Source organism: Melospiza melodia, chromosome 17 (genome assembly GCF_035770615.1).
Source record: "Melospiza melodia melodia isolate bMelMel2 chromosome 17, bMelMel2.pri, whole genome shotgun sequence".
In the NCBI taxonomy this organism is placed as follows: Eukaryota; Metazoa; Chordata; class Aves; order Passeriformes; family Passerellidae; genus Melospiza; species Melospiza melodia.
Window position 1 is genome coordinate 8,841,569 of NC_086210.1, and position 72,089 is coordinate 8,913,657.

Sequence of the window (72,089 nt, forward strand, 5' to 3'; positions counted from 1 at the left end):
AAAGCAACCTTAAGAAAGAGAGATATTGAAATCATGACCTCACAAAAAAATAGAAATTCAGCAAGAGACTCTTTCCCTTCCGCTAGTAGAATTGGCAGCTATAAGGAAATTAGGAGCAACATTTAAGGAGGAGAAGTGAGTTTTTTTTGATGATAGAATTATGATGCCAAAACCAGTGGCACATTAAATCTTAGATAACTTGTATAAACGGACATATTGGGAAGCAAGAGCCTTTGTGATCATTTTTTAAATTTTTTGGATGTATGAAGATATTTGAAATTTAAAAAAAAAAAAAAAAAAAAAAAAAAAAAAAAAAAGCAAATTACCCAGGGGTGTCTCACCTGTTAAAAGGTAAATAAGAAAGTGCTTAAGAGCCCTCCCTCTGGAAAATGCAAAACAGCCTAGCGGCTATTTCAAAAGATCCAGGTTGATTTTGTTGATTTGTTTAAAGTAGGTCGGTGGAAATATTTGTTATTTATAGTAGATCAATTAACTCAGTGGGATAAAGCACAGTTTAAACAGTACTTTTGATTAATACAGGAGCAACTGTTTCAGTTTTAAATCAGGAATTGGTACCTAAAAGTGATGGATTTATACAATTTGTGGGAGCAACAGGCCAACCAGAAAAGCCTTACTTTCTGAAACCCATTAAATACAGTATTAGGAAACAGATGAAATTCATCAGTTCTTATATTTACCAAATTTACCAAAGCCCTTATTGAGAAGAAACCTATTGGAGAACTTAAGAGCCATAATAAAATTCAATAAGGACAAATTGGAATTTCAAGTAAACGAGGAACAACTGATTACAGCTCTAAGCCTAACAATCAGTTGTGTGGAACCTTTACCTGAGAATCACAATTATTACAATTTCAAGCAAATCCCGAGCGAGACTTACCCATTAGTCTGAGCTAAAACAGCTGTTAATTTAGCAGTAACCTAGAACTCGCTCTTTGGAGTTTTAAAGGAATAGAGAATAGAGAGAGAAACGGAGCAAAATGCAGACAAAAAGTCAAGGCTGATACCTAATGGGGGCTGAAGTAGAAGGGGACTGAAGTAGAAGGGGGCTCTGATGGGGAACTCAGTGAAGAAAGTTCGGATGCCATGGGAGTCACCTGGCGTGCTGCCAAGGCTTCTGGGAAAGCTGCCAAGGCCTTGGGGAAAGCTCCTTATCAGTCTCCTTACTTCTCACTCCTTTAGCTAACAGGCCCACCGCTAGCCCCTTTCACAATCCCCCCCTGAAATCAAATAAGCAGCACCGATTGTTGTTGAACTTAAAATTGGAGCAGAATCAGTGGTAAGAAGACAATACCCTCTGAAGATAGGAGAAAGGAGGGGATTAAGCCCATAATCAAAAGGTTTTTAGAACTGGGGTTATTGATAGAATGCGAATTGGATTTTAATATACCAATCCTGCCAGTAAAGAAACCCAATGGAACGTATAGGCTCGTTCAGGATCTGAGGGCAGTAAACGAAATAACCAAGACATTACACCCGGTGGTTGTTAATCCATATACGCTTTTAACTAGGCTAAAAGATAGCCTGGCCTGGTTCACCATATTAGATTTGAAATACGCATTCTTCTGCCTTCCCTTAGCCCCCGAGAGTCAAAAGATTTTTGCCTTTGAGTGGGAATCAGTAGATAGGGGGAGAAAGACCCAACTTACCTGGACGCGGTTGCCCCAAGGCTGGTCTAACTCGCCCACGATCTTTGGGAATCAGTTAGCCAAAGAATTAGAACAATGGGAGGGGCCACCGGGAAATGGCGCCCTCCTGCAGTACGTAGACGACCTCCTAATAGCGACAGTGACGGAGGAAGAATGCATTGAATGAACTATTTCCTTGTTGAATTTCCTGGGTTTAAGTGGATATCGAGTCTCTCAACAGAAAGCACAACTGGTACAAAAGGAAGTGGTGTACCTGGGATACGAAATCTCCAGAGGACAGCGATCCCTGGGAGCAGCTAGAAAAGAGGCCATCTACCAGATGCCCAAACCAGAGACGGTGAGAGACCTGCGCGCCTTTCTGGGGATGACAGGTTGGTGTCGGCTATGGATCTACCAGTATGGGATACTCGCTAAACCACTGTATGATTTGCTAAAGGAAACCAAGAATGTCCTAGTTTAGACTCCCGAGGCGGAAGGGGCCTTTAAGAGGCTGAAGCGGGAGCTGATGAGAGCACCAGCCTTAGGTCTCCCAGATGTGTCAAAACCATTCTGGCTATTTTCCCATGAGCGGCAAGGGATGGCCCTAGGAGTACTAGCACAGCAGTTGGGACCACACAAGAGAGCTGTGGCCTACTTCTCCAAGCGATTGGATGAAGTAAGTAAAGGATGGCCAGGCTGTCTGAGGGCAGTGGCCGCAGTGATAATTAACATAGAAGAGGCCAGGAAGCTTACGCTGGGCCAAAAGGTGACTGTGTTAATATCCTACACTGTGTCAGCTGTGCTGGAACAGAAAGGCAACCATTGGTTGTCGCCTTCCAGATTCATAAAGTACCAGGCCATCCTGGCTGAATCAGATGATATAACCATTCAGGTAACTAATATTGTGAACCCAGCTTCATTCTTAGAAGGAAGAGCCCCAGCAGAACCCATCGAACATGACTGCCTGGAAACAATTGAAGCCGTCTACTCCAGTCGCCCAGATCTCAAAGAAGAGCCGTTCGAAGACGCGGACAACTGGTTTTCGGATGGCAGCAGCTTCGTGAAGCAAGGAGTAAGAATGGCTGGCTATGCAGTCACCACTACAGAGAGGGTAATTGAGTCAAACCCCCTGCCTGCAGGGACTTCAGCTCAAAAGGCAGAGCTGATAGCTCTGACCCGAGCCTTGGAATTAGCAGAGAACATGCAAATTAATATATGGACAGACTCTAAATATGCCTTTTCTGTTGTACATGCTCATGGAGCCATCTGGAAAGAAAGAGGACTGTTGACTACACAAGGAAAAGCAGTCAAACATACAGAGGAGGTTCTGCGACTGCTGGAAGCGGTCCAACTCCCAACACAGGTGGCCATAATGCATTGCAAGGGGCGTTTGAGAGGCAATACTATTCCAGAAATAGGGAACAGGAAGGCAGATACAGAAGCTAAATTGGCGGCCACAAGAAATAGGGAAGCGGAAATAGCGGCCCTAATACCAGGGGAGCTGGATATCAATATCCAGCCAAATTACCAAGAATCAGATCATAGGTGGATTCAAAGGAATAAGGGCAAAATACTAGAAAATGGTTGGGGTCAATTAGAAACAGGACAGTTAGTGATACCAAGAAACGTGATGTGGCAGTTTGTGAAGGCAGAACATGAGAAGGCCCATTGGGGCCTAGATTCGCTTTACCAATATTTGCAGACCAGAATAGCAGGACCAAAATTATTTACTACTATAAAACACGTTACGTCCCAGTGTGAACGGTGTCTGAAGAACAACCCGAATACAGGAACCAAAGTACACCAAGGAGCCATAAACCGAGGTAAATTCCCAGGTGAGGTATGGCAAATTGATTTTTCTGAACTCCCAAGAAAAGGGGGGTTTCGGTACTTGTTGGTATTAACTGACACATTTTCTGGGTGGCCTGAAGCATTCCCCTATAGGACAAATAAGGAAAGAGAGGTAACTAGAGTACTGTTGAATGAAATTATTCCACGGTTTGGTGTACCGAAGAGCATTTCTTCGGATAGGGGTACACATTTCTGTGCAAAAATAGTGAGAGCAATAAGTAAAGCATTACAAATCAAATGGCAATTACACACGCCTTACCGTCCACAGGCCAGTGGGCAAGTGAAAAAAATGAATCATCTTATCAAACAGCAAATTGCCAAAATATGCCAGGAGACTAATTTGCAGTGGTATCAAGCTTTGCCTATTGCTCTTCTGAGGCTGAGTCAAACCAAGATCAAAAGAAAGGTTAAGCCCATTTAAAATTTTGTATGGTAGACCTTATGCTATGCAAGTTGTAAATGGGTACACCATAGACCAAATCGGTAACCAATACATTTATGATTATGTAATTACGGTGGGGAAACAGTTTGATAAAAATGCTACTGGGATGATCGAGTACCAACCTAAGTAACCTGATTGTAAATTGCATCCGTTTAACCCCGGTGATTGGGTGTATGTTAAGAACCTTTTAGGAAAACCCCTACAAGAAAAGTAGGAAGGACCTTTCCAAGTGCTGCTGACTACCTTCACCGCGGTTCGGAGTCGACGTCCCTGGATCCCCGGCTGGCCCGTGATCCGCGGATGCACAAGGTCAGCGAAGGTGCCCATCCCGGCCCCTCCCTGGCTGGGGCCAAGCTGGATTTGCACCACGCCCACGCCGGAGTGAAAGTCAAGCAGAAAGGGCTGGATGATGATAAAGAGGACTCGGAGAGGGAGCTAAGGGAACGAGCTTTCCTCATTCCCTTGGAGCCTCTGCCGCGGGGATCCCGTAACGTGACGCCCGGCAGTTTAGCCACATTAAGATAGATGTGACCCTGATGAAACCCAACTTTGCCAAGCACATTGTGTGGGACTAATTGGATTTCTTTGTGGAGGTTGTGATAGAAAATTTTGGAACGTACAAAGTTGTTTACTAGACCTCCAATGTTATGAGTGTAGCTACAAAGAAGCAAGGGAAAACGACCACTATTTGGCCTTAGAGAAATTCGCCAACAGACCCATTTTAGAGGCTAGGGAATTGTTTGAAGCTCCCGAAAAAATTGTATTAGGGTGGTGCCATTGGAAAGTACACCGCTGGTTACAATATTGTTTGAAACTTGTTAGTGGATGTCTAAGGTTTTATCAACCCGTTGCTATTCTTCTGTCCCACGACATCCACTAACAAGTAACCAAATTGGACCCTTAGAGATTTAGACACTGAACTAGAAAAGGTTATTTTACGGGTAGAACAAATTCACATCAAGCAACGAGAGCGCCAAAAGAAACAAAATTGACAGCTAGACATCATGACCCCGACTCCACCTCAAACCTTTACAAATAGGGATGGACGTCAAGATTCTCAAAGCAATGCTTGCACACCCTGAAGTAAAGAAATTGGTGCAAAAGGTGAATCAAACAACTAAACGAATGGTATGGCAGATAGAACACAATTCAGAAAGAATAAAGAATGTCCTGACTGAAGTAGAACAAGTAGGCCAGCATCACTGGTGGGACATCTTTACAGGATATTCCCCAACAGCTACACAGGTCTTCCATTACCTGGTGCACCCAATGCTAATAGTAATTGTAGCTTTGTAAGGAGCATAATGAAAAAAACCCAAATGATTTGGGCAATGGTACGAGCCTATCAGCGTCCTGTAGGACCCGAACTTGACGAAAGAATTCGTAAGTTACAAGAAAAAGGGGGGAAATGAAGCCCTAAAGCAGATAGCCTTCCAGAAGTAATGGGTTAAAACATGGAATGAGAGGCATGAAAAGAAGGGCCTAGCACTAGAACACACGGAGAAAGCACAGCACTAAGAAAACAGAGCAACAAATTAGATAAGAGGTAGAGCATCATGACAGGGGAAGAGATAGGTATAGGAGAAACTAATGGGCTAAGCAGGTTTAGAGCCAGCAATGTCGAAACGACCCTAAGGGTTTTGCCAAGCCACGGGATCTAAGCCAAATACACCGGGAATTGACCAAATTAGGAAAGGAGTTCAAAAGTTTAAAGAGGAAGACTCATCGGAAAGACCCCGTCTATGATGAAGGCAACAGGAACGACCACCTGAAAATTCCCCAAAAGAGATGTCTCCTCCTACGCTCCGCCCACGCTCCGCCTACACCACGCCCCATATGAATATGCATGATTATGTATCTGATCTGATGTAATCCTATACCCAAAATTGTATATAAGGCTTGCTTTTGCTATGTGAACTCAGAAATCCATTTTGTGATTTCTCCGACGCGTCGTTAATAAAAATACCTCCTGCTTAATTGACTTAAGCTGAGTCTGATTAGGCAGTCACTCTGCCTGTTTGGGGCAAAATTCGGCATCACACACATGATAGAGTTGGTGAGGGAAATGTATCGGGATGTTAAGATGTGCATTTCCATGGGAAGAGAAAGGACAGACCCCATATACATTTGCTCAGGTGTCAAGCAAGGCGACCCCATGTCACCTTTGCTGCTCAATTTTAGTGATGGACCCCCTTCTATATAAACTCGAGAATGAAGGTGAGGTTTTCCATCATGGGGGCTGGAAATTTACAGCCATGGCATTTGCTGATGACTTGGTGCTGCTGAGTGACTCTTGGGAAGGCATGTGTCATAACATCAAAATTTTGGAGGCCTTTTGCAATCTAACTGGCCTCAGTACGCAGGGGGGAAAATGTCATGGCTTTTACATCAAGCCTACAAGGGACTCGTATACTATCAATGATTGTCCCACGTGGGTGATTAATGGATCCCCCCTTAACATGATCGACCCAGGGAGCTCAGAAAGGTACGTCAGCACATGGGTTGACCCCTGGACTGGCTTTCCAGATCCTAGACTATCAGAGAAGCTCATGGATTGGCTTCATCGGATTGGTCGTTCGCCCTTAAAACCTCTTCAGAAAGTCGATATACTCAGGACCTATACCATCCCGAGACTGATATATCTGGCTGACCATACCGAAGTTAAGGTGGGCCTGCTTGAATCCCTTGACCAATTAATTCATAACACGGTTAAGGAATGGCTTCATCTTCCCCCCAGTACATGTGATGCGATCTTGTATTCGAGTTTTAAAGATGGCGGTTTAGACCTCATCAAGTTGGCGTTGCTCATTCCAAGTATTCAGGTGCGAAGACTCCATAGATTAGCCCAGTCTTCGGATGAGACTCTTGTGAACTATCTAAAGGAAGTACATCTGGAACGGTTATTTGAAAAATTGTGGTTGAAAGCGGGGAGGACACAAGAGTCCATCCCATCGATTTGGGAGCCTTTACCATTGGTAGAGTTTGGGGGCGACGATGGAGCCTGGCTGGAATGGGAAGCACCCATCCCTAAGATTCGATACCCAAGACCTTGTAACTGGAGGAAACGAGAATTTCATAAATGGACCCATCTGGTTGCCCAGGGCCATGGGATTGAGCATTTCGAGATGATGAGATCAGTAATGCCTGGATAGGGCAGTTTAAGGGCATACCTCACTGTAAACTAATCACGGCCCTACAACTCAGAGCGAATGTCTACCCAACAAGAGAATTCCTGGCTAGGGGTAAACAAGAGTATGTTGCTCAATCATGTGGACATTGTGGAGCTAGATTTGAGACCACAGCCCACATTGTCAGAAACTGTGCCATCACTCAAGATGCCAGGATTAAGAGACACAATGCCATCTGTGAAACCCTTAGCGAGGAGGCTAAGAGGGAGTGTTGGACAGTTTTTGAGGAGCCACACCTAAGGGATTATGAAAATTAAGTATTTAAACTGGATTTAATCTTTGTCAAAGGTTCTAAGGCAGTTGTGGTCAATGTGACTGTGAGGTCTGAGCACTCTGATGTCTCATTGACTGAGGCCGCCTTGGAGAAGGCCAAAAAATATCAGCGCCTTCATACAGAAATTCAGCAACTGACCAATGCTGATGACATTGAATATGTTGGCTTCCCCATGGGAGCCCGTACCAAATGGTTTGGCAATAATAATGAGTTGCTGACCGCCCTTGGTCTCTCTAAAACAAGGCTAGAGAGAACCGCATGGGCCCTAGCATCCACCTCCGTTGACATTGTAAATATATTCATTAGCAAAGCTAGATCAATTGTATCTGTGTAAATCCTGGTAAATAAACTAGGCCTCTCCCCTCGACAGGTTCGCTGGACAGTGGAATCGGTATTTGTTTGGGAGGGGTTCATCCGTCATAACCGCGTCTAGCCCATTTTGGGCTATAAATTCCAATTTGGTCATTCAGGTGGACGGGCCACCTTACTTAACCCGGAAAAGGAACATATACAATTTGTATGTGTTTATTAAATAGCCAAATGCCTCGTCATCTAATTGGTGACGTGCATGAATGGATGAAGAAGATTCCCACTGTCCCTACCTACTATCCAGCGAAACCACAGCCAAGGGAACGGGTTTGGTGGAATCAGCAGGGAAAGAAGACCCTGTTGAGTTTGACTCTAGTCTAGCGCTGTGAAGAGACATGAGAGGTGTAGAATAAGTGGGAAGCCGGGCACGCGCTCGGCGGTGCGGGGCGACCCACCCGCCGGCGTCCCGGCCATCAGTGAAATACCACTACTCTGATCGTTTTTTCACTTACCCGGTGAGGCGGCGGGGGGCGAACCCCGAGGGGGGCTCTCGCTTCTGGCGCCAAGAGGCCGGCGCGCGCCGGCCACGACCTGCTCCGGGGACAGCGGCAGGTGGGGAGTTTGACTGGGGCGGTACACCTGTCAAAGCATAATGCAGGTGTCCTAAGGCAAGCTCAGGGAGGACGGAAACCTCCCGTGGAGCAGAAGGGCAAAAGCTGGCTTGATCTTGATTTTCAGTACGAATACAGACCATAAAAGCAGGGCCTCACGATCCTTCTGGCTTTTTTGGGTTTTAAGCAGGAGGTGTCAGAAAAGTTACCACAGGGATAACTGGCTTGTGGCGGCCAAGCGTTCATAGTGACATAGCTTTTTGATCCTTCGATGTCGGCTCTTCCTATCATTGTGAAGCAGAATTCACCAAGCGTTGGATTGTTCACCCACTAATAGGGAATCTGAGCTTGGTTTAGACTGTCATGAGACAGGTTAGTTTTACCCTACTGATGATGTACTGTTGCAATAATAATCCTGGGAACCCTTGGGATGGGATGGGATGTGTTATCCCTTAGAGAAGTGAGGCCAATGGAGATCTCTCCCCTGAAAACATTGCCTGCAGAACCCCTTCCAGAGTCCAGCTGAAGGCCTGGCCTTTGGGCTGGGATCAGTTTGGTCAGAGGGGTGACCTCCTTTGACCAGGGACACATCCTACTCTAGCGGGGGATGTTGCTGAGCAGGGCTTTGAGGGTCAGGCTGAAATGAATGTGCCAAGGGACAGTGAAGGGGCCTGGGAGGTTCCTCTCCACTCCTGGTGTGTGGCAGAAGGGTCTCACCCTCTCGTGGGTGTCTGTCCTCTGGTGGGACTGAGGCACCTGTGTGGTGCCCGAGTGCTGTGGCAGCTGAGGCAGCTCCCTGGCCCAGGAGAGCCTCAGTGGGCCCGAGGGTCAGGAACTCCCCAGCACTGCATGGGGCTCCTGGGCCATCTGTGGGATGTGTTCTGCCCCAGAACCTGCTCAGTGCAGTCCTGGATTTCCTTGGGGAAAGGTCCTTGTTAAATGTCCTGGTTTTCTTTTTTATTTTATTTTCATATCTACTTCATGTTCAGGATATGTGGTTCATGACTGCTGGTTGGGAAAGTCCTAAACCTGATATTCGACACAGTCGTTAAGTGTGCTGGATCCCATTCCTCATGTCTGTGGCCATCCTGGGAACCCTTGGGATGGGATGGGATGGGATGTGTTATCCCTGAGAGAAGTGAGGGCAGTGGAGGTCTCTCCCCTGAGCACATTGCCTGCAGAACCCCTTCCGGAGCCCAGCAGAAGGCCTGGCCTTTGGGCTGGGATCAGTTTGGTCAGAGGGGTGACCTCCTTTGACCAGGGACATGTTCTACTCTAGCAGAGGTGTTCCTCACAATTAGTAATAATTTCAAAGACAGAGCACATCCCTTCTGGGATTTCCTTTCCTTTCTTTGAGCACTAAAGGAGGAATCTCACCCTGGGTTTAGCTACAGGGACAAAAGGCAGAAGCCTTTCTGTGCAGGTGAGTGCCAGTCCTTGCCCACACTCCCTGGAAACGGAACCCTGCCAAGCAGGAAAGAGATCTAGAGGTGAGGGCCTGGTGCAGTCAGATTGAGCAGTCCCACCTGTCCATAAATTCCCATTTCCAAAGGCCTCCACAGTCCTTTTTTATGTTGCCCATCCCCATGCAGATGCCCAGGACCCTGGGATCCCAGGGTGCACAGATGTCCCTGCAGTGGGCTTTTCCCAGCACAGGCCAGGACAGCCTGGAGGAGAGGAAACAAAAAACCAACCTGTAGAAGACCCAAGAAGAGACCCTCAAAAAGAGACTTTACAACAGAGGAGTTCATCATTCTCAGGCAGGATGGGTGGGCTCCCCTTCAAACAAGCAATGTCAGTTTCCCACTGACACCAATCCTTTTCTACAGGATGGACAAATAAGGAGTAAATAAAAACCCACGGAATGTGACATAGATGAAGACTTCCAGGAGCCCAGTTGCGAGGTGCGGATGTTCAGGGACATCACACCATGACCAATATGATCAAGTGAAGCCAAATTTATTATCCCTAAAAAGACCAGATTTATAATAAGCTTCTACTGCCCACGCTTCTCTAGCTAATACATGATTGGTTAATCCTAGCTGTTAACACATCTAAATTAAAATGCTGATTGGATCATCTATTTTTTCATGCATCTTGCTGTGGATGTCTGGCCCACCCATTGCTTTCTCTTTTTTCTCACTCTCCCAAGCTTGCTGACAAACTTGCTGAGTCCTGATGACTCTTCTTCTTGTATCTTTCTCAAGGATATACTGACCCCATTTCTGAATATGTCCATTATCCATTGTTTGTGAATGTGTTCATTGTCCATTAGTACAAGCAGGCTGGATTGTGCATCGGCCGAATATGGCCATTGTCTAGCAAGAACTCCTCAACCTACAAAAAATCCTCAACACCCTAGAGCCTGACCACGCCCCACAGCCCACCTCAGAAATGAACCACCCAGATTGGGTGGGGGGTCTGATGAAGGAGATGTGTGAGATGGGCCAGATGCTGAAGGAATACACTTCCGCAGCTGGTGAGGAAACCTCCCCCTGCCTCAAAGAGGGAGAGTCTGATGGTGCAGCAGCGGAACCCACAGATGTTACAACTGTCCAAGTTCCAGCTGAACTGCAGAGGCAGTCACAGCCAGCAGCAGTTGCTCTGTGGAAACGAGGAGGTCTAAGATGAAATCAGAGCACCCAGACAAGGATAAGAATGGAGGGCCCTCACAACTAACAGGGGAGCCAATGGTTGAGATCATCACTGAGTCCCTGATGTACAAAAGTCTCTGTAATCTGCACACAGACATTGTACGGACAGGGACGTGAGGCTTATACAACCTGGTTACTCTGGGTCTGGGATCTTATGGGTACAGGTGTCCAGCTGGATGGTGGTGAGGCAAGGATTTGGGACGCTTGACCCAGGACTCAGGTATCAATCAGATTTTTGTAAGGGAGCCAGGGCTTTTAATGAGTGTCAGAGAGAGGTTTGTTCACAGGGAGAGAATGCAGGAGCAGCACCATAGAATGTGCTGGAAGACTAGAGGATGGGATCCAACAGCTGAGAGAAGTAACAGTATTGGAGGTACTCTTTGGGAGGGATGGACAGCATGATAATGACCCCAACAAGGTCGGGTGCACAGGGCAAATGTTGTGGAGCCTGGCAAATCTGGGGCCATCTCAATACGCCACCTTTATTGCAACAATTAATGCCGATACCGGCTGGGAGACAGTGGGTCATGGGGAGATGTTCAAAGGGGAGACAGTGACAAGTCAGGGCAGACTTTGCTGAACTCTGTGCAAGCCCTTTCTCCCAGCCCTGCCCCTGTTGATCTGTGCCCCCCAGTTTTCCTTTTCTCAGAGCTCTTCCTTCAGCCCCGTGCCTGGAATTTTGCTGGGATCTGGCCCCATTGCTGTGATGAGCAGGGGCTCTGCCCATGGACACCAAGGGGTCAGCTCTGCTCTGAAGCAGTGGGGTCATGGAATGGGGACAGGGGCAAGTCCTGGGGTTAGATTCCATCAGCTCAAACAGCTCCTGAGGCTGAGGAGCTCAGCAGCATCTCCTGTCCCAGGACTAAGGGAGGGTGATGGCCAAAGGCAGTTTGAGAGGGTTTCCTGCTTCACCCAGGGAGAGCAGAGACAGCTGTGCAAGGCAAGAGCAGTGGCTGGAACTCAGTGAAGGGCTAGGGGAGCTGCTCTGTCACTCCGTCGGTCCCCAGCTGCCCTTTTCTGCAATCCAGGGCAGTCCCTGTGTTCCCCTGGAAATCAGCCTGACACAACTGAGAGCAGAGGGACCCACAGCAAAGCAAACTGGTTTAGCCTTTCTCAGAGTCCCAGCCCCACTCTGGCCAAGGACACTCCTGTCCCCCAGTGTACCCTGGAGGCAGCTGACAGCTTGGATGGCATCCTGAGGACACACCAAGGGTCCTGTCCATGGCAGTGCTTGAGGAGAGTGGGCTCATTGCCAGGGTCCCAGGCTGCCCTGCCCAGAGCTCCCCGGGCACAGGGAGCTGGGACACCCCATTGCTGTGCTCAGCCTGCACAGGAGGAGCCCAAGGGCTGGGCCTGGCCCTGCAGCTGGAACTGCCATTGCAGAGAGCCCCTCAGCAATGCCAGCAGCACCTGGGCAAGGCAAGGAGAGAGAGAGAGCTGGGTCTGAGGAAAAGCCTTTCCCTGGCAAGCCCTGCCCAGCCCCTGCCAGGCAGCAGCAGGGCAGGACAGTGGCCCTCAGGCCCTGGTCAGCAGGGAATGGGCACATGGCCGCAGAGATGCCCTTCATCTCTGGGGCTGCTCTGCTGGCCCAGGAGGGACTGAGGGCCCTGAGCCCCCGGGCTGAGGGCTGTGCTGGCTGCGAGGGGACACAAGAGCTGTGCTGCTCAGGGTAGTGTCTGCCCTGCAGGGCAGGCCCAGCAGGTGCCACATCTGCCCTGCAGCAGGGCTGCCCTCAGCACTGCCTCCCTCCCTCTCTGCCCACGGCTCTGCTGCTGGAGCTGTCCCAGCCCCAGCTGCTCCTGTGGCCCCGGGCTCCTTCCCTGCCAGAGCTGCCAAAGCCCAGCCCAGCCCCTGGGCCAGCCCTGCCCTGCAGCTGCTCGGCCCTGCAGGGATTAAAGAACAGCTCCCCCAGCCTGGGCACCAGGGAAAGGTGATGCTGCATGGATCTGGAGGCTGGGCAGGTGTAGGCTTTTGCTGAGGTTCCCAGGAAAACTCAGTGTGATGGCTGAACAGCCTCAGCTCCTGCTCTGGCCTGCACAGCTGAGTTTCCATTGCCACCAAGCTGAGCAGGGAAAAGTGGGAGCACAGATTCAGGAAAGCAGAGACCCAAGCAGGAAACCCCTGCCCTGAATGACCCCATGAAAAGTCCCCTCAGGAATGAGCTGGGCATGAGCTGGAGCTCTGAGCAGCCCTGGCCCACACAGCACCCTCTTCACAGCAGCAGGACCTGCCCTGGCAGGAGTCACTCCATGCACCCACAGCTCACCTGCAGCGTCCATGGGGAGCTGCCAGGCAGGCTGAGAGCTGCCCCTGGCAGGTGGCACATGCCCTGGGCTGGCCAAGAGCCCTGAGGGCTGCAGGAGCTGCTCTGCAGGAAAGCCCTGGGCAGCCCTGACTGCAGCCCCAGCTTCACCCCATGCAGCCGTCCCTGGCAGCAGGAGCCGTCCTGCCCTGTCCCTCTGACGGTGCCCAGGGCAACCCCACTCTGCAGCACATCCTCCCCCAAAGCAGAAAGGGCAGCAGAGCCATCCTTACAGTCACATCAGTTCTGCCATCTCCAGCTTTAGGAGATCCCTGCAGCCAGAAACTGACTGTGTCAAAAACTGGGAAGATTTCTCCATGAATGAGCTTAAAATTGTCCTTCCAGTTCCTTTAAGTCTCTCTCTGCTTCACTGCTCTCAGGTACCTGCAAGCAGTGCCCTCAGCCCTGCTGGACTGAGAGAAAAGCTGCTCATCAGGAGAAATGACTTTTTGTGTTCTTCTTGGTTTCCAAGAGCTCCTGTGGCAGAAGCCCAGCCCAGCTCAGCAGCACAGACACAGCACAAGGACTTTAATGACCCTCTCAGGGCTTTGCTGCTGTTTACATAAGACTCGGTCCCAGAGAGTGTTCAAAGAACTTCTCAGGAACTAAAAATTAAATTTAAACTCCAAAGTTTCTACAAGTTTTAATGGGTCCCACTGAGGGACACAACTGAGGAAGTTCTCCAGGCAGAGCAGAACATTGGAGGCAGTGATGACACGTGGGGACAAGCAAGGGAAAGGTGTCTCTGGTGCTGAGCAAAGCTGGATGTGTTTGAGGAATGCAAAGGGCCAAGGCCTGAGCCCCAGCCCCTGGCCAGGCAGATCCTGTCCCTCCCTCCTTGCTCAGGGCTCTTCCCGGGATGGGCACTGGCATGCGGGGATGTGCAATGCCAGGGGCAGGAGCATGGGGCGGCATCTGCCAGGCTGCTGAGCAGGGACAAGGAGACAATGAGGCCCCAGGCCTGCAAGGGTCACTTGTCCCCTCCTGGCCCCAGGGCCAGCAGCCATGGCCAAAGTGCTGCCCAAGTTGGCTCTGGCAGGGCTGTCTTGCAGCTGCTGCCCATCCCTGTGCCCTGTGCAGCCCAAGCTGTCCCACGGAGTCCCTGCCCTGTGCCTCTGTCCCTGCAGGCTGTCGGCATCCCCCGGCTGCCCCACCTGGCTGGGCCCTTCCTTTGCTGACAGCTCTGCCTCCTGCCTCCCTCTGCCTGCCCACACAAAGCCTTTGGCTCATTATCAAAAGGGTTAATTCATTTTTACTGTGCCTGTGAGCTTTTAGCACAGGAACAAGGCATGCAGGGGCTGCCTTCCCAGCAGGAATGGTTGGAAGACAACAAGACATCTGGCTCAAGAATGCAGTGATAGAAAAAAGGACTAAATCTGGGAACTTGGGGTGGGTTTTACGGTAATGGATAAATTCTAATACACATTTAGTGACATTGGGAGAATTACATGTTCACATAATGTTAGGAGTTATCCCTTGCTAGACCTCAGGCCTGAATAAATGATGCCCACTTAAACTGCAAATGTGGGAGATTAGGGACTGATCGGAAGATCTCGTGATGTTACGGGTAGACAGAACCCCTCCCCTTTACTGTTAAAGTTACTTAGCCCCCCATTTTGTTGGCCGTTAACCCCCGTTATATATAACCCTGTGTAACTGTTAATAAATGCCATTTGCTGTCCACCACATTGGTGTCTGCGAGTACGTGGCCTGAGTGGCAGGGGCATTGTCACTGTGCCATTCCCGAATCAGGTCGTCACGCCTCAAGCGGAGGCAACAAAGTGGTGCCAAAACCTGGGACATTGCCCGGGGGATGGGGATCGCCTGGTCAGGTGAACAACGGCCGCGGCAGCTGGCCCAGCTCGGCGGGGAGGATACTCCCGGACCAGCGAGAGGAATGGAGGCCCTTGCGAAGGTCATTTTTCCTGTTCACAGGCAGTGGGGTATTGACTGCAAGCCAGGGGATTTTGCCCTCGTAGTATCAAGGCTATTGCGGATTGGGGTTATTGGGCAGCCGGTGGATATTCTCCACACAGAAATGTGGTATAGGTGTACCAAGGCCCTAGCCGAGGAGGCCACATCCTCAGGCTCGGGGCGGAATCTCAAATTATGGGGGAGAGTCGTGCGGGCTCTACGGAAAACACGGCAGGAGCAAGAAACGTGGAAAGCCGCGCAGGACTGTTTGCCTGTGGTGCCCTGGCTGGGTGCTGGGGCGGCTACGCAGACTGTGGGTGATTGTGATTTTGCTGAGTGCAGGGATTCACAGCCGCAGGGACGCTCTTTGCGGCTCCCAAGCCCAGGCGCGCCGGCTGACGGAAAAGACCAGGCGCAGTCATTTTGGGACGGGCTGTTGGAGAAAGCGCGAGGCACCACCGTTTAATTTGGAGGCGCAAGGCACCGTCATTAACTCAGAGTCTGAGAGCCTGGGCGGAGCCTCCGCCTTCCGTGCCGCAGGGTGGCGAACCCCGGGGTGGGGGGACGTGGATGTGGTCGGCGGGAACAGAGGGGGTTTGCAGGACACCGCACACGCAGGCAGGAAAGAGGGGAGGGTTTTTCCCCAGTTCTCAGACGCGGCACGGACACCGCCAAGCGGGAACGGAGCCAGATCGGGATTGGGACAGCGCAGGTGTTGGTTACAGGCAGAGAGGATGTTCCCAAGACCGCGCCTGCGCCGAGACGAGCACAGGGGAAGTGTGGTCAGAGTGGGAACGCCTGCACTCCCGTGATGGCACAGGCAGAGACGGGGCATGGTCAAGGTGCAGAGGGTGCCCGAGGTACCAGCCCTGCTCCGGTCCCGCGGCAGTGGGCACGCAGCCAACCCTGACAGCCAGCTTTCATGTATTTCACTATCTCTTTGTGTGATCATCTACAAGACATGTGTCTCTTCAGAATCTTGTCTTTTTGTTTCTTAACTACTCATGTTTTTTAGGTTTCTTTTAAATCCAGATTGCCAGTTTCGTGTTTTTCTTCATTTATTATTTCTTCAGTTATTATACAGTACCTCAGCTGAGAATTCAAGAGGTTTGCTGTGTTTGAAGAATTTCTCTCCTGACAGAAGTTTCGGAGGGATTCAATTCTTTAATAGTTTGATTGATCTTTAATTGTAAGGTTTCCTATTAATAATTGCTGTTTTTAAGAGTCTTGTTTTAAAATATATTAAGTAATGTCCATCAATTAGAGTTTGAACTCTTGCCAAGTTCTAGCTCTACTTGAATGGAATGATTGAGAATCAGCCCAGATGTTTTCTGCAAGAAAAAGTATTCAAGTCGTTTTGGCTTGGCAATTTGACCATGTATGATAGCTGAGCCTGATTTCAAAGGGAGTTTTGAGAAACATGAATCTGGACATGAGTTCTCCAGTTCTCTGTTGTTTCAAGGTTCATCAGCTGTCGCAGACTCTGGGATGACAGTTCAGTGTTGTAGTGACTGATAATTGTATGATTTCAGATGTGTTATTGGTTATGTGTATTATCTGATTGATTGCTAATTGTTGTTATTTTACATTTCCCTATGCAATATTGCATAGAGACTGAAACAGAACAGATCAATGTTTTATTTTCACATCAGGACCCATTCTTCACCTCCAAGATTTTGAGATAATCCTCCAGTCCCTGTGGGGACATGGATTTGTTTGTGTTTTAGCAGGTGCAAAATTCCAGGTAGACCTCAGTAAATAATGTGAAACTTGATCGAGTGCATGAGAATGCTGACAAGAAGCATGGGCAAGAAAAATGCAGACCATTCCACAAGCAAAAAAAAAAAAAAAAAAGAAGAAGCACAGATGCTGACTGCACAGAGATTCCAACCCTTGTGCTTCACCCACAGAAGATTGTAGACTTTACGTTGCTTCATAGATGAGAGCCACGCAGTGATACCTACTAGTGTCACTAGAACTTTGCCCAAAAGACAAGACTTTTTAATAATTAGTAAAGACAGAAGCAGCATCCTTAGACTTGTCATTTATCCTTCGATTGTTTCAGCAAATCAGAATGAAGAGCTGACAGACTTAGCCAAAGCTCTTCAACCACTACTGACTGTTCCAGAGAACACCCCAGTAGCCAAAGCTACCGCTTTGCCACCACATGCAGCAGAACAAGTCATGCTAGTGTTTGATCAGCAAGACTTTCCCTCTAGAGACCACGTCCATAGAATTCTCCAGTGTTCGTCATTCAGAAGAAAACTTCAGGCTCATAGAGACTGCTGCACAACCTCAAGAAGATCAATGAAGTCATTGAGGACATAGAACTACTTCAGCAAAGACTTCCTTCACTCTCAATGATTAGCCACTTGTGATCATTGATCTCAAAAACTGTTTCTTCAGCTTCCTCCTCCATCCAGATGATGCTCCTCCAGTTGCATTCTACATCCCAAACATCAACAAAGAAAAGCCTCTACAAAAGTACCAACACAACAAGAGCTGCAAAAAGCTTGTGACCATCCTGCAGAACAGACAAGAACTGAACCTCCTGTTCATGCAACAAAGAAGCCTGTGTGCTGCCTTGAAAGAACAATGTTGTTTTTACGCAGACCATACCGAAGTCTTAAGAGACTCCATAGGCAAACTGAAAGAAAGGCTAGCACAGAGAAAGACTGAGAGAAAAGCCCAGCAAAGATAGTTTGAGTCATAGTTTGACTAGTCCCCATAGCTGACCACCCTTGTTTCCTCCTTATTAGGCCCAGTTGCTATGATACTCCTCACATGGATTTTTAGACCTTGCATTTTAAACAAGTTAGTACTGTTTGTTAAAAACCAGTTAGAAAAAGTTAACATTTTATTTGTTGATCACCAACAGTTGCTTTGAAGCGTGTTAATTGCAGACATGTTGTATTGTTTTTTACCAGTTTGTATTGTTTTTTACCAGTTGTCAGTTTTGCCATGTATCAGTTTGATAGCCTTTGTATTTTTATAACCTTTACACTTTCTGTGGTTTTAATTAATCATAAAGGGGGGGGGGGCAAATCTGGGAGATTAGGGACCGATCAGAAGATCTCGCGATGTTATGGGTAGACAGAACCCCTCCCCTTTACTGTTAAAGTTCCTTAGTCCCCCGTTTTGTTGACCGTTAACCGCCATTATATAACCCTGTGTACCCATTAATAACCACCATTTGCCATCTATCACATTGGTGTCTGTGTGGCCCAAGCAGCAGGGGGATTGTCGCCGTGCTGTTCCTGAATCAGGTCATCACACCTCAAGCGGAGGCAACATGCAAATTAGTGTTAATGAGTCTTATTCTGATATTTTTGAGATTTGGTGTTGGCGAGGCCTCACAGAACCAAGGACTCAGCTGTGACACGGTGCAAACTCATGGAACAAAGGGTCCATGGTGACACAGCAGAACAGAACTCCATGGAACCAAAATCCATTCTGGCACATTGGAGCCACATTGAACCAATGTGATACTGCAGCTCCAAGGAGACCATTGTGACTCTGAGAAACCTCTTGGAAAAAAGGGTCCATTCTGACACAGCAAGGCCTGGTGGAACCATGCGTCCATTGTGACATTTCAGAACCTCACGGAACCAAGGTGACCGTATTCTACTATGGAACCTCATGGAACAAATGGGCCATGCTGACACTGCAGAACCAAGGAGAATGCTGCTGGCAGTGTGAGAGCTCATGGAACTAGAAGTCCATTGTGACACAGCAAGGCCTTGTGGAACTAAGGGTCTGTTGTTAAACAGTGTGGCCTCATGGAACCATGAGCCATGGTGACACAGCGTGGCCACACAGAGCCAAGGGGCCACTGTGACACTGTGGATCCAAGGAGACCATTATGACTCAGGAGCCTCATGGAACCAAGAGTCCATTGTTCCACTGTGGGGCCCTGTGGAATCAAGGGGATGACAGTGACATTGTGGGGCCTCATGGAACAATGGAGACTGTGCTGACACTTTGGGACCCACTGGAACCAAGGGGCCATTATAGCATGGCAGGGCCTCATGGAATCAAGGGGACTCCAGTGAACACCATGGGTCTCCATGGGATGAAGGGTCCAACAGAACCAAGGAGGCCGTTGTGACACACCGGGGCATCATGGAACCAAAGGTCCATTGTGACACAGCAAGGCCTCATGAAATCATGGAGGCCATTTTTACACTTTGAGGCCTTGTGAAACCAAAGGGCCATTGTGACACTCCAGAGCCTTGTGGAGCCAAGGGGACCACAGTGACACTGTGGGGCTCAGTGAAACCAATGGCCTGTTGTGACACTGCAAGGCCTTAGGAAATCATGGAGACCATTGTGACACTGAAGGCATCATTGAACCAAGGGGCCATTGTGACACTACAAGACCTCATGGAAGCAAGGAACCATTGTGATACTATGGAGTGTTGGCAGGCCAAGGGGCAGTTGTCACACTGTGTGGCATCATGGAACCAAGGAGTCCATTGTGACACTAGAGGGCCCATGGAACTAAGGATTCATGGAACAGTGTGGGACCCCATGGGACCAAAGGTCCATTGTGACATTGTGGGGCCTCATGGAATCCTGGAGGCTATGATGACACTTGGAGGCCTTGCTGAATCAAGGGGCTCTGCAGGGCCTCATGGAACCAAGGACACCCTTCTGACACTGTGAGTCCGCATGGAACCAAGGGTCCATTGTGACACCATGGAACCAAGGAGACCCCAGTGACACTGCAAGGCCTCATGGAAGCAAGGGACCATTGTGACACTGCAGGGCCCCATGGATCCAAGGGAACGGGTAACAGCTCTGGTTGGCTTGGCCTGACTGGTCCAACTGCCCTTGGTATGTTGAGGGTCTCTTCTTCTGGACCCCTGAGACACTGGGGCTCTGGACTTTCCTTCAGATAGAAAAGAACTATCCATCTCATTCAAACATCCATGGCCAAAATGGGATTTCCCCTTCAAAATTCTCAACATCCAGGGATTGCTCCCAGATAAAGCTGCCATTACCAAAAAGTCTGCCTGACCTTTACTTCCTGAGAGCTGTCTCTCACCTGCCTTCAAACACTGTAAGGCTCAGTGCTTTCCTTCCTATGGAAAAGAGCCCTCCCTCCTGCACAGGCACCCCTGGCCAAAATGAGTACTTTTCCTCCAAAATTCCCTATATGCAAGGGTTTCACTCAGACAAAAGCTGCCAGGACAGACTGCTCTAGCTGGCCTTGGCCTCTGGTGGTCACCTCTGTTCTGCCCTGAAACACTGGCCCTTTCCTTCCCATGGAAAAGAACCATCCTTCTTCTCCAGGTGCCCATGGCCAAAATTGGGATTCCACCTCCAAAAGTCCTATATCCAAAGATTGCTCCTACACAAAAGCTGCCATTACAGACCGGTCTGTCTGGCCTTGGCCTCCTTAGGGCCAGCTCTCATCTGCCTTCGAAACACAGGGGCTCCATGCTTTCCTTCCTATGGAAAAGAACTGCCCTTCTCCTCCAGGCAAAAAGGGCTGAAATTGGGATTCAACATTCAAAGCTTCAAATATCCAAGGATTGCTCCAGGAAAAACTTGCCAGGACAGACAGACAGGCCTGGCTTTGGCCTCTGGTGACTGCAGTTCATCAGCCCCTCAAACACAGGGGGCTCTGTGCTTTCCTTTCTGTGGAGACATTGGTGACACCGTGGGGCCTCATGGAACCAACATCTTTGTGGCTCTGTTGGACTGTATGGTCCCACGGGGCCAGTGTGAAGCAGCAGGGCTTTGTGGAACCAAGAGGCCATTGCTGCATTTCAGGGCCTCATGGAATCAAAGGGCCGCTGTGATCCTGAGAGGCACTGTGGATCCATGGAGGTCATTGTGGCATTGCAAGGCCCCATGGAAGCACGGGGCCATTGTGACACTTCAGAAGCAAGGAGAACATTGGGACACTGCAGATCACTGTGAAACCAAGAGAACATGGAACAGATCTTGCTGGCTTGGCCAGACAGGTGACAGGTCCAGCTGATCTTGGAATGTTGAGGGCTGCCTCTTATCAGCCCCTGGAGAACTGGGGCTCCATGCTTTCCTTCCTATGAAAAAGAATCCTCCGTCTTTCCAGGTGCCCACGGCTAAAATTGAGACTCCCTCTGAAAAATTCCCTATATGCAAGGGTTCTCCCAGACAAAACCTGCCAGGACAGAGAGCTCTGGCTGGCCTTGGCCTCTGGTGGTCACCTCTCATCTCGTGGAAGCCCTGAGGAAAGTATATGAACAGGTTTGACTGTTGGAACATCAATGAGTCTCTGGTCCTCTGAAAAACTCAGATGCTCTTCTAATCATATGTGGGTTTTTTTTCTCATTGTGTATTATACATGAAATATTATTTTCAGCTAAAAAAATATTATTCTTACCACTCTACCAATGTTATCTGGCACAAAACTCCTCCTCTGTTAATGGATCCAGGTCACCTGTATAAGCAAACACAATAAAAAATCCAGCAGGAATTATTTGTGTCTGCTCCCATCTGTCCCATCTCCTCTCAAGCTGGAGGTGCAGCCCCAGCACTTGGGAAGGCTCAAGGGCTCACAAGCTCAGCTCCCACACAGAGAATGTGCAGACCCTGGCTGCTCTTCTTGGCCCCTGCATGCTCAGCCAGGCTGAGATGGACACTGATGGTTTCTGGGCCAGGCTCTCGGAGCCCAGCCCAGCTCCCTTCAAGCTCCACCAGCTGCCCTGAGCTCTGGGCAGCACCAAGGGCCTCTCCCCAGCCCAGCCCAGCTGGCTCTGGCCCCACAGCTCTGCTGAGGCCAGGCTGCTCTGGGCACTGCCCCACAGCCTCAGCCCCTGGCAAGGGCACAGCAGCAGCTGCAGCTGCCACAGGACGCAGCCCCACCATGGGGGAAGGTGCTTGGCCAAGGCCAAAGGAGGCTCCCTGGCTGCCCTGCTCCCCTCGGGCTGAGGTGCTGAGAGCTCTGCAGCCCCTGCTGCCATCCCATCTGCCCAGGGCAACACAAGAGCCCTGGCCTTGGGGCCCTCAAGAGCTGCTCCTGCTCCAGGCCCAGGGCCCATGCCAAAGCTGGGGCAGCCACAAAGCTGTGCCCATTTCTGTTCATTGCTGCTGTCATGGGGATGGATCGTCAGCCTCTTGGATGTTGCTGATGAATTTTATTACTCCAGAGGCCTCTTCTTTCTTGAGCTCTACAGTTCAGGAATTCACTGAAAAAGGCTCATAAGCATTTGTTCAAAAGGCCCTGGAAATATCTTAAATTTTCAGTTCTTCTGTGGTTAATTAGGAATATTTCAGAAATGTATTCAAAGTGAATATACTATTTTGAAAACAATGCAGACATTCCACTATCATATTTTCTGAAAAATCCCTTTGTTAGAATTTCTTCCCCTGGGAAGCTGAGAAGCATCAGAAAAGAATGAAAAGACATAATTATCTGATTGCTTCTCCTGCGTTTGCTGCTTTGGAATGTGGTCTGGAGATTGTTTAACAACATGTGCATATTTGATTCGTTTCCTGGGAATTGTTTTTACTTAATGACCAATCACCATCAGCTCTGTCGGACTCTGAGGATTCAGTCACGAATTTTCATTATCATTCTTGTTAAGCCTTCTGTCTGTATCCTTTCTTATTCTTTAGTATACTTTTAGTACAGCATAATGTAATGTAATATAATATAATATAATATAATATAATATAATATAATATAATATAATATAATATAATATAATATAATATAATATAATATAATATAATATAATATAATATAATATAATATAATATAATATAATATAATATAATATAATATAATATAATGTATCAGCCTTCTGAGAACATGGAGTCAGATTCTCATCTCTCACCTCATCCTGGGAACCCTCAAAAAAGACAGAATTGTTTTACCTGCTTTCGTTTCCTGTTTATAGATTGATATCAGCAATGTCTAATTGATACTGACCGCCAGCACCTTCAAATTCAGTCTGAACAGATATGAAAATCAAGGCTGACAAACAATATCACTTTGTCCCCATCCCCAGCATTTCTCTCATCCAACCCTTGGCATCCCTATGGATCAGGAATGGTGTGGCCAGCAGGAGCAGGGCAGGGATTCTTCCCCTGTGCTCGGCACTGCTTGGGCAGCACCTCGAGTGCTGTTTGTAGTTCTGGGTCCTCCAAATCAGGAAGGACATGGAAGGGCTGGAGCATGTCCAGAGAAGGGTAACAAGACTGGGGAGGGGTCTGGAACACAAGTCCTGTGAAGAGTGGCTGAGAGAGCTGGGGCTGTTTATCCTGGAGATGAGGAGGCTCAGGGGAGACAAGGCAGTGTCAGGGCACAGGTTGGACTTGATGATCTCCAAGGTCTTTTCCAACCTTGCTGATTCTGTGATTCTCTGAAGCCACCCTTGGAGCAGTTGAAGGATGATCCCTGGTTCTCCTCTTCAGAAGCTCCAGCAGCCCAGGTGCCTCAGCTTCTCCTGCCAGCTCCAAAGCCCATCCTGTGAGTCCTGCAGAGCCTCTGCAGCTCCTCCTCACTGCCCAGCACAGGGAGCCCCAGAGCCAGACACAGCAGCCCAGATGTGCCCCCCTGGCCTGGGGTGCCTCTGGCAAGGGAGCAGCACCAGGCACTGCAGGAGCCTGCAGACAATTCCTGCAGCACTTGTAGGATGATCCTGCTGCCCAAGGGACGTTCCCATGGGGCCAAGTCAGGAACTTCAATGGGGAGTGGGGCCAGAGAGGAAAGGGCAAACAGGGATGGGCTGTTTGCAGGCAAGGGAACAGGGGTGGGCCATAGGAAGAAATTTGTACCAGGGAAGAGTAAAGAAAGCAAAGGTGAAACAAAGGAAATGCTCAGGGCAGTTTGGGGGTGGCTGCCAGGCAGCCCTGGCTCTGAGCAACAGCGTCTGCAGTGGGACAGGAATGTCCCAGCTGATGGGAACAAACTTTCTGGCTGACTGCAGAGGCCAGGAAAAAGCTGAGTGGTTTCCCTGCTGCTCACGGGGGTTTTCTGTGCTGAGCATTGGCCTGGGCGTGTTCTTGAGAGAGCCTGGGCAAGGAGCTTGGTGCCCCCAGGGCCTGGCCAGAGGCGTCAACGCTGCCCCAGCAGTGCCCATGGCCTGTCCCTGCTGCAGCCCCGGCACTGCCACCCCAGGCTGCGCCCGGCCCCGAGAGCACTCAGGCCCTGCAGCAACACCAGGGCCACCAGGGCAGCAGGGCAGGGCCACGGCAGCAGCACTGGCAACACCAAGTGATGCTGCTGCTGCTGGGCACAGCTGCTGGGCCAGCACTGATCTGCCCCCAGCTCTGCACACAGACATTGCCGCTGCAGCTCCAGAGAGGGCAACAAAAGGGGGAGCTTCAGTGAAAACTTTGCTGGGAGATCCTTTAGTTCCTTTAATGCCACCAAGAGCGCAGCCTCTGATTGACACAGTGTGTGGCCACAGGGAAGGTGGAGAGAAATAAAATGAGAAATGGCACAAGGAGTGGCTTTTCTTTGTGGCCAATATGAAAAAACTAAAACAAAGAAAAAGAACCTCCAAAATGAAACTATCAAAAAGTATCAAAGGTTATTACAAGTGATTTGCAGAAACTGGCCAGCAGTTTAATGTTCCAGAAACCATCCAGTCATCAGTGTCCACACTGCAGCCTTGAGCTCCTGGTTTCTTAGGCTGTAGATGAGGGGGTTCAGGGCTGGAGGCCCCACTGAGTACAAAACTGACAGGGTCAGATCCAGGGATAGGGAGGAGATCAAGGGGGCCTTCAGGTGAGCAATCATGACAGTGCTGAGGAACAGGGAGAGCAGGGGCAGGTGAGGGAGGCAGGTGGAAAAGGCTTTGTGCCATCCCTGCTCAGAGGGGATCCTCAGCACGGCCCTAAAGATCTGCACATAGAAGAAAACAATGAACACAAACCAGCCAAGTCCTAAACAGGCACAAACTTCAAGTTTGTGCCTTGTTTAGAGCCCAAGTTCCCTGTGGTTTCAGTGTGAGCAGTAGACCTTGAGGATTTGGGGGATTTCACAGAAGAACTGGTCCAGGGCATTGGCCTGCCACAGGGGCAGGGAAAATGTATTGGCTGTGTGCATGAGAGCATGGAGAAAGGCACTGGCCCAGGCAGCTGCTGCCATGTGGGCACAAGCTCTGCTGCCCAGGAGGGTCCCGTAGTGCAGGGGTTTGCAGATGGACACGTAGTGGTCACAGCACATGATGGTCAGGAGGGAAAACTCTGCTGAAATGAAAAAGATAAAACAAATGAGTTGGACTGCACACCTAGGAGATGGTGCTGGTGTCCCAGAGGGAATTGTGCATGGCTTTGGGGACAGTGGTGCAGATGAAGCCCAGGTCACTGAGGGCCAGGTTGAGCAGGCAGAAGAACATGGGCGTGTGCAGGTGGTGGCCGCAGGCTACAGTGCTGATGATGAGACCGTTGCCCAGGAGGGCAGCCGGGGAGATGCCCAGCAAGAGGCAGAAGTGCAGGAGCTGCAGCTGCCCCGTGCTGCCAATGGCAGCAGGAGGAAGTGGCTGATGGAGCTGCTGTTGGACATTTGCTGTGGCTGCACTTGGGCAGACATGGAGGACTGGTTCTAGATAAGAGGAATAGGCTTTCAGGTTAGGGTGAGATGCTTTCTTCTCATATTGACCTTTGCAGACACATGCTGATTTATGTTACGTTAGGTTACCCCATTGGCCCATTGGCCTGATTACCCTAGTTCAACTCCTATTGCCCACGTTTCTTTGGCCCTAGAATGTTCTCTCTCTGTCCCTCAATTTGCCCTAGTTTGCTGTATTTCTCCACCCTTGTTTCCTATTGGCTGACCTCAGCTCTGACCCCTCCTCTGCACCATTTTCCCCCATATCCATTGGACCCTGACCCTCAGCTCCACCCTCACTACCCCATATAAGACCCTGATCCCTCCGCCTACACCCTGTCTTCGTCCCTGGACCCTGTTCATCTGTGTAGCCTGTTCCTGTACCAATAAACCCAGTTTGCTGGCGATCATATGAAAACCCATCCTGCTCATTCTGTCAGCTTTCTAAGGGAGCAGTGAGGTTTGGGCTTATGAGTGCTGGACGTTCCAAGGGCCTCAGTAGTGCCATGATGCTACACATGGCGCCCAAAGAGGAACCAGATTCCTTAAGGTCCCTGTGAGCGTCTCCAGCAGTGATCCTGCCAGCCAGATGTCACTGGAAGCTGTACCCCTTCGGGTCAGCCACAACACTGAAGTGAGACTCCAGTTTTTTCTAATCTCGCTAAAGAAGAAGTTGATAATCCCCTCAACATCTATGGGACCTGCTTCTCTGACAACCCCATAAGCCCCACTTTGGCTGGAGATTGTGCCTGTGAGACTGAGAGTGAGAGACTGAGTGGCAAAGAGCTCCCAGCGGTTTGGGCTTCTGATTTTCTGTTCCTGTGGGTAGGCATTCCCTCTTCCACTGGGGGCAGCTATGGGAAATACTCATTCCCAAGCTGAAAAGGATGTTTTTGTTAAGTTTTGGAGAGTTTTAAATTTAGAGGGGAGTTAATTTTCTGAAGGGAGTTTAAAAGGTATTGTTCATGGTTATTTGAGGAGCTTCCTGATATCTCTGTTGATTCTCTCTATCAGTTATCGTTTTGGGATGCTGTTGGGGATAAGCTTTATATTTTACAAAAACAAGGGGTTTTAAAAGTTGAGAAATTTTATCCGTTGTTTCATTCAATTTATAGGATCATTTAATGAGTGCATGGTTCCAACCCTTTGCCCTGGTTTATTCAACCCACCCTTCACGTTCCCGAACCCAGGTTCCCTGAGAACAGGATGGGAGATGGAGCCTGCCCTTCGGCACAGACAAGCCATCTGCTGTCTGCCGTCTCCCCTCCTTTTCTGTCCTCTCCTCAGGGTGGCAGTGGCCATGCTGCCTTGAGATATTCCCTCACCCACATTCCTGCATTCCCTACTTCTACTCCTCCTTCCTATAAATCACAAGATGGCAATACTCCTGTTAGAGAGACCGTCATTTTTTATTCCCTCCCACCTTCATCCCCATTTCCCGCCTTCGCTCCAGGTGCCTCCTCTGTCTCGGGTCTCACCTTAATGTTGAATTCCACTGCCGCATTAGTCCCTCCCCTATCATCAGAAAGGTTCTCCCCAATGCGGGCTGCACCTCTCCACTTCCAGGCCCCTTCTCCAGTCCAGCCTCTTCCAGTTCCCACATCACTGGAACCGGACATGGGGCCAACTAGAAGGAAGCCATTTTGGCTACCAAAGGCCTTCAACGCCAGGCATTGCCGGTCGGCACAAAGGCCTGCGCCTCTGCCAGCAGACCTGCCTCCTCTACAGAGGAAAAGAGTGATAGCTTATCTGAGAGTGAGGATGAGCCCAAGGATTCTTGGCAGAGGATGCGGAGAAAAGCTGCAAAGGAGGGGGACTGGGAGGTGGTATCCAAGATTCAGGTGGCACCTGTGCAGTATAAGCTGGGGCCAAAACCTAAACGGGAATCCATAGGGAATAGATTCCCATTTAGGTTTTGGCCCCTGCTTATATGCACAGGTGCGACCTGAATCTTGGATTCCCTACCTCCATAGGGAAATGAAGGACTTAGTAAAGCTGCCAAGGATTATGGGAGGGGTTCTCCCTATTTTAAAAATTTGCTGGACATTCCATTTACTGCCCACACAATGGTACCACAAAATGTAAAATGGTGTATGCAAATTGTATTGTCATCTGATGAATTTATTTTCTGGAAAGGAGTTTGGATAAATAAAGTTCATGAGTTACCAAAAGGTTATGTTGAGGAAGAAGGGCGACAACACCTCACAATGGACCACATTACCAGGGAAGGAGACTATACTAGACTGCAGTATCAGGCTGAAGTCATCCCCCAGTCAATACTGGAAGATCTCAAAGGTGCTGCATGGTCTACCCTCCTCCAAACACCTGATGCTTCTACACCCCACACTGACTTCACTTACATTCACCAGGGCTCAGATGAGAGCTATATCAAGTTCATAAAGCACCTTATGAAAGCCCTGGAAAAACAGGTAGTTGATCAAAAGGTCCAGGATTATCTTATTAGCAAATTAGCTTTCTGTAATGCCAGTATTGACTGCAGAAAGGTTCTTCACAGCCTCCCCCTTGACCCTGAGCCAACCATTGCTCAGATGGTTGATGCTTGCATTTGCCAGGCGATCTTAGAGTGTGACTCCAGCCTAGCCAAGGCCACCAGCCAGGGTGCAGTTTAAATGCCAGTTGCAGCAAACGTGCTTCCCTACAATACAGAATGTAATAAAGGCAGTGGAAACTGTTATAACTGCAGGAAAACTGGACATGTAGCAAACGACTGTAAATACAAGAATACTGTTCTGGTTTTTTACCCAGCCCTCAGTCCCACAGCCATTACCCAAACTGTTCTTGAAGCCAACAGCACTACCAGCCCTCAGGAAACTCCCAGCAGAGCATGAAATGACACCAAATATGAAGTTATTCTGTCTCACCCTTCCATTGGTGAGAGATGTCCTAGGTTAAAATATAAAGATGTATTCTATTCCCATCCTCAAGAGCTGTTGAAACAGGAGGGGCATTGTTTTATTCCTTATCTCCTCTTAATAAACCCATCAATACCTTTCTGCATGACTCAGAGATAATGCCCTCCAGGAGCTATTTCTGTTTAATGGACCCACCTCATGACTCATAGAATGATATCAGCCCATTGTGAGATGCTCCATCCAGGGGGGAAGATCTAAGCATGCCCCTCTGGATATTATCTGCGGTTTGGGACAAAACAAGCTGCCTTTCCACTGGATTCCCCAGAGCAACAGCTGCCCTGGATTTTCGGAGGTAGGCTACACCCTATGTGGTGGTTTGACGAGAAAGAAGTGGGAATTCTGAAATGCTGTGGTCAAACCAATGGGTGCTTGGATTTTGATATTGGCACCTGGTGTATCCAGTGGGGTTTGGACACACCTCTGAGAACACACAGGGGTTAAAAGCAGAGCTTCGGCCCTGGGAGGCTCTCTTGGGACTTCGAGGGAAAGAGGTTGGATCGCCCTACCTCGTCCAGCTGTGGCTGCTGGGCGGGGGAGTGGCAGCCATGTGGTAGGCCTGGGCCTGGACAGAGATGGGGGTGAGGAGGCCCTTGAGGATGGAAGGGTGGAGGAGCCCCAAGAGACATCGGGCAGCCATCCCCCCCCCAGGAGAGAGAGAGGGAGAGCCGGCGACGACGAATGTGATAGCAGCTGGCCCAGGAGGAGAAGGAAGGGGGGGAAGTGCAGCGAGGAGGTGCCCAGCCAGAGCAGCAGCGTGTGTGGGAGTGCTGGAGACCTGGGACAGGCAGAGACTGAAATTTTTAACCCCTTTCTTTCATGACTGGGACCTTGCAAAAATGCTGATCCTCCTCAGAGCGTAATAAGAAGAGAGATAAGAGATGAGATAACAAGGATTTGGCCTGGGGGAAGTGGAGAAGACTGGCTGAGTGGAGAGAGAGATGATTGGAGTGGCCTTTTGGCTGGACTTTTCTTGTGTAGCCATAGTTTTATTCCTGTGACACAGAGACTGCACTTAGGGGGAGGCAGTGCCTCAGAACCAGGAGGGTCCATTGTGGGGACCCCTCGGGCCCAGGGGGTTGGAAAAAAATGGGGGGGACAGATGTCCCAAAGCAGAGACTGTGCCTTTTTGGAGTGAGACAAGGCATCCTTAAAAGACAACCCTAAAAGCAGCTCTGGTCCATGCACAGTGGTGAGAGCACTGGGCATGGAAGGAAGATGTCACAAATGGCAAAAGGACTTTCCGGGTGGTCCCGAGTGACATGGAAGTGATGCCGAATTTTGCCCCAAACAGGCAGAGTGACTGCCTAATCAGACTCAACTTAAGTCAATTAAGCAGGAGGTATTTTTATTAGCGACGCGTCGGAGAAATCACAAAATGGATTTCTGAGTTCACATAGCAAAAGCAAGCCTTATATACAATTTTGGGTATAGGATTACATCAGATCAGGTACATAATCATGCATATTCATATGGGGCGTGGTGTAGGCGGAGCGTGGGCGGAGCGTAGGAGGAGACATCTCTTTTGGGGAATTTTCAGGTGGTCGTTCCTGTTGCCTTCATCATAGACGGGGTCTTTCCGATGAGTCTTCCTCTTTAAACTTTTGAACTCATTTCCTAATTTGGTCAATTCCCGGTGTGTTTGGCTTAGATCCCGTGGTTTGGCAAAACCCTTAGGATCGTTTCGACATTGCTGGCTCTAAACCTGCTTAGTTCATTAGTTTCTCCTATACCTATCTCTTCCCCTGTCATGATGCTCTACCCCTTATCTAATTTGTTGCTCTGTTTTCCTAGTGCTGTGCTTTCTCCGTGTGTTCTAGTGCTAGGCACCGCTTTACAGGCCTCACATTCCATGTTTTAACCCATTACTTCTAGAAGGCTATCTGCTTTAGGGCTTCATTTCCCCCCTTTTTCTTGTAACTTACGAATTCTTTCGTCAAGTTCTGGTCCCACAGGACGTTGATAGGCTCGTACCATTGCCCAAATCATTTGGGTCCTTTTCATTATGCTCCTGAGTCTCCACCACAAACAAATGTTTATAAGAGTTAGTAACAGCAAAGCTCCAATTACTACTAGCATTGGGTGCACCAGGTAATGGAAGACCTGTGTAGCTGTTGGGGAATATCCTGTAAAGATGTCCCACCAGTGATGCTGGCCTACTTGTTCTACTTTGGTCAGGACATTTTTTATTCTCTCTGAATTGTGTTCGATCTGCCATACCATTCGTTTAGTTGTTTGATTCACCTTTTGCACCAATTTCTTTACTTCAGGGTGTGCAAGCATTGCTTTAAGAATCTTGACGTCCATCCCTATTTGTAATTTCGATATCTCTTGATATAGGTTGAAATTTGCGTTAATTAGCTGTTGGGTAGTTATTGGGACAGTGTAATGAAAATCACAACCTACGATCTTGGCAAAGTTGCATACACAAAAGTTAGTATTGTTAGTCTCTTCTTGGCAATTATCTATAGTGACGTTGTCACAAGCCGTCCTTACGCAAGCACACCCATTTCCTATATAGTAAACTTGTGATTGTGTTCTATCATGCGGAAGCATTTCTAAGGTACATACACTATTTTCAGCATCTAAACATAAATCTTCGGCTTCTACCACAGCATTTTCGCAAACATAGCCTAATTGTCCTCTAGGGATACATGCTTCTGTGCTAACCGATTGCCACCTATTTTTGGTGTAATCATAACTGGCCCAGACGTTATGGTCTATTGGCCTGACAATGGCATCTTGGTGTATTGTCCCTAGGGTGAGGATGGGAAAGATAGCTCTTTCCTCTGCCGCACTAATGGTGAGAACATAAGCTTCAATGTGTTCCTGTTGAGGCTCATAAGTGAAGTTCACTAATTGCCACCAAGCCTGATGGTCCCGCTCAAATTGTGTAGTATGATTGTCCTTTAATATTGTTTCCCTTATTTCTTGAGGTAATATACCTGACGTTCCTTCTCTCATTATTCCTGCCGCTACTGATTGTACCCATTGTTGCGTCTGAGAGCATTGGATAGCGAGTGCAATGTCTCTGCTAAGTTCCCCTGTGTAGTCAGCGAGCTTCACAAAATCCTCTGCAGTATGGTTTGCTACCATGGTTAGTAATTTCACCACTAGTGATTGTGTTTCAGCTAATGTAAGCATGGATGAACTGAGGGGCACCTTAAGCTTTCCTAAGCTTGATGTGACGGTACTTAACTTGTTTACTAATACCTCTTGATCTATTGTGTTTACTATGCCAAATCCGGTGCCAATCCACCCACTTAGATCTCTTTTTGTTCTTCTGTGATGAGACCTTGTCGCTAACCATGCATTCCATCCCTTAAGGCTTTGCTGTATAAATGGTCGGCAATCCTTTTGCAAATAAGTAATATCGGTCTGAATGTTCATTTGCACCTTTTTCAGGGAATAAGTGGGGTCTAACAACAATTTTAGTTCGTTAGATTTTCTTATCACCTGAGGCCCTATAAAGGTTAGGTTATGTACTGCTTTACATTCCACTGGTAGGATGGTTTCTTGGGTCGAGTTTACATCCGGATCTGATGGGATCACGCCCACCTCATATGCACCATTACGCTTAGGGAAGAAAGAACCCTGTCTCAGTGTCTTAGATTCTCTTTCACACGTGAACATCATTGCCTGATCTAATCTGAATGCCATCTCACACTGTGCTTTCCCTTCCTTTGGGCCACTAGATGCTACAATTTCTCCCGGAAGATGGAGAAGGGGGTGAGGGTTATAGGTTATGTTCTGGGGACGTAGTTCCCCAAGCGAATCCTCTCTATAAATTACCGAGGTCCGGGGTTGGGACCCGGGTGGATCTCCCCTGAAATCGGCCCACTGACATGAAATCGGGCCCTTATGCTGAGTCCAAATAGTGGGCTTGCCCATCTTCACTGGACTATAGGTGATTATGTCATTTTCAGAGTCTGGGTTCGAGGGTTGAATGGTTAATACTAGTCGCCTCGTTTTTCCTTCTACCGGTCCTTCTACCGGGTCAAGCTCTCGACACCCAACCTGAATCTGGTCTCCCTTGTTCGCTACCATGGAGAGCCGCTCCCATGTTTCACTTGGAAATGGCTGGTTGTTACGTAAGGCATAAACCTCGAAATAGAGTTTCCTCATTCCCAATTCTGGATGGATACACTGGTGTGCCTGAGACCATGGGTCTATTGGGGAAGGGTCTTGGGGAAGAGCTATACTTATCGAGAGTCCAATGATCAGAGTTGCAAAGGTTTGAGGTGGAGTCGGGGTCATGATGTCTGGCTGTCAATTTTGTTTCTTTTGGCGCTCTCGTTGTTTGATGCGAATTTGTTCTACCCGTAAAATAACCTTTTCTAGTTCAGTGTCTAAATCTCTTTGTTTTTTAAAGGGTCCAATTTGGTCACTTGTTAGTGGATGTCGTGGGAGAGAAGAATAGCAGCGGGTCGATAAAACCTTGGAACGACTAAGTTTCAAACAATATTGTAACCAGCGGTGTACTTTCCAATGGCACCACCCTAATACAATTTGTTCGGGAGCTTCAAACAATTCCCTAGCCTCTAAAATGGGTCTGTTGGCAAATTTCTCTAAGGCCAAATAGTCGTCATTTTCCCTTGCTTCTTTGCAGCTACACTCATAACATTGGAGGTCCAGTAAACAACTTTGTACGTTCCAAAATTTTCTATCACAACCTCCACAAAGAAATCCAATTAGTCCCACACAATTTCTTTCCCCACACCCAAAACACGGCTGATCGTGAATAGGGTCCTGTGGGTCAGGTCCTTGTTGACTATATGTTTCAACCCACCCTATCCACTGTATTGGCGTGCTACGCAATGCAGCTCTAGCTTCGGCATTAAATTCTGCTATGATAGATAAAGGTTTTGGCAAAGTCAATGTTAGTTTATGTTGGATTCTCACGTGATCCTGCAGAGTCAGCTGACTCAGAAGTCTGTACATCTAGGGCAGGTTTAAGCTCTTCTTGTTTGTTTTCCGGAGCTCTCTTGACCCGTGAATAGTGGATCCACGTAGGTCGTTCCTTGATCCGAACCGCGGTGAAGGTAGTCAGCAGCACTTGGAAAGGTCCCTCCCACTTTTCTTGTAGGGGTTTTCCTAAAAGATTCTTAACATACACCCAATCACCGGGGTTAAACGGATGCAATTTACAATCAGGTTGCTTAGGTTGGTGCTCGATCATCACAGTAACATTCTTATCAAACTGTTTCCCCACCGCAATTACATAATCGTAAATGTATTGATTACCGATCTGGTCTATGACATCCCCATTTACAACTTGCATAGCATAAGGTCTACCATACAGAATTTCAAAAGGACTTAATTTTTCCTTCGATCTTGGCTTGACTCTCAGTCTCAGCAGAGCAATAGGCAAAGCTTGATACCACTGCAAATTAGTCTCTTGGCATATTTTAGCAATTTGCTGTTTGATAAGATGATTCATCTTTTCCACTTGCCCACTGGCCTGTGGACGGTAAGGCGTGTGTAATTGCCATTTGATTTGTAATGCTTTGCTTATTGCTCTCACTACTTTTGCACAGAAATGTGTACCTCTATCCGAAGAAATGCTCTTCGGTACCCCAAACCGTGGAATAATTTCATTCAACAGTACTTTAGTTACCTCTCTTTCCTTATTTGTCCTACAGGGGAATGCTTCAGGCCACCCAGAAAATGTGTCAGTTAATACCAACAAGTACCGAAACCCCCCTTTTCTTGGGAGTTCAGAAAAATCAATTTGCCATACCTCTCCTGGGAATTTACCTCGGCTTATGGCTCCTTGGTGTACTTTGGTTCCTGTATTCGGGTTGTTCTTCAGACACCGTTCACACTGGGACGTAACGTGTTTTATAGTAGTAAATAATTTTGGTCCTGCTATTCTGGTCTGCAAATATTGGTAAAGCGAATCTAGGCCCCAATGGGCCTTCTCATGTTCTGCCTTCACAAACTGCCACATCACGTTTCCTGGTATCACTAACTGTCCTGTTTCTAATTGACCCCAACCATTCTCTAGTATTTTGCCCTTATTCCTTTGAATCCATCTATGATCTGATTCTTGGTAATCTGGCTGGATATTGATATCCAGCTCCCCTGGTATTAGGGCCGCTATTTCCGCTTCCCTATTTCTTGCGGCTGCCAATTTAGCTTCTGTATCTGCCTTCCTGTTCCCTATTTCTGGAATAGTATTGCCTTTCAAATGCCCCTTGCAATGCATTATGGCCACCTGTGTTGGGAGTTGGACCGCCTCCAGCAGTCGCAGAACCTCTTCTGCATGTTTGACTGTTTTTCCTTGTGTAGTCAGCAGTCCTCTTTCTTTCCAGATGGCTCCATGAGCATGTACGACAGAAAAGGCATATTTAGAGTCTGTCCATATATTAATTTGCATGTTCTCTGCTAATTCCAGGGCTCGGGTCAGAGCTATCAGCTCTGCCTTTTGAGCTGAAGTCCCTGCAGGCAGGGGGTTTGACTCAATTACCCTTTCTGTAGTGGTGACTGCATAGCCAGCCATTCTTACCCCTTGCTTCACGAAGCTGCTGCCATCCGAAAACCAGTTGTCCGCGCCTTCGAACGGCTCCTCTTTGAGATCTGGGCGACTGGAGTAGACGGCTTCAATTGTTTCCAGGCAGTCATGCTCGATGGGTTCTGCTGGGGCTCTTCCTTCTAAGAATGAAGCTGGGTTCACAATATTAGTTACCTGAATGGTTACATCATCTGATTCAGCCAGGATGGCCTGGTACTTTAAGAATCTGGAAGGCGACAACCAATGGTTGCCTTTCTGTTCCAGCACGGCTGACACAGTGTGGGATACTAACACAGTCACCTTTTGGCCCAGCGTGAGCTTCCTGGCCTCTTCTATGTTAATTATCACTGCGGCCACTGCCCTCAGACAGCCTGGCCATCCTTTACTTACTTCATCCAATCGCTTGGAGAAGTAGGCCACAGCTCTCTTGTGTGGTCCCAACTGCTGGGCTAGGACTCCCAGGGCCATCCCTTGCCGCTTATGGGAAAATAGCCAGAATGGTTTTGACACATCTGGGAGACCTAAGGCTGGTGCTCTCATCAGCTCCCGCTTCAGTCTCTTGAAGGCCCCTTCCGCCTCAGGAGTCCAAACTAGGACATTCTTGGTTTCCTTCAGCAAATCATATAGTGGTTTAGCGAGTATCCCATACTGATAGATCCACAGCCGACACCAACCTGTCATCCCTAGAAAGGCGCGCAGGTCTCTCACCGTCTCTGGTTTGGGCATCTGGCAGATGGCCTCTTTCCTGGCTGCTCCCAGGGATCGCTGCCCTCTGGAGATTTCGTATCCCAGGTACACCACTTCCTTTTGCACCAGTTGTGCTTTCTGTTGAGAGACTCGATATCCACTTAAGCCCAGGAAATTCAACAAGGAAATAGTCCATTCAATGCATTCTTCCTCCGTCACTGTCGCTATTAGGAGGTCGTCTACGTACTGCAGGAGGGCGCCATCTCCCGGTGGCCCTTCCCATTGTTCTAATTCTTTGGCTAACTGATTCCCAAAGATTGTGGGCGAGTTAGACCAGCCTTGGGGCAACCGTGTCCAGGTAAGTTGGGTCTTTCTCCCCCTATCTACTGATTCCCACTCAAAGGCAAAAATCTTTTGACTCTCGGGGGCTAAGGGAAGGCAGAAGAATGCGTCTTTCAAATCTAATACGGTGAACCAAGCCAGGCTATCCTTTAGCCTGGTTAAAAGTGTATATGGATTAGCAACCACCGGGTGTAATGTCTTGGTTATTTCGTTTACTGCCCTCAGATCCTGAACAAGCCTATACGTTCCATTAGGTTTCTTTACTGGCAAGATCGGTGTATTAAAATCCGATTCACATTCTACCAATAACCCCAGTTCTAAAAACCTTTTGATTATGGGCTCAATTCCCTTTCTGTCTTCTATTCTCAGAGGGTATTGTTTTCTTACCACTGGTCTTGCCCCGACCTTAAGTTCGACAACAATCGGTGTCGCTCGTTTTGATTTTCCAGGTATATCCGTGGCCCATACTAACGGATAAGTCTTGCTCAGGATTCGCTCGAAGTTGTGGTTTTCAGGCTTGGGTTCCACACAACTGATTGTTAGGCTTAGGGCTGTAATCAGTTGTTCATCGTTTACTTGAAATTCCAATCTGTCTTTATTGAATTTTATTGTGGCTCCCAAGTTCTCCAATAAATCTCTCCCTAATAGAGGCTTTGGTGAATTTGGCAAATACAGGAACTGGTGAATTCCCATTTGTTTCCCAATTTTGTATTTGATAGGTTTCAAAAAGTAAGCTTTTTCTGGTTGGCCTGTTGCTCCCATAACTTGTACAAATTCATCACTTTTAGGTACCAGTTGTTGATTTAAAACCGAAAAAGTCGCTCCCGTATCAATCAAAAAGTCCAATTCCTGTTTACCTTCCCCTAGCTCCATTTTAACCAGTGGGTCTGCTAGGGTATGGCCCACCGGTCCCCCTCATTCACTTTCTTGCCGTGTGGTGGTAGTAGTGGCCATTACCCTTTTCTTTAACTGGGGGCATTCTTGTTTCCAGTGCCCAGTCTGTAGGCAGTATGCACATTGATCTGGCCCCACTCTAGCTGGGTGGGGTTGGAACCTCCCTCCCCCTCTCACTGGGTAGCCTCTACCCCTACCCCTGGCTCCAGGTTCCGGGTAACCTGTCTTCTGAGCTGCTACTGCCACAGCCACTACTCGGGCTATCCTCTTGTCCTCTTTTTTCTTCTCCTCAACTTCTCTATTATTATATACCTTCCATGCCTCATTCAGCAAGGCCTCCAGGTTTTTATTTTCTGGATGCTCAAGTTTTTGCAATTTCCTCCTAATGTCTGGGTTACTCTGTCCCATCATTAATCCCAACAGGTGTCGTTTCCCTTCTTCCGTTGCTGGGTCCAGGGGTGTGTATTGTCTCATGGCTGCCCTAAGTCTATCCAAAAACTCTGACGGGGTCTCATCCTTTCCCTGCCTAATGTCATATAGCATCGACCAATTGATAGCCTTAGGGATCGCATTACGCAGGCCCATCGCGATCAGCTTTCTATACTGCACCAGTCGTCGATAGTGCTCTTCGTTGCCCGGGTCCCATTCTGGTTTACTGCTGGGGAAATTATCCTCTAGTCTCCCTGACAATACTTGGGCATGTCGTTTTCCTGTTTCCAATACGAGTTCCCTTTCTGTATCTGTCAGTTCTGACAGCATCACCTCTATATCTTCCCAGTCAATATCTAAATTCTTTGCCATTAGCTCAAACCTCTTTGCTACTCCCTCTGGATTCCTCCTGAAGTTTCTTGCTTCATCTCTCCAATTGTTCAAATCACTTGTTGAGAACGGCACCTTTACTCTAGTCTTTTCCCCTACCATTGGCATAATTTGTCGGAGAGGAGCTATCGTATGGTTCCCCTCCTCTCTTCGCTTTACCTCCCCTCGTGCCACAGATCTGGTATAATACGAGTGACTGGTCCTTGCCCCGGGGTCCTCTTCCTGTGCCTCTATGTCCAGTTCCTCATTTTCACCTCCTATCTCTATTACACAGTCCGTCCGACTCCCGTCCTGGGTCTGTCGTCCCCCTAATATCTGTCGGCTCCTATCCTGCCCCGGGCTACTACCCCTCTCGTCCTCTGCTGCTTTCCCATCTCTTTTATCCTCTATCTGTATTATTATACTCAGTCTCTGCGAGTTGTTCTCTGTCTCCTTTTCGCATGTCACATTACCACTCCCCTTACTATATTTTAATTCAGAGACGTCGCCCCCCAATGAGCCGCTCTTGTCCCCAGCCTTTGGCGTGCTGGTTTCCATCCTGCAAACTCCAGTCCTTGGTGTGCTAGTTTCTATTCTACAGTCACCCCCATTTCTGGATGTGTTACTATCCCCATATGGACTAAGCTCGGGCGGGCTGCGTGTCTCCCCCCGGCTCTCTACTCCCGACGGACTGCCTTCTTCCCTTTGAAGTTCCAGTCTGGGTGGGCTGTCAGCATAGCTCCCCGACCCCTGTGGGCTACCTGGTTCCTGAGGGCTGCCCTTTCCCTCACTAATCCCCGATTTTGATGGGCTACCCTCCTCCCAGCCGTTGTCTAGCTTCTGAGGGCTGCATCCAAACTTAGATTTCCACCACTGCTCCAATTCCTTTAATGGGCTAGGATCCCCTTGTTCCTCTTTTGGTCTGGGAAGGGGCCCTTCCCGCCCGGGAGCGAATGGATGGTATTCCCACAAGCTTATTTCGCTCTCCTTTCCACTATCTCTCCTTGTTAACTTGAGACACTGCTGTCCAATACTGCATGCATCACAGCAACGGTCCTTTGACTTCGGACCCTTCTTATCTCTTTCCAAAGCCAATACTAGGGGGTCCTGAGGGGCTACATTAATTCCACATTCCTTTTGCCACTCAGGTTTATTCCTTAAGGTGAAAAACATGTCTGCATATATTACCTCATCCCATTTATTGAGCCGCCGAAGGAAGAGCATAAGTTGTAAAATGGTATTATAGTTAGTTGTCCCCTCCGGGGGCCATTTTTCTCCGTCATCAAGACGGTACAGGGGCCACCATTGTGTGCAATACTTAAGAAGTGTCTTCTTACTTATGTTTCCCCCTGGAATCCCTCCCAGGTCCTTCCAGTGTTTTAGGATACATCCTAAAGGGGTTTTCATATTTATATCTTTACTCTGTTGGCTTCCCATGGCTATTATCTGTATTCGTGCTCTTTTCCACAAGTACTATATGCCAATATCCCTTAACACTTCACTCACACAATTTCCATTCGCTTCGTCCAGAAAATGCGGATCGAGACTCCGCTCTCGTTTCGCAGCAATGCTGCGTCTCACTCACTCCACACACACACCCGTACAGTGAAAGGCTCCTACCTTATGGTCTCATGTCAGAACAGACTGTTTTACCAGGTTTGGTCACGAGAGGTCGCCTACTGACCGCGAGATACCGGTTTGCCAGACTCATGCAATCACAACTGTAGACAGTATAACAACTGCAGGGGGTGACAAATTCCTTGCCGGACGTCTATCAACTTAGTCTTTTCTAAAAGATTACAGAGAGAGCGACAAGATATTTCCTGCAGGATTCTGCAACAGGCACATAGAACAGACACAAAAGGATCTCTGGCTGACAGACCTCTCAGAAAGCGATTCACAGTGTTATAACACAGTGCACAGTGTTTAAAACAGTTCCCACACAGTAAAAACAGATCAAAGATACCAAGATAAACAAATACTCCTTCCGGCAGGACTGTAACCTGTTTTTTTTTTTTTTTTTTTTTTTTTTTTCTTCAATTAATTTTAACCGAAGCTGGGATTTTTAACCCCAGCAAAACCAATGCTAGCAAAACCAATGCTAGCAAAACCAATGCTAGCAAACCCAATGCTAGCAAACCCAATGCTAGCAAAACCAATGCTAGCAAAACCAATGCTAGCAAAACCTGGGATTCTTTACTGGGGCGTCCCCCAGCTTTCCCTTCGGGCGGTCACGTCTGACCCCCGTTTCCCAATAAAAGCGCTTTATTCTAAAACCAATAAAGAATTTAAATACCTCTTAATTGGAGCAGGAGATGCAGGGTACTCTTCGTCCACCGAGAGCACTGGTCCGGGGGGGGAGTCTCTTCTGACAAACGTTAGTCAGGGGCGCCCGAGGGTCCCGACCCCGGACCCGGCTCGGGGAGGACCCCTCAAGTCCTGGATCTCCTGTCTGGTGCCATACCTCCTGCCTGGCTCGCCAGAAATGATGCCGAATTTTGCCCCAAACAGGCAGAGTGACTGCCTAATCAGACTCAGCTTAAGTCAATTAAGCAGGAGGTATTTTTATTAGCGACGCGTCGGAGAAATCACAAAATGGATTTCTGAGTTCACATAGCAAAAGCAAGCCTTATATACAATTTTGGGTATAGGATTACATCAGATCAGGTACATAATCATGCATATTCATATGGGGCGTGGTGTAGGCGGAGCGTGGGCGGAGCGCAGGTGGAGACATCTCTTTTGGGGAATTTTCAGGTGGTCGTTCCTGTTGCCTTCATCATAGACGGGGTCTTTCCGATGAGTCTTCCTCTTTAAACTTTTGAACTCATTTCCTAATTTGGTCAATTCCCGGTGTGTTTGGCTTAGATCCCGTGGTTTGGCAAAACCCTTAGGATCGTTTCGACATTGCTGGCTCTAAACCTGCTTAGTTCATTAGTTTCTCCTATACCTATCTCTTCCCCTGTCATGATGCTCTACCCCTTATCTAATTTGTTGCTCTGTTTTCCTAGTGCTGTGCTTTCTCCGTGTGTTCTAGTGCTAGGCCCCGCTTTACAGGCCTCACATTCCATGTTTTAACCCATTACTTCTAGAAGGCTATCTGCTTTAGGGCTTCAGAAGCACACGAGGTTTCAGCGTGTTTCCAGGGGAAGCCTATGGTGCAAGAAGGACTCCTCTCCTCTTCATGGACTGAAGTTTGAGTATTCTAAAGGGTGGTGCCAGACTGGGCAATTGGTGATTTGGGGGAATGTATCGGATTGGGAAATTTTGGTGGTGGGGAGGAGGAAAGTGTTTTTTGTAAGGTTTTCAATTTTTTCCCTTATAGTTTTTTTCCTTCTTTTCTTGTAGTTTAGGTAATAAAGTTTTATTTATTTCTAAGCTGGAGCCTGCTTTGCTTATTCCTGGTCACATCTCACAGCAGACACTAGGGAGAGGGTATACTCATGGGGGCACTGGCTCTGGGCCAGGCCCAAACCATGACACCCTACTACAGGATCGCTGCTCCAACATAACCACATCTGCCACTCCAGGAGGACTGCAGCCACCATTCCAACTGGACTGCTACCAACACCCTGACCAGCAGAGTGACAGGTTATGTTCTGACTTTATCAGTGTTTTTTATTTTGTATTATTGCATGATTTTTTTTCCTAATAAATTGTATTTCTAACTTTGAGTCTCTGGTTTTGTTTTCAAACCAGAGCAAATGGAAAAGCCTGAGTGGGTTTCCTGATAAACAAACCCACCTCAGAAACCACCTGCTCAGTCCAGGCTGCCTGGAATGATGTCACCCTTCTACAAGGGACAGTGTGAGCATGAATGATCTCTGGGAGCAGAATTTTCTGAGTCTTGCAGCTGAATTCTCTGTCCCTGTCCTTTCCCTGGATCTGTGTTGCAGATGAAGCTACTGGTGGCATCCTCACCTTTTACCTCTCTCTTGAATGCAAACAGATGTTTCCAGGTGTATTAAGCACGATTTTTCAAAGTTGCTACAAAACTTTTGTGTTCCTCATGGAACGAAGGGGCCATTTTGACACTGAGGAGGTGACGTGGAAGCAAGGAGTCAGTTGCGACCCATGGAACTAAGGGGCCATGGTGACACAGCTGGGCCACATGGATCCAGTGGTCCATTGTGACACTGTGGATCCAAGGAGACAATGGAGACACCCCCAGAACCTCATGGAACCAAGGAGTCCATGGTGACCCAGCAGGGCTGCATGGAGCCAATGGTCCATGGTGGCACTGCCCATCCAAGAAGGCCATTGTGACACTGAAGAACTTCATGACACCAAATATCCATGGTGACACAGCAGGGCATCATGGGAACCAAGGAACGGCTGTTGGCGGTATGGAAACTCATGGAACCAGGAGCCGTTGTGGCACTGCAGAACCAACAGAGCTGCTGGACCTTGTCCACTAGCCCTGCACAGCTCCTTGGGAGGCACAGCAGGAGCAGCACCCTGGGAGCCTCTCTGGGATCCATGGCACACACTCCCAGGGGCGGGAATTCCAGTTCCCAAAGACAGCAAAAGGTGTTCCTGCCCTGGAAGGCAAAGCTCTTAAGAAGGAGAAAAAGGCCAAGTGGAGCAAGATCTTAGAGTGACATTTCACTGCCAGCCTTCATAGCTTCACCCGTGGTTGTTGTAGCTCCTGGATTGGGAAATAAATCAGGCAGGGTCTTTGGTGGGAGCTGCCCATGGTCAAGAGAGACACTGAGAGAGAAACAGAGCAGGCAAAGAAAGGCAGGAGAGAAAGAAGGGCACAAACGCAATCAGCTGCGAAGGTGGCACTCTGAAAAACAAACTGGAACTGACAATTCTGAAAGTTTTATTTACTATCAAAATACAGGCCACACATCCAGCCCCACACAATCCCAATCCCACACCCTCAAATTTGGATGCCACTTCTCCCAATCTCCTTCCAACCCCATCTCACCCTGGACATTGTGGAATCAAGTAGATTTGTCATGGGACTGAGTTTTTCTTAGGTGGGAATAAGGCATTTTGACATGGATTGGTCAATTTTGGGGTAAAATGGAGGTGTTTTCAATGGGATTGAATCATTTTGAGGTGACAGACCAATCTATCTGGAATTCTGGAGTGCAAAGATATGGAGAAAACTTGCTGAAATCCCCCAAGAACCCACAAATCCTACACAACAAATGTTCACAAACCATAAATTCCACCTTAAACACCTGTTAAATGGTGGGACTTTAGACATCCTTGATCAATTACTTTCATTTTAGTCCTATTTCAGCTGTTTTTAAGTGATAAAGACAAATCAGAAGAAAATTAGGGCCAAAAGGATAACCAGCCAGGTGTCCTCCCAACATGGATCACTGGGAATGTGGGTCACCAGTGTTCTGACCAATGTGGGTCCTCCCATGGGGATGAAGCTGCACCAGTGCACAAAGCTCCTCCTGCAGGGGAGGACACACACGCAGGGCTTCCCTTACCAGTTCCTGCGTTGGTGTCGGGTCAAGGTAGAGCTGTGTGAGCTCTTCCCACACTGGGGACACTCGTAGGGCCTCTCCCCGGTGTGGATGCGCTGGTGGATGATGAGGTGGGAGTTGCGTTGGAATCCCTTCCCGCAGTCAGGGCAGCGGAAGGGCCTCTCCTCAGTGTGAATCTGCTCATGCAGGATGAGATGGGAGCTGATCCGAAATCTCTTCCCACACTGGAGACACTTGCAGGGCGTCTCCTCAGTGTGGATGCGTTGGTGCCTGATGAGTTCTGAGCTGCAGCTGAAGCCCTTCCCACATTCCCCACACTCGTAGGGCCATTGCCCGGTGTGGATCATCTGGTGGCGGATCAGGGTGCTGCTCTGGCTGAAGCTCTTCCCACACTCCAAGCACTTATAGGGCTTCTCCCCATCGTGAAGCTGCTCATGCACCACCAGCACCGGGCCCTGGCTGAAGCTCTGTCCACCTTCCTGGCCCAGGGTGGGCCTCCCTCCTCAGAGCACCCTGGGCTGGGTTTGGAGCCCCTCCTTCTGAGGGACCTCTGGGACTTTTCCTGCCCATTGGATTCTTGTGCCATGGAGCTGCTCAAAAAAGCCTCTTCCGTGAGGTTCTGCTGTGGGGATTTGTCCGCCCTGGTCTCCATCCACACCTCCTTGTCTGGGGGAGGAAGGACAAAGAGAGGATGAGATTTGCCTCTGTGCCAGAGGGAAGGGGAAGGAGATCTCCCCAGTGCTTCCCCGGCAGGACGGCATTGGCAGTGGGGTCGTCCTGCAGCCAGGGGCCATGCTGGACTGGGTGATGGAGTGGGAGAGAGGGGGAACAGGGCACTGACTTCCTCCTCACCCGCCTGGGTGTCCTGGGGAATTGTCTCAGTTTGAATAGACAGGTATCTGCTAAGGAAGGCAGGAGCCTCCCTTGAAATGGAAAATGTAAACAACCTCCTTCTGAACAGTTATAATTTTGAAATTATGGGGCTCTAAGGCAACAGATATGGGAATGGGAATAACAGTCCTATAGCAGGAAAATTAAAATATAAATGCAATAGTACGAAGAAAAAATTCTGACAGATTCAGAATACGACCTGACACCGTATGGGTTACGGTGGTGGTGGCAGTCCCAATAAACGGTGGCTACAGTCCACCTGCAGTGACAGGTGTGGTTTTGTAGAAGCAGGGATCCTGTAGAACAGTGGGGTTTTCCTCTGAAGATCCAGTGGTGGTGGTGTTGGGCATGGTCTTCCTCTGGGAATCCAGTGGAAAAGGCTGACTCTGGTCTTCCCGCTGTCTGATTATATCCAGGTAGGAATGCTTGGCTCCTCACTCTGGGTAGAGATTCTCACAATGGGATGATGGAATTTTATCAGTCATGCAGTGGCACTCAATGGCCCCTTAACAGAAGATATCTCCTGGGAGGGAGGATGGGTTGTAGGAGAGATAAAGAAAACTGCTCAATTAACAGAAAATAACTGCCTCATCAGATTGGAATAGAATACACGCCCCATATCCAACCTAAGACAGCTGGGAAATGCTTAGCAGCATTCTGTGTCTGTGTGTCTGTGTTCATGTGTATTTTACACTCAAAGTCCCCCAAATTTCCAATAGGTTTTCCCTGGGGTGTTGTCTTGTCCCTGTGTCCCTCTGCACCTCCCTGTGTCACTCTGTCACTGTCACCTCCACACATCTCTGAGCCCATTGGCACCTCCCAGGTTTGCACTGAATCTCTCCCTCCTGCCCTCCAGCACCAGCAATGCCCATGGCAGGGAGCTCAGAGCAGGAGCAGCCAGGCCAGGGCTAATGCCAGGATCAGGAGCACCTGGCAGAGGCAGGAGGAATCCCCCATTCCAGGCGGTGCAAGGGGGGCACCCGTGTCCCCTCCCAGCCCCAGGGTTACAGACCAGGGAGGAGATGCCTCAGCTGCCTCAGCTGAATTGCTTCCCTCAGGCCTTGGCCTGGGAAGTCTCTGTCTGGAGCACAACCTCTAGAGAAGAGTTTCCGCAAAGAAGAGAAAAGAAAGGAATTGTTTCTTCCCTTTCTCTCATCACTGCCCCTTGTGCTGATTTTCTTGGCATCTTTAGCAAAACCAACAAAAAAGCATCTGGAATGAGGTTTTTCCCAGGGTCAGTTCCCAAATAGGGCCAAAGGAAGGTTTTCTGCCAGGGAAAAAGGGACAAATGTGGGATTTGTTTAGACAGTTGAAAACATGACAGTTTCTAAGCACTGGAAATCCAGAGACTATAAAAACAGAGTTTGCAGTTGTAATGGTCCGTTGTCCTCCCTTTTCCCACTGCTGATTTGTCACATCCCAACTCCAGAGGAGCAGATTATGGAAAGAAGACCTGCAAGGAATGTTGGAGGCCTAATCCAAGAGACTAGAAGAAAGACTGAAATCAGGAAAAGATTTGCAGTTGGTTTCTTACCATATTGACCACAAATAGCTCTGCAGTCCATATGCAATATCCAGATGAGGAGGCACATTCCTGGTTTTTAATACCAAATTGCAGTACTTTGGCAATTCTTTCTGGATGAGAACAAACCACAGGCCAATAATTGACCCACTTCAGTTCCCAAATCAGAAATCATTCAACTGCTACCAAGATGTCTTTCTCTGCAGATGTCCCAGATTGCAAGGCAAGATTGATTCTATTTGCCATCTGTATGGCAGTTTTCCTTATCTCTTCCACAACCACTCCTCCCTCCTGGGGGGACATCTGCTGATAACAGGCTATTGAAAGTCACTGCATGGCTGGTAAGAACTACAGCATCCCATTGGGAGATGCTCCGCCCAGAGGGAACAGCTAAGCATTCTAGCCAGATAGAATCTGGAGATTCTGGAATAGCAGCACAGTTTCTCCCCTGGATGTCCCAGAGGAACAGCAGCTGCCTCTTCTTCCACTGGATCCTCAGAGAAAGACTACACCCTTTTCTACAGGACCCCCTGCTCTAACAGAACCACACCTGACACTCCAGGAGGACTGCAGCCACATTTCCAGTTGGATTGCTACCAACATGGTGTCAGGTTCTGTTGTGACTCTGCCATAGTTGTTTAAGTTTACTGCATTGTTTATTTTATCCTTTTATTTTCTTCCCTATGAAATAACTGTTATTTCCTGCTCCCATATTTTTTGCCTGAGAGCCCCTTAATTTAAAATATGTAGCAATTTGGAGGCAGGGAGGTTTGCATTCTCCATTTCATGGGAGGTTTCTGCCTTCCTTAGTAGACTCCTGTCTTTCCAAACCAAGACAGCAGGACAGAAGGCACTTTGATTCCTTTTGTCCCAAGTTTCTCCTGAGTTCATGACTTCACATGAACTGGAATGTCCCAAAAGCACAAAAAAAGCCACAATTAGCAGATCCTAACCCCAGGTCACCATTAAATGCACTCGATCCACGCCTTCCACAGCCCAGCAGCAATTCCTGCCTCTGCCCCCAAGCTCTGGCTCAGCCTGAGGGGCATCGTTCTGGTGTGTGTGGGGCAGCTCCTGCAGGACACAGTGCTGGGAGCCACTCTGTGTCCCACAGCTTCGGCATCTCAGGCGCCGCTCCACAGCTGCGGGGCTGTGCCACCACTGCTCCATGGCTGTAGCTCCTGTGCCACCACTTCTCCATGGCTGTAGTTCCTGTGCCACCACTGGTCCATGGCTGTAGTTCCTGTGCCACCACGGTTCCATGGCTGTAGTTCCTGTGCCACCACTTCTCCATGGCTGTAGTTCCTGTGCCACCACTGTTCCATGGCTGTAGCTCCTGTGCCACCACTGTTCCGCCTTTTCCATGCTCACTCCACTGCTGCTCAAAAGCTGTGCTGTGCTGTTTCAGCATGGTTCCTCAGCTCCTGCACCACTGCTCCACTGCTGCTCCAACACTGCTCATCTACCACTGTTCCACTGCTCCTTCTCTGCTCCTCCCCTGCTCCCCTGCTGTTCCACGGCTGCTGCTTCTGTTCTAGCGCTGCTGCCACAGCTGTGGTGTCACAGAGAGGGGAACGTTCGGGCAGCAACCACTGTGGTGTTACAGAGACTGGGACAACAGGACTGCCACAGCTGTGGTGTTGTGGAGAGAGGAATGTTGGGGCGGCTGCTGGTGTAGTGTCATAGAAGCTGCAACTGGGGCTGCCACCACTGAGGTGTCACAGTGAGGGGAACGTTGTGGCTGCCACCACAGTGGTATCATACACATGAGAATGCTGGGGCTGCCTCTGCTGTGGAGTCATAGAGAGGAGAACATTGGGGCTGCCTCTGCTGTGGAATCATAGAGAGGAGAATGTTGGGGCTGCCAAAGCTGCGGTGTCACAGACAGGGGACTCTGGGCCTTCCACTGCTGTGGTGTCACAGAGAGGGGGACTTGGGGCTGCCACAACTATGGTGTCACAGAGAGGGAAATGTTGGGGCTGACACTGCTAGGGTTCCACAGACGAGGGATTTCTGGGGCTCCCAACCGCTGCGGTATCATAGAGAGGGGAATGTTTGGGCTGCCATCCTTGTGGGCTCAAAGACAGGGTAATCTTGGGGCTGCTACCCCTGTGGTGTCCTACAGAAGTCAATGTTGGAACTCAGTGGTATCACAGAGAGGGGAATGTGGGGGAGCCACAGCTGTGGTGTCACAGGGGAGCATTTGGGGCTGCCACCCCTGTGGTGTCACTGAGAGGGCAATGTTGGGGTTGCCACTGTGGTGCTGTCATAGAGAGGAGAACGCTGCGGGTGCCACCTCTGTGGTGTCACAGAGAGGGGAATGCTGGGGTTTCAATTGCTTTGGTGTCATAGATAGGGGGACATTGGTATTGCCACTGCTGTCATGTCACAGACAGGGGAACTTTGAGGTTGCCACCACTGGGATGTCACTGACAGGGCAATGCTCGATCTTGAACATCTGTGGTATCATAGAGAGGGGAACGTTGGTGTTGCCACCACTGTTGTGTCACAGATATGGGAACACTGCCAAACCTCCCCTGGTGCTGTGCCCACTCCAGTGCTGCTCCTCTGTGACACTGCAGGTACTCCTGGGGACATTGTCACACTGCAGTGCCTCCTGGGGACATTGTCACATTGTGACAATGGGACTCTAGGGGCCCTGTGACACTCCAGAGTCTTGTAGAATCCATGGAACCAAGAGGAGACTGAAACTCTGGGACTTCATGGAACCATACATTGTGCTACCTCAGGGCCTCATTCTTTCCAGGAATCCTTGTGACACTGCAGAAATAAATGGAACCAAGGGGACATTGTGACACTGTGGAGTTCATGAAACTGAGGGGATGCTCTGAGACTCTGGTGCCTAAAGATGCTCAGGAACCATTGTGACACTGTGGCTTGTGGAACCAAAGGCACACTGTGACACTGTGGGGTCTCATGGAATCCAGAGGCCCTTGTGACTCAGTGAGGCCAGTTGGAACCAACAATCCATTGGGATCTCCCAGAACCTTGTGGTGTCCAGAGATCCTTGTGACATTGTAGGGCCTCATGGAACCAAAGGGACACTGGGACACTGTGTGATCTCAGGGAACCAAGGGGACTCAGAGACACTGTGGGGCCTCCTGGCTCTCAGTCACTTCTGAAACTTGTGTCCATCTACAAGGGGGCAAAACTCAGCAGCTTGAGCCTGTTGATCCAGAATATTCCCATCTCCATGGAGGGTGTTCTTGCCAGCTGTGGTGCTTTGTGTTCTCTCTGTGCTCTCTGGGGGAATTGCATCCTACAGGAGACCCCAACCACTCCAGTAGCTGACACCACAGAGCCTCCTGTGGGGTGCGGGCAGAGGCATCTTTCACTCCATTATGTTGCTCAGAGCCCATCCAAGCTGGAATGTTTCCAAGGATGGGGCATTCACTGGCTCTCCACCAAGGCTAACAGTGAAAGCAGGGTTCTGGGGGAGGCAGCAGGGAGAGCAGGTGCTGTGCTGGGTGAGCAAGGGAAGAGGATGAGTGCAGAAGGCACAGCCCACCAGGAGGCCACCAGGCAGAGCCGTGGAGCCTCCCCAGGTGAGGGTGACCTGCCCAGGGAGTGCCCTGCTGCCCCCGAGGACTGTGCTGCCACCCTTGGCAGAGGTGTTTGCCCAGCAGGATGTCCCCTGGTCACCAAGCAGCCTGGCTGTGTTAAATGAGCACCCTGCAGCCCCTCTGTGCCCTGTCGTGGCTGGAAAGACTCCTGAAAGCACTGGCTGCTGTGCAGCTGTGCCCTCTGCTGCCCCTTGTTCTGCCCTGCTGGTAGAAACTGCCGCAACCGCCCAAGAGCAGCGCGGGTGGTCAATGGAGCGCGCTGCTGCTGATCCAGAGGGTGGAGAGATGTCATGCTGCAGAGTCACATTGAACAGGCACTCTGCAACTCTGCTGTGCCCTGCTGCCACAGCTGGAACCCCAGAAGCAGCACTTGGTAGCAGCAGGGAGGCTCTTTGCCCCTGCAGCCGCTGCAAGGCACCCAGCTGCCACCACTGTGAGATGCCTTGCTCCTGCAGGACAGTGCCTGGCCATGGAGCGGGGTTTGCTGCCCCTCCACCAGGCCTGCCATACCAGCTGAGATCTCAGAAGCAGTGCCCGGCCCCTGTGAGACTCCAGCTCCTCTGTGCCATGCGGCTGCCCCTGTAGCCATCTCTGCCTGCGGTGGAACCACCTCTCTGTGCTTTGCTGTGACTGGAAGCGCCCCTACAGCTGTGCCCAGCCACGGCGAGACAGTGCCGGGCCCCGGTGGGAGAGCGCCCTGGCACAGTAAGAGGGCACCTGGCTGAGGAGCCATTCCTGGCTGCTATGGAGCTGCCCATGCCTGTTGCCAAGCTGTACCTGTCTGCTGTGAGACTCCCAGCTGCTGTGGAACACCTGGCTACCATCAAGCCGTATCTGTCACTCCATGTCCTGCTGTCAACTGCTGTGAGAAGGCGTCTGCTGAGCAGTTCACACGGGGGAGGGTCACCAGGGGGGTCCCCAGGCAGGTGTCCCGCCTTGGCCATCACCCAGCAGCCAGCTTAGAACTGGTGCAAACCAGGGGAATCCGACTGTTTAATTAAAACAAAGCATCACAAAGGCCTGAGGTGGGTGTTGATGCAATGTGATTTCTGCCCAGTGCTCTGAATGTCAAAGTGAAGAAATTCAATGAAATGTAGGCAAATGGCAGGAGCGACTATGACTCTCCTAAGGCAGTTTTTGAGAGTATAGTTACAAACTGGGCATTGCTGCAGAGATTGCACCCCCTCATGGACCTGCTGGATACCCTGTGTAATGTAACCCAATCGATCTCTGCCCCAGCACAGAGGCAGTGGGGAACGTTGGGCACCAAAACTGAAGCAGTCCAGCTCGAGAAAAATGGCCCTTCTCGGACGTCCCGGTCAGCTTTTCAGCACTGCTAGCAGTAGGTGGGCACTATCTCAATCTCCGTGGTTCGGGACAGCACCTAAGTCAAACGCTCTGTGCTATGACAGTAGCAGTTCCTTGTGGTAGCACGTGGCTTGTCTTATGGCTACAGTCAGCAGAAATAAGAAGAGAGCGTTCTCCAGCTGTGGTGAATCCAGGTTTATTGAGTCCCAGGGAAAACCGACAACCAAAGAGGAAGAGGGGGAAGTTGCAACAGCTTATAAGGAGGGAAGGACACAGGGGAGGAGTCAGTCCTTGGATGAATAGGATTGCAGAGGGGAGTGGGATACCAAAGATTGACTTAGGGAGAACACCAATGGGAATAACTTGAGGGTGGAGCTTCGGCCCCTGAGCCAATCACTCGACGCTCTAGTTAGATGTTTCTAGAGAGTTCCAGAGAGAAGGGTGGGAGCGCCAAGTGACGGACAGGGCACCGGGGAGGGATTTGAGACAGGGCACATTTATCTCCAAGGCGACAGGGGAGGAGCTGGGATAACTGGCAGCACAAGGGAGGGAAGGGAGAACCAGGGCAGAACAATTACAAGATAGGGGGGAACAGAACAGTCCAACTTATACAGACCCAACAAAACAGTGAGGGATTGCAGGACTGTTTTGATTCCTAAGTCAACCAAACCAGATCGCCTCAAGGAAATTAACAACTGGAGACCTATCCCAATCATTTCCATCTTGCTAAGACTGTTCTCCAGGATTTTAACAGCCAAACTGACCAAGGCTTGACCCTCAATCCAAGGCAAACAGGCTTCATAAGAGCAGTGGGATGCTCTGAAAACCTGAAACTCCTGCAAATCATTATTTGGTCACAAAAGGAGAACAGAAACCCCCTGGGTGTTGTATTTGTGGACATCACCAAGGCTTTTGACACCATAAGCCAGCAGCACATTCTACATGCCCTAGTGCAAAGGGAAGCAGATTGCCACATCGTCAATTTGGTGAGCAATATTGTGAAAAATGTTTTTGTGATTTGTGTCAATCTGCAATGGAATCAGCAAATGCTTGTATCTGCTGTGTGGAAAATGGATGCATTCCTTGGGATAGATACAAGGAAGGGTTTTGAAACTTTCTATAGCCAAATAAAGCTTTGAAATAGGGGAATTATGGTAAAGTAAAGAGATGAGGTAGAAAGATGGCTGATGCTTAGAATAAAATAGAGGAACTTGTTGTAAAGCTAAAGGGACTGCAATGTGACTAAATGCTTATATATAATAAAAAGCTTAACAAAATATTGTAGCAGACAGCGGTGAAGGGGCCTCCCTCCAGACGAGCACAAGAAGGACAGGAAGCCAACAACCACCTGGAAAGATGATGAAATTGCTGATTCCAGCTTACTGATATTTACTCATTTGTACTAACCAAGCACATTGGAAAATGCTTTATAAGCTTAAAAACAGTATATATACTTTACTGAATTTGTAAGTAGTGTGTGCCGTGAGTGGAGCGGTGACTCCTCGGCCACCCAGCGCTGCTTGCTCACCTTCTTTCAAATCAAAGATATAGAAATAAAATTCGCATTGACTATTGAAATTTTATGTATTAGTATGATCTTTGTGACATGCCAGCATTCCCAGTATGGTCCCAGAATAATCCCAGTTACTTTCAAGCACTCCCAGGATGGTCCCAGTTACCTGCAGCTAGATCAACCCAGTCAGTCCCAGGATTATGCCAGTTGCTCCCAGTGTGCTCCCAGTTGCTCCCAGTCAACCCCAGTCCAGGGATGATGTGCATGGTGTGTTCCCAGTCACTCTCAGAAACTCCCAGTGTTAATCCAGTCAGTCCCAGTACAATGCAGAGATGAGCCCACTGTGGTCCCAGTTGCTGCCAGTATGAACCACTTGTGCCCCACATGGTTCCAGTTTCTCCCTTTCAGCCTGACTTTTGTTCCAGTCTCTCCCAATATATCCCAGTTCCTTCCAGCATATTCCCAGTCACTCCTGGCACAATCTGAGTTCATGCCAGTGGAAGGCCAGTTGCTTCTAATGACCCCCAGTGTGCACCCAGCATGATCCCAGTTCCTCCCACTCGCTCCTGGCATGATCCCACTTGCTCCCAGTATATCCCATTTGCCTCAACAGGGCCACAATTGCACCCAGCAGGCTCCTACTCAGTCCCAGTATGATCCCACTATGATCCCATTCACCTCATTGTGATCACAGTCTCCACCAGCAGGGGTCCAGCTGCTCCCAGTATGATCCCAGTATGATGTCAGTACAAACCCAGTACAATTCCAGTCACTGCCCGTATGATCACAGTATGATCCCAGTACAGCTCACTCCCTCCCAGTGATGAAACTCCTGGGATCCCCCAGCCCTCTCTGCATTTGCCCCTCCCAGATCTCCTGAGTGGAGCCACAAGGGCTGGCAGCGCCCAGGCAGGGTCCCCAGCAAGACCCAGTATGGATGTTCAGCCCCCAGTTTTCCCAGTTTGCCCCTCCATTGGCCCAGGCTGGGTTCCCCCCACCCGCAGTGGCTGGGAGCAGCCGAGAGCCCCGCGCTGCCCATCCCAACCTGTCCCGGCTCTATCCCCGCTCCTGCCGCAGGCTGTGAGGGCTGTGGGAACGGGGCACCGATATTACAGCGACCTGAGTGGGTTGCTCCTGGTGAGAGAGAGACGAGAATCTTGTTTCTTGATCAGAAGGCTGAATTTATTGATATATGATATCTAATACATTATAGCTATACTAAAAAGAAATAAAAGAGAACGTTGCAGAGCTGCTGCTAGCTGGCTAAGAATAGAAAGAAAGAATCTCTAACAAAGTTTTGTCCAAGGACTCTGTCCCAAGCTTGCACTTTGTGATTTGGCCCCTAATTATAAACATAGGAACATGAGCCAATCAAGGTGCCCCGGTTGCATTTCACAGCAGCTGATAATAATTGTTTATGTTCTCTTCTGAGGCCTCTGCCTTCCAGAAGACACAGAAATCTGAAAGAAAGTATTTCTGTGAAGAAATGTCTGCGATACACCGAGGGTGTGGCTGCTGCTGGGGGAGGAGGAGGGAGGGAATGGGAGGAAGAGGAAGATGAGGGACAAAGGAGGATCAGAGAAAGCAGAAGGAACCACAAGGTCTTGCACTCCGTGAATTCGCATCCCCACCCATGGGATCTTCACCCCCGCCATCACGCAGGTGACCGGTGATGGGGGGAGCTTGGCCCAGATATTCTGGGGGGTTCCCTGGGCAGGTTTTTTTTGAGGGGATGTTTGGAAAATGTAGAACTCCAAGGCTGTGTGTAAAAGGCCCCATGGAGGGTCCCAGTGGCAACTGCCGGCAGAGGCAGCCTGGAGTAGCAGAGCCCTGTGTCCCCCAGGAGCCCAAAGTGGGGAATCCAGAGAGGGGGGAGTACTGCCATTGGCAGGAGCCTCAAGACCCTGGAGAGGGGAAGGAGGGACTCCTGGGATCCCCTGCACTCCAAAGCAGAGAATTAGGAAAGTAGGGACCCTAGGATCCCAAAACCCCCCAGCATCCCTAAATGAGGAGATGGAAAAAGGGGAAACGTTTTGCTTCTTGGGACTTCCAGCAGCGGAGGGCGGGGACCAAGTAGACAGGGGACCCTTAATCCAAGTGTGACCCACATCAGCTGGGACAGGGGGCAACCCTGAAACACCAAAGGGCAGAGACCAGAGACAGGCAGCTCCTGGGAAGCATTTTCAGGGCTGAACCTTGATGTTTGGGAGGTTTTTATGGAGCACAGATAGCCGGTTACTTCTAGAGATGGACTTGGGCAGAGGGACATTCAATCTCAATCTGTGCTAAACCCTTGTTTCTCCAGAACCAGGATTTTCCATTCCCAATCGTGGTGGCATGGAGGAGAAGGCTGTGAGGAAGATGGAGATGCCTGTCTTAGGTTGCAAGATGTAGCTGGGGGTTTGTCAATTCCCATCTTTTAGAAGTTGGGCAGGTATCATCTGTTAATTGAGCAGTTTTCTTTATCTCTTCTACAACCAATGCCCCCTCTGGGAAATATCTTCTCTTAATGGGCCATTGAGTGTCACTATATGACTGAAAAAAATTCCATCATCCCATTGTGAGATGCTCTGCCCAGGGGGAGGAGCAAAGCATTCCTACCTGGATATAAGCTCGGCTGTCGACGGAAGGGAACCAGGACATCAGTTTGATCATCACAGGCTCAATTTTATTGATCAGTACAGTGGGTTAAATACAGTTAATAATGAGCTTCATACATATTGCAAAAGTTGAGCTCAGGATTGGTCAGCTTACATATCAGCACCTACGCCTACTTCTACATTCCTATGGTTCTACTTTTGATACTTTCTACATATTCTTAGGATATATTCAGGACTAATCTCAACTCCCTATCCTCATGTTGCAGCAAGGTCACTGCTGACTCTTCCTTTCAGCTTGCTGACTGCTGACTTTTCTCCTTCAGCTTAACCAGTGGCATTATATCAGTGTGGCCTTTCTCAGCTAACCAATTATTAATAATGCTCTCCACATTTCCCCCGTTTTCTTCTTGTGCAAGGAGATTAGTTTGCCATGTTTTTGCTATTGTACGGCTGACCATGTTTTGGATACAGTTAAAGATACAAGGCAAAATAAGCAAAACCAGTAAAATTACACCTAGCAGTCTTATAGCATAGATCACAAGGTTCTTCAGCCACGGTCTGAGTTTCAAGCCTTTAAGCTATTTGTCAATTCTTAAACCGTCTTCTTCCTTAAGTTTGTGAAGTCTCTGTTGTAATTCTTTTATCTTAGTGTGAATGGACACCGAATGATTAGACAGATTCATGCAACACATTCCTTCGAACTCTTCACATCCATGCCCTTGTGCTAAGAGCAAAAAATTTACAGCAGCTCTATTTTGCAAAACAGCATGGTTAACACTTTGCACATCTGCAGTTAACATGTCTAGAATTTGTGATGTCTTGTTCAGCTCATCTCTTGCCCAGCATCCTAATTGTTTTGCTAAATTCATGGCTTTATTGGCAGATCCTCTTGGTAAGATAGTTGAAACTACCACCTGTTTGAATGTGCCCTAAAACTGTGGATCTCTTATCCTGCTGCAGTCTAAGTCATGTATGCTACGTTTTCTCCTGTTTGAATTTTGACTCAGCTGCATTAGCAAGGACACATTAGGATGAAACAGTGACAATTTTTTCAAAAAACAGGGTCCACCCTGTGGTTTAGCTGGTATACCATTCCATGCCTTGTCTCCACAAATTAAAAATATTCTTGTGGGTAATTTCATTGGTGCTATGATATTTGTGCCGTTACATTGACTGTAATGCTGTGGAGAGAATTTACTCACATTCAGGGATGAATCTAGGGTGGCCCATGTTTCTTTAGGTTGCTTTAAATTCTGAGCACTCGAAAGTTTGAAGCTAAACTATCTACCAGCTGTAGTGTTAGATATGCTGGCATTTGTACTTCCAAAAAGATCTAATTCTTCAGGAGGAGAATGCAAAGAGGTGTTAAGTGATTGGATTAGTAAGCATTGATGATAGCCATCACTCTGACTTGCAGTATACCCTTGTTGCGCCGGCAATGTGATGTTTGACATGTTAGACATACATAAGGTTTGATTGTTTATTAAACTGCAAAATTCTCCCGGAGACCACACCGGAAGTCCCACCAGGCATGTTCGAAATGGGTTAGTGACTCTTCTAAGACTAAGACAAAGTGATGATTGGTTAGTTTGATTAGCAAGTGTTACCCATAAATTTTCCCTTGGTTGACTAAAGTGTGTTACTCCTATTGCTTCACTTGCTACAGCATTGAGCAGTATAACAAAAACAAACATCATTTTTCTTTCTGCTTGCTTTGCTTCTCCTTTTCTTCTTTCTGCTTACGTTGTTTTTCCTTTCTTCGCTGTCTTTTCCCTGGTTTGCTAGATTGTCTATTGTAAGGCTGAATCAATTTTTGAATATACTGATCTAATTCTAAATCAGCATCTTTGCTCACAAGTATAGCACGAGGTAAGTTTGAAGGCAAATCAGCTTTGCAGCGAGCTGCTATGATGCGTGAGGCTTTAGTAATTTCAAATATTCTAAGGTTTTCCTCTAACTTCCACCTAAGATATGCTATAACCACTTGTTCTGCACTCTCAAAGAGCTGTAATCTTGTCCGTCCTGGCAGGCCAGTACTTTGTTCAAGAGCTCTAACCCAGATATGATTTCGAATCTACTTTCCAAAACAAGATGTACACCATAAATATCCCAATGACTTCTGTGAATACCAATAAACTTGATTACAATCTGCACAATGCAAAGCTACCTATGCATAGCATTTATCTTTATCTTTTTTGCAAACATAACAAGGAAGCGAATGTAAGTAAGGACTAGTATAAAATTGTGTATCTTCAACCCAATGCAACCAATTCAATGGTGGTGATTGCAAAGCCTCTTCAGCTTTTTTACTATATGAGGCTAACAGCTCAAGGTCTTTCTTTAACACAAGGTGTATCTTATTTCGTAATCGTAGTTCTTGTTCGTTATCCTCCTCAACAACTATATCCTCCCGAGGGTCTCACAACAGTAAAATTGTTCTAATCATAGAAAATTAATTAGCAATCACTGATACCCCTATTCAAATGAGACTGTTCCCTTTTTTGCTTTCTTTTTCTTATCTGTCTTCAATCTTGCTGCTCCTAATTTCACTGGTCCTGCCACTTTCAAACTTAATTTTTGCAACTTATCAATGCAGCAATCTAATGCTCTATCAGGATCCCCTTGGAAGGGTCTTACAACTGAATGCTGTGTTAAAGGCACTAATTTCCTACACCTTATAGAAACTATATGTGATTTACTTTGAACCTTAATTCTATTTACAATACATTGTATTTCCCATCGATAATAAGCAAGAACCTTCTGTTCAGGAGACTCATAAAGATTTAAAGCTATATATGCGTTTTGCCCCGTTTGTCTCCACAATTCATCTTGCCAGCTTTTTCTCCACGTATGCTCGTGTTCACAAGTATGACACTACAAGTCTCGTAATAATGATTGTTCTATCCAAAAAATTCTTTTACAACTCCCACAACGTAGAGCTATCCAGGCAGCACAATGTGGATTGTGACAGTCAAGGCAATGTAGTTTCGCTGGATCTGTTAAGTGAAAAGTTGATAATGAGTCAATGAAACCAATCAACTCCTGGGCTGTCCGATAGTGACGTGTCAGTGCTCTGTCCACCGCTTCCGAGTACCCCTTCAATTGTAACAGTAGTGGTTGTAGGACTAGAAGCAGTTTCTTCCCCAGTCGCTCCTTGTCCTCCTCCGTAAGGCGATCCACCAGAGGCTGCATCAAAAACAGGTTTAGTCCACTTAGCAGGCACCCACAAAGGCCCTGTAGGTGAGGAAACACAAAGATACCCCCGACCCCAATATAATACCTTTGCAGGTTTTTTCCATAATCCTGTACTTGGGTTCTTATACTTAACCCAGACCTCTGTTTCCTTAGTATTTTCCTGACCTGACCTCGGATGATGTTTCATTGCAGGGGGGGTATCATCTTCCCCAAAAATGCATAAATGATTAATCACATATAAAACCTTAGCCAAACACGCTTGTGGATCTGTCAAATCTTGATGTTTTTCAATATACTGCTTAAGGGTACCGTTTGCTCTTTCCACTATTGCCTGTCCAGTAGAAGAGTGTGGAATACCTGTCACGTGCTTAACAGACCACTGATTCAAAAATTTCCGGACCCTAGCACTTACATAACCTCGACCATTATCTGTTTTGATACTCTTTGGAACTCCCATAACAGCGAAACAACTTAACAGATGTCTGATAACCTGTATAGCTTTCTGTCCTGCCTGAGCCGTAGCCCATATGTAATGACTGTATGTATCTGTGGTGACGTGCACATGCTTGACTTTACCGAATCTAGCTATGTGTGTAACATCTATTTGCCATATCTCATTTATTTTTAAACTTCGAGGATTAACTCCAATGCCTAGACCTATCCCACCATTATGATAACTACATGTTGGACATGCTGTGGCAATGGCCTTGGCTTCTGACAAACTCAGCTCAAAGTGTTTTGCTAAACCTCTTGCATTTTGATGATATCTACTATGTGCTTCTCTGGCCAATGTGTGCTTGTCAATAGGACAAGAATTATCAATGGGTAGGGTAACCAATTTATCTGCACGTTCATTCCCTTCTCCTAAACCTTCAGACCACTTATGGCTCCTAATATGAATCACAGAATATGCTGCCTTTCTTTCTCATAAAGCCTTCCTTAACTGTATCAGTAACTCATACAATCGTTTATTATTCACTTCCTTAATTGCTGCTTCCTCTATTCGTTTGACTACTCCTGCAACATACATAGAGTCTGTGACCACATTTAAAGGCTCCTGTAAGTTGGACACCGCCCATACTACTGCTAACAATTCCAAAGTTTGTAAGCTATCTGCAGGGTCTGCTGTGAGGAGTTGATGCTTCCATTGTCCTTTTTCTTGCCAGGTAACAGCAGCACGCCTTGATTTCTTTCCTGCATCTGTAAAAACTGTAATAGCTCCTTCTATGGGGTTTTCTTCTCTCAAAGGTCGAGTAATCTAGTTCTATTCTGTCATCCATTGCAAAACTCTAGGCACTAATTTACTAGTCTCTACTTTAGCAGGTGACATCAATAATGCTTCTTGTAAATTCTTTGAATTTATCAAGTACCAGTCTAAGGTTTCTTTTTCCATAGGCAATCCAATAGTAGCAGGTTCTCTACCATCCACTTCAAGAATTCTGAGACGCCCCTTTTTGATTAATGCAGCCAATTGTTCAATTTTTGAAGATATTGTTTTCTTATGCTGTAGTGGTGGTGATAACCATTCCAACACCCGTATCTCCCCCGTTTTCTTTTGCAACTGAGAGAGAGCACCAAGCAAATGGCAAGGGCTATTCCAGATAGTAAGGTCAATGGGGTGGTCGAGTTGTCGACGAGACACATACCCTTGCTGTACACAGTTACCAATTTGCCGCAAGGCAAGACGATGCTCCTTTGTCAGGTGTACAGGAGTAGTAGGGTCCACGCCTTTTAACAAAGGCCGTAGGGCTTCTAATAAGTGATTTGGTATTCCCACAATAGGCTTCAGCCACTGTAAGTCTCCCAGCAACTTCTGTGCATTATGTAGAGTTTTAATGCCTAATTGTAATTCTAATTTTTGTGGTATCACTATTTGATCTGTCAAAGTCTATCTCAAATATTTCTAGGGCTTTGTAGCCTGAATTTTCTCTGCAGCAATAGCAAGTGAATATGCAGCAAGAGTATTTATAATGGTGTTAATCTGTAAAGAGGAGAATGGCTGTTGCTGTGCAAACAAAATATTGTCTATGTAATGATATATTATAGTTGCTGGCCATTTACGACGTAGTGGCTGTAATGCTGCATCAACATAAAGCTGACATAAAGTGGGAGAGTTGCGCATGCCTTGCGGAAGAGATGTCTATTCAAATTTTTTATCTGGTTCTCCACGATTTATTGCTGGTAAAGTAAAAGCAAATCTCTTCATGTCATCAGGATGCAGGCTAATAGTGAAAAAACAATCTTTTAAGTCAATAATTAAAAGTGGCCAGTGTTCTGGAATCATAGCTGGATTTGGAAGACTAGGCTGTAAGGCTCCCATTGGTTCCATTTGGTCATTTACAGCCCTCAAATTGTGTATCAAACGATATTTCCCTGATTTCTTTTTGATTACAAAAATAGGTGTATTCCAAGGGCTTGTGGACAGTCGCAGGTGTCCCTTTGTATATTGTTCCTGTACCAATTCATGGGCATGCATAAGACTCTCCCCTTTTAATGGCCATTGCTTAACCATCACCGGTGTATCCGTTTTCCAGGTGAGTGGAATGGGGAAAGTCCAAGCAATGGCAATTACCCCAAAGGGTGCTGATTAGTTAACACCACTCCCAATTGTGTTAAAATGTCCCTTCCAATTAAACAGGAAACTGTAGGAGGCAGTTGAACAATTGAAAACACAGCAGATATTTGTTGATTCTCAATGCACACAGACAAAGACGGCAACCTGCTTGCCAATGTAAATCCTCCTACTCCTGTGAGCATGTTTGATGAGGGAAATAGAGGCCAATGTTGTGGCCAGGCTTCTGGAGAAATGATGCTAGTATCTGCTCCTGTATCCAATAATCCATAAAGGGTTATGCTTTGATGCCCATAGGTAATTTCAACCTTTTGTTTTGGTCTATTTTGTAAATCCACAGTTAAAAGTGTAACACCAGTAGAGCCAAAACCTTTTTCATCCCGTGCTTGCCCAGTAAATGATTGTATTCCTGATGTCATTTGTGACAGTGGTACCAATTGAGCAATGCGTTGTCCTTTTGTAATTTTAATCGGAGGATAAAGGGTGTAAGCCATAATTTGTATTTCCCCTGTAAAGTCCGCATCGATAACACCAGGCAAAACAAATAATCCCAACATAGTTATAGAGGAACGTCCCAGCAATAATGCTCCACATGTTTGTCCATTTAATATAAGAGGGCCCTTTACTCCAGTGGGTATCCTCTCAGGCCGGTTCGTCATTAGTGTGACGTCTACTGCTGCTGATAAGTCCAAGCCGAGGCTCCCGGTTGTTGCGGGTTGCAGACAGGAGGTAGCAGCGATGTCACGGCAGCAGCTGGTGTCTCCGATGTCACGGCGGCAACTTGTGTCTGTCCCTCATTGCCGCATCGGTAACACTTGATGAATGGTCTCGAGCCTCTTTACGTGACTGCCAGTGAGCCGCTTTGGAGAGGAGCAAGAGCAGCTAACACCTGATTTTGAGTAGACTATGGTTTTGCAACCCTAATCCTAATTCCTTTAAGGCTTCTGCTATAAATGCCTGTGAAGCTGTTGGCATTAATGCCATTCACTCTAATGCTTCCTCAATAGTCCGGTTTGCCCCTAAAGTAGCTAACACTCTTTGGGTTGCTGGATTGCTATTTTGCAAAGCACACCTGCTTCAATAGCGCCCTGCAACACCAGCCTGATCTATAGCAGTAGCTGCTCTATCAATAAAATTTCCAAATGATTCTTCCCTACCTTGTTTGATGCCCATATAAGCCGATAACCCTCCTGGCTCTTTAACCATGTCTATTGCAGCACGCACTAACCACATAGACTCTGTAAGTTTATCAGCTCCCGATATCATCTGTGCCTCTGTACGTAAAAATGCCCCCAAGCCCATCAGCTCCTCTACTGTCACCCCATGTAATGGGTCTCCCTGGGCTCGTTGTACAGCAACCGATTCATTTACCAACGCGTGCCAATGGGCATTAAATAATAACTGCTGATGCTGAGTGAATATCAACCGAACTATTCCTCTTAAATCATTAGGACATAAAACCTGAGTATTAAAAAGATAATCTAACATTTGCTTAACAGGTTCACTTTTTACTCCAAACTGACTAACCGTAGAACGCAGCTGAGTTAACAGCTTCCAATCTAAGGGAGTATATTCTGCTATATTATGCGTAAGGTTCCCCTGTGCATCATACTGTGGTGTGTATGTAACTGGACATGCAAGACTAGAAGTTATTTCCACCGCCTCACCATCCCCCATTTGCATTACTTCTTTCGCCAAAGCAGCCCAAGCTTCCCTCCTCTGTTTAGCCATCTCCCCCCATGGATCACGGTGTGCCCCTGGGATGGGATCTGGCCCTTTAAGGGTGCTATGCTGCTGGCGCTTCGGTGCAGACATCGAGGTTTCGCGCGGGGGGGGGCAGTGAAGCAGAGGCTGGCTCGTGCGGGGGAAGCGGGAGCCCCCCCTCCCCTGCTGGAGCTGACAGTGAAACCGGAGCCGGCTCACACGGAGCCAGCCTGCGGGGGGCAATCCGCCCCCCCGCTGTAGCCGGCTCTGGCGGGGAAATGGACCCTTCCCCCACCGAAGCTGTAACCTGAGCCGGCTCATTGAGGGGTAGCGGCGGAGGCAAAGCTGGCGGCGGAGGCGAAGCTGGCTTGCCCCTACCTCCACCATGCGACCCGCCTGAAGCTGGTGGCGGAGGCAGAGCTGGCTTGCTCCTACCCCCACCATCCGACTCGCCCTCCCCCTCTGACAGGAAAGGTGCAGACGGTTCCACTGCGCCTATAGAGAAATCTTCCACACCACTTTGCTGGGGACTCTTAGGCATAAGTACCTTAGTTACAGAAGGTGCCAGGGGATCATCTTCACGACCATACCCTATATTCCTCTTATGAGTTTCTGTCGCCCTTTCTGCTGCCTTTCTCTCAGAGACCTGTTGAAGTAACGTGTTATACACCACCCGCCATAACTTCCCGAATTTCTTTGCTGACTTATCATCGTCTAGTACTGTATCCCACAATATTTCCCCAAACTTTCTCCACTCTGTTAACTCATGAACTGTATGAGGATTAGAAAAGATACCCTTAGCATGGCCATAAGCTAATAACCCTGGTAACTCCTTTTTAAAATCTATCCCTTTTATCCCACGCTGCTCTAAATAGGCGGTAAATAAATCATATGCCGCTTGCCTATCCATACCTATTAATCAGCGCGCGCTGTTGCAGCTCTCCAGGCTCCTGCGACACGTATTGGCTTAAGTCACCGTTGTGAACCTTAAGGGTGCTTCAAATTCCGGCACCGTCCCGGCTGCAAGGACCCAAACCCAACTTCCTGGACCGTGGCGTAATCCCTTTTTCTTTTAATCCGAGAAAAAGGGCAGAGATTCGGTTATGCCCGCATTCTCCACCATTTGTCGACGGAAGGGAACCAGGACATCAGTTTGATCATCACAGGCTCAATTTTATTGATCAGTACGGCGGGTTAAATACAGTTAATAATGAGCTTCATACATATTGCAAAAGTTGAGCTCAGGATTGGTCAGCTTACATATCAGCACCTACGCCTACTTCTACATTCCTATGGTTCTACTTTTGATACTTTCTACATATTCTTAGGATATATTCAGGACTAATCTCAACTCCCTATCCTCATGTTGCAGCAAGGTCACTGCTGACTCTTCCTTTCAGCTTGCTGACTGCTGACTTTTCTCCTTCAGCTTAACCAGTGGCATTATATCAGTGTGGCCTTTCTCAGCTAACCAATTATTAATAATGCTCTCCACAGTTGTGTACACTCTCACCATGGCTAGACGAACCCGAGGGTTTCCTCTGCCTCAGTGGTATGGACTCGACCCCTGGGAGTTTGTGAATCCGGTGAATTATTGGATAGATAGGGGAGACAAACGAGTTCATTTAGAGGGGCTCTACCGGACTTCAGCTGGCACTCTCGTAAGTCTGGACTGGGAACAGCTTGCCGTAGAGGATTTAGAGCTCCCTGTAATAAATGGAATAGCTTGCCTTTGCGGGAAATTTCCAGTAGCCTTTGGTACATCAAGGGGCTGGCACGCTGCGTGGGTATTATTAGAGTGCACAGTTTGTGGGAAACGCTGGTATTGCTGTTCCAGCAGGCGACAGGGCACTTGCCCCAAGTGTAAGTTAGAGGTTTCTCATCGAACTGATTCAGAGTCTAAGATCTTAAAGCTTTTGTGTGGAAAATCGCATCTGGTACCTGCCACTTGGAGTGTGTGGGAGGAGGACTGGGAAGCTACTGTGAAGTCCTGTGAAAAGAGGTTTGAGTGGAAGCGAGATAGGGCAAGGAGAAATAAATAATGAGAACTGACCAGAGCAAAAAGATTCCTAAATTAGCCCCTTTTGGGAGGGGCTCACTGGGAGAAGGCTGCCAGTAGGAGCAGCTCAGAAAATAAAAAGATTTATAATACTTCATTGCTGTTAGTACTGTTTTAAAATAGGAGGATAAATGGGATAGAGTTTTGTATGCTGAAATGTCTTTGTGTTTTAAGAAATCACCCAGATTTCTTGAAAAGGGAAAACAAGGCAAAGAGAAAGCAAATCAAACATGTTGTTCAGCATGCAGCATAAGATAGCAATGTATGAAATCAGGCAAGGATTATCGTGCTGAAATGCAAAGCAATCACAGTTCACAAAATGAGTACATATGATTTGCTAAAGGCTCCTCCCAAGGTAAGGGAGGAAGGGTAAAGATGACCTCCCCAAAAGGGAAGAATTTTTGTTGACACAAGGGCCATATATTCAGTTTTAAATAAAACTTTAGTACCTGTGGAGAATGTTTATGTTACAGTGTGGGGAACAAATGAACAACTGGCCAGTCTGAGAAGGCATCCTGGCATCCTTGTGCAAACCTTTAAAGTAATATGTGTACTATGTGTACCTAAAAGCTTTTGTACAATTCGCTCAATTTGCTAAACATTCTCAAATGAGAAAGGTTACTCTGAAGGCAAATGATATAAAGATGTTAGGATTAACATTAACAGACACTGAAATTAAGAAAGACATTAGTAAGGAGATACTAGAATAAGTAAACAAGTGTTTTCAAGGGTATGGGCCTCTGCTGTACCAGGGAGAGTGAAAGATGCTCCCCCATGAGCATCAAGTTTAAGGAAAGAACACAACTAGTGAGAACTGAGTAGTACCCTCCAAAGGAAAATAAGGAAGGAATCAGCCCAATAACTGATAGTACTGGATTAAGGGCTGTCAATAAGATAACACAGAATTTATACACTGTGGTAGCAAATCCATATGCCTTACTGACTTGTTTAACACCTGAGCTAACCTGGTTCACTGTTTTAGGCCTAACAGATGCCTTCTTTTGCCTCCCTATCCACAAAGCCAGCCAGAAAATTCAAACACAAGCTCACATAGTCCATGTGCCTGAAGGCTTCAAAATTCCCCACTCCGATTGGAGAACAGCTTGCAAAGACCCAGAGTCCCAGGAAGCTCCACAAGAGGAAAGGAGGCTGTTGCAGTACGTGGACGATCTTCTAGTAGCCACTCGGATGAGGGAAGCAGGAGAAGCCTGGACGGTAAGCCTTTTGAATTTCCTAGGACTCCAAGGACGCAGAGTCTCAAAGAAAAGGCACAGGTAGTGAAACAGAAAGTAATCTGCCTGGGGTAAGAAGTGAGTGCTGAGCAGCAGACTTTAAGGCAGGGAAGCCATATGCCAAACCCTGAAACCCCAGACAATGAAAGAGCTCCGAACCTTCTTAGGCACGGCAGGATGGTGCCGGCTGTGGGTCTATAATTATGGACTGCTTGTCAGACCCCTCTATGCTCTGATTGCCGATGGAAGCAGAGATCTCCAGTGGACAAAAGAAGCAACACGGGCCTTTCACCAGCTGAAGAATGCTCTCATGTCAGCTCCAGCTTTGGGACTTCCAGATGTGAGTAAACCATTCTTCCTATTTTCCCATGAGAAACAGGGAATTGCCCTGAGAATACTGGCTCAGGACTTGGGTCCATACCGAAGGGCAGTTGCTTACTTCTCTAAGGTTGCCTCAGAGCTGTAGCAGCAGTCGTGCTGAATATTCAAGAGGCATGCAAGTTTACCCTGGGACAAAAATGACTGTGCTAGTGTCCCACACAGTGTCCGCAGCACTGGAAGTAAAGGGTGGCCACTGGCTCTCACCACAGAGGTTTCTGAAATACCAGGCCATCATGGTAGAGCAAGACGATGTAGAGATAGTGGTGACTAATATTGTCAACTCAGCTTCTTTTCTCAGTGGACACCATAGTTGCCTAGAGACCACCGAAGCTACCTACTCCCGCCGCCCAGACTTAAAGGACACTCCTCCGGACGATGCAGAGACCTGGTTCACTGACAGGAAAGCGACATTGCAAAGTTCACGGTGACTACCTGCAGAGAGGTAATCGAGTCTGGACCCTTACCAACAGGTACCTCTGCGCAGAAGGCTGAGATAATTGCCCTGACCCGTGCCCTGGAAAGGGCAAAAGGGAGGAGAATAACCATCTACACAGACCCAAGGAATGCATTTGGAGTCACACATGCACATGGAGCCATCTGGAAAGACAGGGGACTGCTGACCTCACAGGGAAAGAAGAGACAATCCAGCTGCTGGAAGCAGTTCAGCTACCTGAAAAGGCATATTAAGGCACACTAGAGAGTGAGCTTAAAATTGGAGGAAAGAAATGAGCTGGCGGATGGAGAGGCAAAGAAAGCAGCAAAGGGTGAGGTACAGATTTTCCTCGAAGGTAAGCCATAATACAATAATACTAACCAAAAGAGACGTACAACAGCAAGGGGTGGGCTACCATTGAAAGAGAGCTAGTAATCCCTTCCCATTTTCGTGGTTACTAGTGAAAGAAGGGCACTAGAAAACTCACTAGGGCCTAACTACTTAGAAGCCTTTTGTAGAGTGTGGCTCCTTTTCGAAATAACCAAGGCTGCGAGTGATACAGAGTGCATTGAAATGAAGTGTTGACTTTGAAGCAATAATTTCCACAGGCTTTCTAGAACACACATCTGATTGAAACAATCGTTGTATCGTTGTCAGGAATTTATATGCCACTATCACTCAGGTAAGCCGACAATGTGATCCTTGCCTCCAGACTAACCCCAAAATACGCCCCCGGCCAAAACTCGGTCAGACTGGGAGAGGCCATGGGCCTGTACAGCAGTAGCAAATTAACTTTTCAGAACTCCCAAGGAAAGGGGGGTATCAGTATTTACTGGTATTGATAGATACATTTTCAGGGTGGCCAGAAACATTCCCCACCAGAACTGTCAAAGCTCAAGAGGTGACCAGATTATTTTTATAAGGAATAATACCACGCTTCAGAGTTCCAGCCACGATATCCTCAGATAAAGAATCACATTTCATTTCCAAAATAGTGCAACAGATTAGTAGCCATCTGGGCATAGATCAGGAACTTCACACCCCATACCACCCCCAATCAAGCGGCCAGGTGGAGAGAATGAATCATTTGATTAAGCAGCAAATCATAAGACTGGGGCAAGAAGTTAATCTACCCTAGCCCAAGCTCTTCCACTAGCACTATTGCAAATTCAAACTAAACCTTGAGCTAAAGGAATGCTGAGTCCTTTTGGAATGCCTTATAGAAGACCATATAGAATACAAAGGGAATGTCCAGAATGTCCACCTACATGGTGGCATTAAGCAAACAGTTCAGAGTAATTGAGAAACATGTGGCTGGAACTCGGAGCAGGGAGTTAGATAGCCTGGGGATGATGTATATGTTAAGTCTCTTACAGAGAAGACTTCGGAACCACAGTGGGACAGACCACTGCGAGTACTTCTCACCATCTTCACTGCAATCAAAATCAAGGAGCAGAATGCCTGGATCCATCACTCTCGGGTGAAGAAGGCCCAGAAACCCCTTAAGGAGTGAAGCCAGGAGACAATGAACTGAGATTAAAACTTACTCGGGCAAACTGAGTATATTGCGGTCGGGAGTAGCTCATATTTTAGTTTGTAGAATTGTATTGTGTGTAATCATAACTGAAGTTTCAGAACTTGAGAGTACCTCTGTTCAAAGCAATGCTAAATGGCCTTGGTCCCGGGCATTTAATCAGTATACTGGATCCATAGGAAAACCTTCTGAGATAAAAGATTTAAACATATCTACTGTAGTAATCCACGAGAATCAGGTATGTGAGGAGCAAGAATGGCAAGAGCAGGAAGTGTGGACTCTTCAAGGAATCAGAGGAGAAGAAATCAAAGTAGGGTGCCAGGTCATCAATAGGGTAGCTTATGAGAGACCAGATGTAATTAGTGTCTGCACACATCTGGGAAATCAGGTGCTCTGGAGGGGGAAGGAGATTCCTGAGGTCTCTACATTTCAGAACAAACATCTGCCTCAAATATGACCTAAACCTCTGTCAGATACACTTGTGAAGTGTGTCTGAATTTGCAGTGTGAGCCCAGCACATCCCTCTGGCAGGGATGGTCATGGACAGAAAGCAGTGCCTGTTCCCCATAACAAACATCTAACTGGCATATTAGGGACAAGATTAGGAGTTTTAAATGGAATTGATTCAGAAATACTGGTGAATAAACTGGCCACTGCAGCAGGTGGCCTAACAAAATTGAAGCAGCCTTTACAGTAATCTCTATTGGCATTGTGAAGGTTTCCATTAAGTAAAAGAATTTACTTATTTCCTAGGAAAGGGGGGAATGAGATGAAGTGGGGATCCATTCTGAATTAGGTGAAGTGCCAGGAAGAGGTGAGAGGTCTGTGGGGCCAAAGCTGAAGGAAAGGCCGCATTCCAGAGACAGCAAGGAGACAGAGAAAGAAAAACAGAAATTATCGCAAGGTCGATCTGCCCCAGACCTAGGAATTCCTCTGATAAAGAAGAACTAGTGCTAAATGTCACGCGGAATGAATATGTATGAACTTATTGTGAAACTGTATGCATATGCATTTGGGAGGGGGATAAAAGACAACCTGAGGTCTTCAGAGGTACGCATGCCTTGTTGGGGGACTTGCGTCCGGCGCGTGTCGTAATAAAAGCATACCGGGCTTTACAACTTTTATAAAGTTGTGAGGTTTCTTCTTTTCTCCGCAAAACAGTCCTCTGACCAGCTAGAGTCCTGAGAGCCCGGTGCCATTGTTTGTGCCCCACCACTTTGTTTGATGTGAAGAGAGTTAAACAAAATACCACACTAACAAGCTGCAACCCAGAACTGAGTAGGAATTACAGAAATAAAGACCCTGAAAAGTAGCTTTGAAAAGGGTCTCCTTCCTATGTTATAGGTAAAAGTTAAGTTAAATAAGGGTGTAGTTAAATTATATTGTATTAATTATGTTATATTAATTGTATTATGTTAAAAGGGGGGGGGGCTTATTAGAATGTGCTAGGAGAAGGGTCCAGGGTTTGGTGGAACAGTGGTCTGGTGGGGCAAGGCGAGGTCGAAGATGGATTGAAGATCTGACCAATCATTTGAAGGCCTGCAGAAACGATTGGTCCAGAATGAATGGCGTTAAAGACCAATGAGAAGCCTGGAAGGGGACCAATCATCATGCGGATCCAAAATTGACCAATCCTGGACTCAAATAGGGCTATAAATTTGGGGGGGAGTGCGGTTGGGTCGGAGTTCTTCTTTTTGAATACTTGTTTTATTTGGGGAGAACCCAGTGCACTTGGGGTTAGCACACTGTTCTGTTTTTGGCTTGCTGTGTGGGTGCCTGGGCTTATCCTGGGTACTCCGTTCCTTGTAGCTATTTTAATAAACGAGAACCTCTTTCTCGGGAGAAAGTTTGGCCTCGTTCATATTCATAACATCTTTTTGGGGACTTGTCTGGGATAGGCCATGCCCCGAAACAGTCTGGGGTAGCCCAGGACCTGGGAGAAGCGTCCAGCCACTTTTTTGGCTTCCCGAGATTGGACTACGTTGGACTGCGGAAGGGTTTGCACCTGTACCCGAGGCTGCAAGGAACACAGCGACCCAAAAGGTGAGAGCCCTCTGAGAGGGAGCAGGGCTCACGTTACCTCAGAGTAACGTGAGTGGGGGTTGAAGGCAATAGGGGGTGTGAAGTGCGTGTGAGTGAATGAGATGGGGGCTGTGAGTTCAGACCCCCGAAGCGAGTACGGTCCTCCCAGTAACAGAGGGAAGCGTGTGTTGTTGTGGAATGTGTGTACCCCTAGGGACCCCTGGGAGTAGGGGAGACGGGGAGTACCCACCTATAGCCGCCCTTACCCGCTCAGGCTCCTGTTCCTCCAGTTATTGGCGGCTCTTAGGGGTGGTTTGAGCTATTGGCCCGAGTTCTACCCCTTGAACTAGGATCCCACTGGGAGGTCACAGGGGTACCCGAGAGGGGTTAGTGGGGTGGACTTGCCCAGTGAGGAGTAGAGCTCCGACCACTAGCTCAAACCACCTGGAGGGCTGTTCCTCAGGGATAGACAGGGGGAGTCTACTCTCTGAGGAACTAGGACCTTGGGGGTGAGAGAAAATGCTCCTATATGGAGACCACTGAACAAAGTGGCCACCATGTAGGGGAGTACCCGTTTTCTGAAGCCAGGGAAGGGGAGGGTGCCCAACCCAAGGGGGAGGAGGGTCCCCTTGAACTAGGACCCCAGTGGGAAGGGGGTCATAGAGGGGAAGTAGGCTCACCCTGAGCTAGGATCCCAGCTAAAGGGGGTCATAGTGGTGGCTGAAAATATACTTCACAGGGACGGTGACCCGCAGAGAGGAGGTGGGCCACCGGCTGTAGAAGGGCCCTTTCAGTCACTGGGGCTGAGGGGGAGGTTAGAACAGGCTCATGTTAGGGAGAATTTTTTTCTTTTTTTTTTTGTATGTTAAGAGTCGGGGCCCCTAAGGAATGAGGTTCGGAGGTGAGGGCAGGCCAAAAGTCCTTTGACCACTCCTTAGGAATTTTTGAGTTTTCTGTGTGGTGGGCCAAGAAGCGGCCATTTTGAGTTTGCTGTGAGATGGGCTGAGAAGCGGCCATTTTGAGTTATGTGAGGCGGGCCGAGAAGCGGCCATTTTGAGTTTGCTGTGAGGTGGGCCAAGAAGTGGCCATTTTGAGTTTGGTGAGGCGGGCTGAGGAGCGGCCATTTTGAGTTTGTTGTGAGGCGGGCTGAGAAGCGGCCATTTGGAGTTTTATATACGGTGGGCCGAGAAGTGGCCATTTTGAGTTTGCTGTGAGATGGGATGAGAAGTGGCCATTTTAAGTTATGTGAGGCGGGCCAAGAAGCGGCCATTTTGAGTTTGCTGTGAGGTGGGCCAAGAAGTGGCCATTTTCAGTTTGGTGAGGCGGGCTGAGAAGCAGCCATTTTGAGTTTGTTGTGAGGCGGGCTGAGAAGCGGCCATTTGGAGTTTTCTATACCGTGGGCCGAGAAGTGGCCATTTTGATTTTCGTGTGTGATATGAAGAGGCCATTTTGAATAATCGGCTCATTGAAGCCATTTTGTATGTGGTTGAGTGTGGTGTGCAGAGGCCACTTGTGCAGAGTAAGTGGCTTGCTGCATCTCTCTTGTATTTAGTTGGGCAGGTGGTTGTAAGTTGTTTCATTTCTTGAAATAGCCAATATTGTTTAGTTTTCTCACTAAAATGATAGATATTTTATTTCTTTTTGGAATTAATTTCAACATTTCACTATTCTTAGGTTATAAATGTTCATTTGAATTGACATTATTATTCCAAAACCCTTGTTAAACCACCATATTTATTTTGTTTCCCACATCAAACATTTCTTTAAAGTTGCCATCTTTGTCTTGTCTCTTATGATAAGGAACTTTTTTAAGTAACCATTTTAACTACATTTTCCACAATAATTAATATTTATTTTCTCTTCCTCATTTAAAACTAATACATATCCCTTATTAGGAAAAAAAAAATTGTATTTGGGTACCAATTGCTAGTTAAAGATGGGACAGTGTGCTGGGAGAAGTGCCAGCAGGAGGAGAAAAGGGAAGGATGTTTTTAAGAAAATACCTCCTAGTGGTCCTTTAGGTGAACTTTTAAATAAATTGGGATACTAATGAGGGAATGAAGGATCTAGATAAGAGAAAAATGATGAGATACTGTGCAGAAATATGGCCTAAAGAGAGTATTGCTGAAGGACCTATTTATTGACCCTGGTACGGGACAAAAGAAAGATGGCTATGTATAG

The 72,089-nt window shown here is 47.9% G+C and overlaps 1 protein-coding gene across 1 annotated transcript; it reads right to left on the reverse strand.

Annotated features, from left to right (window-relative positions):
• Window positions 1-7,175: 7,175 nt before the first annotated feature.
• LOC134425968 (uncharacterized) lies at window positions 7,176-37,098 on the reverse strand (the record flags this gene model as incomplete). Its single annotated transcript, XM_063170970.1, has 2 exons — window positions 7,176-7,223; window positions 33,886-37,098. Coding segments are annotated over 2 exons (3,261 nt in total), but the record flags the coding sequence as incomplete, so codon positions are not given.
• Between the last annotated feature and the right edge of the window lie 34,991 nt (window positions 37,099-72,089).